Consider the following 72,089-nt stretch of genomic DNA (forward strand, 5'->3'; position numbering starts at 1 on the left):
AGTCAGTTGAGTCCGATCCACGCGCACTTTTGTGCCCGATTTTTCGCCAAACATAGGGAACCCTTTACAGGTAGTACCGCTGGGTGGAATGAGATGAAATTTCGCATGGGTGTGCCCAGTATGTCAGACAGGTCATGTTAAGTTTGGTGTCAGTGTGTGTCTCGCAAGCGCTTAGCGGAATCGGGACGCTAAGAGTTTGAATATCCCTAAATAATATCTCTCTCTCTCTCTCTCTCTCTCTCTCTCTCTACTGTATATATATATATATATATATATATATATATATAGATAGATAGATAGATAGATAGATAGATATGGAGCCTCTGTGGTACAGTGGTAGAGTGCGTTTTTGCCCAAGAGAGAGCAAGGGTTCGCGCCCCGCCAGAGTAATAAACTTTGGGAGTGTTCATCAGGCCACGTACTGCTTTGGCAGACATAAGGGGTGCTGTGGTTGAACCAGTGTCTTATATTATAAAGTGTGCTTGCATCCAATCGGCTTGCGCGGGCCGATTACACTTGGTTCACAGACTATACACACACATCCAAAGCCACTCCAACATTACAGTCACACTTACCAGCACTTCTTACCCTACATACAATCTCTACAAGACAGTCTAAGAGACTTGGTTGAGATACATAGGCTGTATCGTCCCCACTTCGGTCGGGGTAGGCCAGTCCTGCTGTGAACATTTAAACGGCTCATGATGATGACATACTATATATATACTGTACATTGATACGAAAGTATATATTCATCAAAGCATGCGATCATTTATCTTTATCTATTCTTAATCTATCTAACTATCCAGATAGATAGGAATATATGGTATGTGTATCTACCTATCATTCAGTCAATTTGTCCATATATCTGTCTTTTTCCCGTAAACCTCTCATCAGCCTGGTCATTGAAAATGTTTGCTTTAGCACCGATCTAGCTAGCTCTTGCCTCCTTCACCATGGACGGTAGGACGAAGCAAGTGATATCACACCTGACTCGATGAATTAAGTGTCATTTAATTGGCAAGCATAATAATTTGAGCCGATTATTTTCTTTTTTGTTGATGGTGATGTACGGCTTTGGAGACCACAATAAAAAATGACACAATTTCATAAAGTTTTAATGAGAGGCCAGGCATTTAATATCCGCGTTTTCGTTTCAAACTCTTGGCAAAACCAACCACACCAAACTCAGCAAAACAATCACAAGGTCGCGTCACTCTCGTGAATCCTCGAAAGTTTCTGAGAAATTGAATTATAGGTTAGAGACGGCAGGTGGGTGGTGGTGGTGGCTGTAGGGTGGGAAGGGGGTGAGGGGGTCGTAGGAAAACTAAGTTCTGTCTGAAAATGGTGGTGGTGGTGACGGTGGTGACAGAGACAGAAGTGATGATGATGAGAGTGATAATGATACTGGTGTTGGAGACTGGGCGTAATATGAGTGACAGTGATGGTACTAGTGTGATAATGGTGGAGATGGTGACGGAGTCAGTGGGATTAATGTGTGTGAGAACTGTGGTGGTGATAGAAACTGGAACAGGCAAGCTGCTAATTGTCGACCCTAAGGAGCTCTTGGCCTAAAGTGGAATTAAAAGAGCCTAAGACAACCCGTAAGAGAACTTTTTGTAAAAATAATGTTGTATTAATAAAGAATCTTAAGATATAAAAATTCTCATCTTAAGAATCTTTATGACAATCACTCAGATCCCTGAGAAACATCGCCCAGCATTCAGATAGACTCAAGGAAAATTGCTGGAACCACCCTGCGGTTTTCATTCTGGGCCAGTCTTCTGGTTATAGTGGGTGACTCTCCTGGTTAAAATGGGTGAATAAAGCGATAGTGGGCCGACCCCACCTGCTAACAGAGTCCGAGATTGGTGGTGGTGGTGACAAAGGTATTACTGATAATGAAAATAATGCTAGTTATATAAACAAATGGAGTGGTATTAATGAAGATACAGTACTAAAAAAAAAAATGGAAAAAGACTGGTTTTTTGTTTGATGATGGCAGTGGTGGCATTTATGTCGACCATGTTGATGCTAATAATCATGGTGATAATAAGAGTGAAAGTGAAAACTCTGGTGATAACGATGGGATATGTAAGGGTGGTGATGGTGACTGGTGCGATAATGAAACGGTGATGAAGTTGTAACGGTTGGGATAATGTGTGTTGATAGTGACGGATGTGTTGGTGTTTATTGGTATAGTGGAAATGGTGGTGATAAGAGTGAACTATGGTGATGGTGTGCGATATTGCAATGATAATGCTACTGTTAACTGTTCAAACATAATTGCCTAACTTTGGTAACAGGAGTGATGGTGACAGTGAGTGATTGTAATAATAATCGGTCGTCACTTGCTTGCTGACGCAAATGGATGAACATAGTATGTTGCATAACAGTTAGTAAAACAAAGCACTCTGCCTAAGATTAAATTATAGGCAAAAGTGGCCTTGAACATTAAGAAAACTAGTGACAGAAAGGAACCGAAAATACATGGGAATGGATTTCGTAGGAAACCTACAGATTTTAACAAAGTTGTTAAGTGGTACGATATGACTATGGGGTCTACAGTAGTCTGCTACACTTTAAAAATGCAGAAGAATCAGTCCCTTATGTATCGACTCTCCAACTGAAGTAAGCAGGAAAAAAAAAAAAAAAAGGCATTTAACTAGAATGATAGAAGAGAATAAACATTGTATATTGTTTTATCGTAATCTTTTAGGAAAACAACAAGGGAGCAAAACAACAAGGGAGCAGCTTCACGTTAAATCAGTATTTATTAACGGCTGGATTTCTTGTGATTTAAGGGAAAAATATAATTTAACCATATTTTCTCGGTTTTAATGAACCTGATAAAAATATCTATTGTATTTTAAATAGGCACACACCTACGCCATTTTATAGATTCAATAATGTATCCTTAACTACGAAATCGCCAAGGATTTTCTTCTTTTATTGTGCATCTCCACTGAAAATGAAATACAGTAAATTGCATCCTCAGAGTTAGACCACTTGTCGATTATCTTAAAACCATTACATTATTTACAGTAAAATTCAGTGAGTATTTATGAAATATCGGCAAATGGTCACGGTAGTATTACTGTCGAGGATTTAACATACTGTAAACCTTGTTCAGCATTGTCGTCAGTTACGTTCTGGTAAGCAAAATAAGTTAGCTTAAAATGGTATTCATGGGAATATCTAGGAATCAGTTTAGTTACATTACTCCGTACCCTTCAGTTTCTTCTTTCATAACTTTACGATACGGAACCCAAAATGAAAGCATTGTATCAAATTAGGGACCATTCTTGAACTACATGTGAACTTTATAAGAGGCTCATCTAATTAACCGGACTACTTTCTAGCTTCGTTAGCAGTCCCTTCCTACCACTGCCTCGGTTTCATGTCAGTGGTTATTCTATCATCTAGAATTTTTGTGTTCTAGATTTATATAAATTAGCTATCATGATGAAGCACGGAAAGGGAAGGAGCAGGAGTAAATGGAGAGCAGCATTAGATGCTATGTGGAAGCTGAACTTTTGATCAGCTTGGAGCATCGGAAACCAGTGACATTTGGATTATCGTAGTTTCCCGAGAAGTTGTCTATAATTAATGTAACTAACTTGAGAGTATCAACCTCTACAGACATTCCTCACTTGCATGAAGGTTCTATAGTCTATTTGATTGATCTATGCAGCTGAGATGTATGCTGCAAGTAGGGTGTGTTTGATACGCGGCTGCTGATTGGCCGCTGATGATGTCATTAAAGTAAATGCAGGCATGTATTGTTGTTCAACATGCGGACGTAGGTGTGCACCGTGGGTGGATATTAGGTATTAGTAGACTTAGGATATTATAACGCAACATGCGGACGTAGGTGTACACCGTGCGTGGATGTAGTGCGACATGCGGACGTGGATGTACACCGTGGGTGGATAATTTATTTCAAACTTCACTCATCGTTTTATGTAAGTTTATAATCAACTTTAATTTTCTTTGATAACAGTAAACTTTTAAAGCTATTGTTCACTTCTTCAGCTTCGGAAATTATTCCGTATTTAATGCAGCAGCTTGTATTGAAGGCAGTTTAAAAATATTAATATATATGTGTTAAAATACGAAGAGGTGTAGATTTAAAACATCGGCGGCCAATCAGCAGCCGCGATTCAAACACACCCTACTCGGCCCATGCATCTCAGCTGCACAGGTCAAATAGACTGTAGTACTCTTAGTGGCAAGAATACGTTTTAACATTGTTTTGATAGCAAAATTTTTGCTTTATCAAGACTATGATTTTACTGTATGTACGCAATCACCATTTTGGAATACCTAATTTAGTGCCAGTTTTTTATATCAAATGGAAATCTAAATGATTAACTAGTACATTTAAAAAGAATGAGACCCTTTTCGAGGGCCTAACCGTTCCTTGTTTAAAAAAAAAAAATAATAAATCGCTGAAGTGAAGAGTGCAGCTAGTAAATTTCTACGCTGCATGACTGGTTGTAAAGGTGATGACGCGAAAACCAAGCTACAGGGCGTGAAAATGTTATGGACCTTAGAGGGAGGGAGGGGGGAGAGGAGAGGGGAGGGGGAATTGAAGGAAAAGATCTTTGAGTGATTAAATTCATAACGAAACTTTGGCAGCTATAAGAGGGAAATGAGAAGGTAGCAAAACATTGACTGTGAAGAACAGATATATAATATTCCTCTTGTAATAAGTTTCGAGCAAAAGAATAGATGTTTCTCTCACTGTATTTAATCCGCCACGTACATTTATACACACTTGCCTCTGTCTCACAACTGCGATAATCTCAATCTCAGTGTCTGTACTGGTTTTGAGTTCCCACGTATGTACAGTATATTATATACTGTATATGTACAGTGTATATATATATATATATATATATATATATATATATATATATATATATATATATATATATATATATTGTTACATACCCTATGATTTCATCATCTTTTGTGTAATTCTAACGTATAGTATGCTGCATGTTTGATCACGAGCGTGTTCTACCTCACTCCCCCCTTCTACCCTTAGAGTAAAGTAAGTCGTTCTTTCTGTTGTTCAGAGCAGGACTGTCAACTCTTTGTCCCCATGGCTTCATTTGCGCGTCCTTCTTACAAGTTGTATCAAGCTCTGCCGGCCCCTATATAATGAGCTCAGTCTTTGCATTATTGCCACTTAGATCTACTCCTCATTTTGTTCACATCTCTGTCCTCCCCTGTACAGTTGTTATTATTGTGAGTGCTCAGGAAGTCTCCAACCATCTAGCAGCTGTGTAATTTGAGTATAACTGTTATTGCATTTTTTCTCGTACTGTGTAGCATAAGGTGTTAATTCTTGGGCCTAGTAAGGTTTTTGTAATTCATGTAAGGTTCTTATTGTCAGTCATTGGTAATATTATTTTGTATCTGTAAAAATTTATCTTGCATTAACTGAGCATTAACCAGTGTATTTTCATTTTATCAGGGCTGACTTAGATAAATTTACTCTTGCTAATTTCGTGTTAATAGAGGCTATTGCAGTTAACCATATATTTAACCTGTTTTTTGCCATTACATTATCCTTATGAGTCCTGAATGTTTTGTTGTGAGTTTGAGCATTAAACTTTAACTTGTAATTTTACCTAACTCTTTTGTTTTGAACCTGGAACTTTACGGGACAGTAGTGATTTTTAGTATTCTCACTTAAAGTGTACATTATCTTTCTCTGTTCTGTATCATAAATTTGGCGACCTCGCCAGGATATTCAGGATATTATCATAAGGATATAGCTTGATATTTTGTGACTGTGATTTATTCATGATGTCTACTATTACTACGCTTGATGAAGCCAAAGATTTTTTGTCAAATGTGCAAACAGTGTTGGATTTAAAAATAGAACAAAGAATGAACTTAAGCTTGTTGCTCAACAACTGGGAATTGCAGTTCACTCTCATCATTCTAAAGATCAAATTGTTGGCATGATTAATGAAAGCTTGTTTAATGTAACTCCTCCAAATGAGCAAACGCAGATTGAATTAGCTAAGTTACAGCTAGCCCTGCAGGAGGCTCGTGTTAAGGAGGCTGAATTTCATGCACGTGCTAAGGAGGCTGAGTCTCAGGCTAAGGAGTAGGAGTCTCAGGCTCGTATTCAGGAGGCACAAATACAGGCTCAGGCACAAATTGAACTTGCTAGGTTTCAGGCAGACCCTGAGTATTGCATGAAACAAGGTGGAACTGGATCATCTAGCTCTGATGATTTTGATGTGGCTAAAAATGTTAAACTTGTCCCTCCTTTTAATGAATCTGATTTAACAAAGTATTTTCAGTTGTTTGAGAGGGTAGCTACAGGTTTTAATTGGCCCAAAAAGTATTGGCCAGTACTCCTTCAAACTGTTCTCACCGGTAAAGCTCAAGTAACTTATGCATCTTTGCCTCAGGATCAATCTGATAATTATGATGTAGTTAAGAGCTTGATTCTTAAGGCCTATGAGCTTGTTCCTGAAGCCTATAGAGTAAAATTTAGGACAACTTATAAGCAAGATAAGCAATCCCATGTTGGGTATGCAAAAATCAAAGAAGAGATGTTAGAGCAGTGGTTAAATTCTAAGAATGTGGATTCTGATTTTGACAAATTTAAGCAGATGATTTTGCTGGAGGACTTCAAAAGGTGTATTTATAAAGATGTAAGCCTATATCTTGATCAGAGAAGAATAGATAATTTGTCTGATGCTGCAGTTTTAGCTGATGAATATGTTCTCACTCACAAGAGATATTCTAAAGAAAAGGGAAAGCTGAGAGTAAGTACGTTCCCTCTACTCAGAGTACAGGTAACAGGAAAGAGAATAAAGATGATGTTTCTCAGGAAGTAAATACCAGCTTCACCTCTAGATTTCAGAAAAGTAAATGTACTTATTGTACTAAGCTTGGTCATACTACGGATAAATGTTTCAGGAGACAGCGTGATGTGAACAAAAAGGAGTCTTTAAATATTCAGTCATTTGGTCTAGTGTCCACCCTTGAGAGTTCTCAGAATCCCTTAACTGAGTTAACTGAACCTGCTTTGAGGGGTAAATTAAATCCTCATGATGAAGCTCCTCTTTTGAGCAGTGACGTGGGTGACACTCTCAAGAGTTCATGTGCTAATTTCCTGTCTGATGGTTTTGTCAGTCCTCTGGACAGTAATGACAGGAAATCAGTTAAAATATATCGTGATACAGGTGCTTGCCAATCCCTTATGCTGACCAGTGTTCTAGGCTCTAATGTTAATTCCTCTGATGAAACTGTAATCTTACAAGGTGTAGGGAATAATTACTTCTCTGTCCCTCTGTGCAGAGTGAATTTAGAGTCTGGTTTTGTTAATGGTTCTGTTATGGTTGGGTTGGTTGAGACACTCCCAATGTCAGGTGTAACTTTCTTACTTGGAAATGATATTGGTGGAAGTCAAGTGTGTCCAGCTTCTCAGTTGTCTAGTGAACCAGTGGCTGCGGCCCAGGATTGTGATGTCCCTGATGTGTTCCCTGCATGTGCTGTCACTAGGGCTAAGTCTAAAGTTACTGGTGACTTAGAGGATAATGATGATGATGATGTTATCCTAGCTGACACTTTTCTTGCTAATTTGGACCACTCACCAGATGAGGCAGTACTCCGTAGTGTTGATAATTTGTCTTGTCAAGAGTTGGTTGAGTTGCAGGTTGCTGACCCTGAGTTGAAAGGTCTAGCTAACTCTGCTTGGAGTGAGGAAGAGTCAGCTGGTGCTTCTACTTGTTATTATATAAAGTCAGGAGTACTAATGAGGAAGTGGAGACCCCCAACAGCATCAGCCGACTGTGAATGGGAGGTTGTACATCAAGTTGTCATCCCTCGTGTTTGTAGGCAGGATATCATTAGAGTGGCTCATGATTCCAGTTTGGCAGGACACCTTGGAGTGAGGAAGACTGTGGCACGCATTTTGAAACACTTCTACTGGCCAGGTATCTTCAGGGATGTTTCCTGGTATTGTAAGACTTGTCACACCTGTCAAGTTGTGGGGAAGTGTAATCAGACCGAAAAGGTTGCACCTCTAGTTCCCATTCCTCCTTTCGAGGCGCCATTCACCCGTGTGTTGGTGGATATTGTGGGCCCTCTTCCTAAGACTTCTTCAGGATTTTCTTATGTGTTGACCCTGATTGATATGGCTACTCGTTATCCTGAAGCCATTCCACTTAGAAACATCTCTCAGCAAAGAACGTGGTTAAGGAAATGCTGGGGTTCTTCACAAAGTTTGGTCTGCCCAAGGAGGTACAGTCAGACCGGGGAAGTAATTTCATGTCAAATGTTTTCAAGCAGTCTCTGAAAGAGTTGGGCATCACCCAGATCACGTCTTCAGCTTACCATCCCTAGACCCAAGGAGCGTTGGAGAGATATCATCAAACACTCAAATCGATGCTCAAGAAATACTGTTTGGAACATCAGAAAGACTGGGACAAAGGTCTTCCATTCGTTGTATTTGCCGCAAGAGAATCTCCAAATGAATCACTGGGCTTCTCACCTTTTGAACTACTGTTTGCCCATGAAGTAAGAGGACCCCTTAAGTTACTCAAGGAATGCTGGCTGTCGGAGGAAGATGACGTCAACCTGCTGTAGTATGTGATGAAGTTCAAAGAATGGCTGTCCACTGCTTTACAGCTGGCGAGAGAGAATTTAGGAGCTGCTCAGGAGAAGATGAAGACTTGGTATGATAAGAAGTCCAGGTTACGCCACTTTCAGCCAGGAGATCAGGTTTTGATTCTGCTACCGGTGCATGGGCAACCTCTTCAAGCCAAGTTTAGTGGTCCTTATTTCGTGGAGAAGAAACTCAGTGATGTCAACTATGTCATCGCCACACCAGATCGTAGAAAGAACAAGCAACTTTGTCACATCAACATGCTAAAGTTATATCACAGGCGGGACGAAAATAACCCAGTCTGCACTGTAGCTGTTCCACCCGAGTCTGCAAGTGAAGTTCTCCCATGCAGCATGAGCCTGAGTGATAGTTTGGGGAAGAATCCTGATATCATGAATGATCTCCAGACTAAGCTTTCTCATCTACCTCCCGAGGAAAGGCAGGAGTTTTCGGCATTATTGCAGGAGTACCCGCAAGTGTTCCGTGCTACTCCAGGAAGAACCACTGTGTTGATGCATGATGTCGATGTTGGAGACGCAAAGCCAATTAAACTGCCTCCTTACCGTGTGAACCCAGTGAAAGTTGCTCTCATCAAGAAGGACCTTGGCTACCTGTTGGACCACAAGATGATTGAGCCCTGTCAGAGCGAGTGGAGTTCTCCTGTCACTCTAGTCCCTAAGCCAGGTGGGTCACAGCGGCTTTGCATTGACTACAGACGTGTTGATCAGATAACCAAAACAGACACTTCCCCTCTCCCTCATGTGGAAGATTGCATAGACAAGATCGGAAAGGCTAGGTACATAAGTAAGTTTGATTTGTTAAAGGGATACTGGCAAGTACCTATGACTGAACGTGCTAGGGAGATCTCATGTTTTGTAACACTAGGAAAGACTTTTGCATGTTCTGTAATGCCATATGGTATGAAGAATGCACCAGCCACATTTCAGAAGCTCATGAATGTTGTAACAGAGGGTTTGGCAGTGTGTGTTGTTTATATTGATGTATTAATCTTCAGTGACAACTGGAAAGATCACCTATGCCATGTCAGTAAATTTCTTGAGCGTTTGGTTCATGCTAATCTTGTAGCTAATTTGTAAAAGTGTGAGTTTGGTCAAGCTAAAGTTCAGTACCTTGGGTATGTAATTGGTGATGGACATGTTGGACCACCAGGAGCTAAGGTTCAGGTTATAGGTGATCTTCCCAGACCTAAAAGTAGGAAAGAGCTACAAAGATTTTTGGGAATGGTAGGTTATTACAGGAAATTTGTTCTTAACTTTTCAATTCTTGTATCACCACTTACAGACCTACTGAAAAGGGGAATTAAATTTGTCTGGACCGATAACTGTGAATCCTCTTTCGGTAAACTTAAAGCTATCCTATTATGTCAGCCAGAGCTCGCTACTCCAAATTTTGCTAAGCCTTTTAAGATGGCTGTTGACGCAAGTGAAACAGGAGCTGGGGCTGTTTTGCTGCAAGAGGATGATCAGGGTATTGAACACCCTGTATCTTATTATAGTAAGAAGTTCACTCCACCTCAAAAGAACTACTCAACTATTGAGAAAGAGCTTTTGGCCTTGATTTTGGGTTTACAGCATTTTTCATTTTATTTGTGTTCTGGTTTTGACCCCATAGTCATTTATACCGATCATAACCCACTGAAATTCCTTAGTAAGTTTAAAGATAAAAATCAGAGATTGACAAGATGGAGTCTACTTCTTCAGGAGTATTCATTAGACATACAACATGTCAAGGGGAAAGAAAATGTTATTGCAGATTGCTTATCTAGACTTTAGACAGATTGTTTTAGAGTAATAAGAAATTTCCTTTGTAAATTTCTTTTTCTTTGTGGGGAGGTGTTACATAGCCTATGATTTCATCTTTTGTGTAATTCTAACGTACAGTATGCTGCATGTTTGATCACGAGCGTGTTCTACCTCACTCCCCCCTTCTACCCTTAGAGTAAAGTAAGTCGTTCTTTCTGTTGTTCAGAGCAGGACTGTCACCTCTTTGTCCCCATGGCTTCATTAGCGCGTCCTTCTTACAAGTTGTATCAAGCTCTGCCGGCCCCTATATAATGAGCTCAGTCTCTGCATTATTGCCACTTAGATCTACTCCTCATTTTGTTCACATCTCTGTCCTCCCCTGTACAGTTGTTATTATTGTGAGTGCTCAGAAAGTCTCCAACCATCTAGCAGCTGTGTAATTTGGGTATAACTGTTATTGCATTTTTTCTCGTACTGTGTAGCATAAGGTGTTAATTCTTGGGCCTAGTAAGGTTTTTGTAATTCATGTAAGGTTCTTATTGTCAGTCATTGGTAATAATATTTTGTATCTGTAATAATTTATCTTGCATTAACTGAGAATTACCCAGTGTAATTTCGTTTTATCATGGCTGACTTAGATAAATTTACTCTTGCTAATTTCGTGTTAATAGAGGCTATTGCAGTTAACCATATATTAAACCTGTTTTTTGCCATTACATTATCCTTATGAGTCCTGAATGTTTTGTTGTTAGTTTGAGCATTAAACTTTAACTTGTAATTTTACCTAACTCTTTTGTTTTGAACCTGGAACTTTACGGGACAGTAGTGATTTTTAGTATTCTCACTTAAAGTGTACATTATCTTTCTCTGTTCCGTAACAATATATATATATATATATATATATATATATATATATATATATATATATATATATATATATATATATATATATATATATATATATATATATATATATGAAGTTCAATATTTATAAGCTTCTTCCCAAATCTGCTAATTTTACGTTTACTTTCTTAGTTCATTTCCCAGATTCAGTCGGTGCCTCCGTTTGAGCAATATATTTCACGCTCGAAACTTTTCAATCTCATTCCAAGCCTGAAGCAGCTTGATGGTTTCCCAAGGACACATTTTCACTAAGCTGTGGATATCACTAGGCTGGTTTAGAAGCGCAGAAATGTTTTCCCATTACCATTTTAAAAACGAATGAACGAAGTACTTTCCGCTAAAACTTCCATTGCTACTTTTTGATAAGCTCCCCCAGCCTTTGTCCTCGAGATCCCACCAACAGTGGCTCAGCTGGCCAGAGTAGAAGTCAGACTTGAGAGGAAAGGGCTGTTAAGAATCAGTTGATATAATCAGATCATCTTTGGACTCTGAACCTTAGAAAAGAGTGGCCTCACACTGAGTAGTGATGCAAACCATGGTATGCTTCTTGAATAAATGAAAGACGTGAAAGACGATACCGTAGGTCTTACTGAGGTATATCTGTGTTGTGTTTGGTAAGCTTCTGGGAATATACATTAATGTTTACGAGACTCTGGATGTGGGAATGGGCTGTCGTAAACTAATCTCTCTCTTATACGAGTATTTCACTTAATATTAGGGTCTAGTCAGGGTTCATTCCATGCTCCACGATTAAAGCTTGAATCGAAATAAATTTTACTTATGTGTTTTGGCGCCAAAGTTGCTCAAGAAGCAGCCACTGTGTTTTTCAGAGATGACAAAATTCACTTGGAAGGCCAAGGTGTTTATTTCCAGCCACTGTTCAACCTCAGTGAGTTCCGTGTGGAACGGTTGGATCTGGATGCTGACTGGGGGGCTTAGGGTACTGTTGTTTCTTATATTATACCACTTTGGTGCTTCTTCGCACCAGTGAACTTTCACTTCATGCTGAGAAATTGGTCGCATCGAAACAAGTAAACTAAGTTCAGTATTCCTGAGGTTACAGGTAGAACTAGCACAGTACTATATTCAGCTTACGACTACAGTGACAGAAAGAAATGAATGTGGTAATAAGACAATGGACACCACTAATAGCCACACCCACCTCAACCATAACCACCAATTGACCCAACCCAGATGGATTCCTTTGTCTTTGGTTCATCCCTGAGACACCCTAGACACACAACAGACACTTCCAAGATTCACGCCGCACACACTTTAGACACGACGTGTGGGTGCGGCAAAAAATCAGTGGAAGTGAAGAATGTGACACTCAGAAAATTCTACGATTCAGCTTGCATTCTTCAAAATGTATTGTCAGTTATAGTGGGTAACACAACTAGGGACACACAGTGAAATTTGGCAGCCCCTGTTGGTGAGGTAAAATGAGAAAATGTCATCGTATACAATGAAAGACACTTGCAATTTCATACAAGTATTATATGCGGTGTCACTGGGGGCAATAGAAGAGCTCAAGCTGACCGCTGTTTCAGAGGGGTTTTTCGAGTGTTCTTTTTCCACTCTTTTCATCAGACATTATCATGGTGAGAGATATACGATACAAATGACATGCGTAATGTTTCCCATTACATTACTTGGTTATTGCCATAATGGTGACACTGTAGCACACAGCACAATTGTGCCTTCAGTTACTGCCTTAACAGAGACAGCTGTAACACCCGTTGTGGGGATGATGCTTATGCTAAAAGACATCTGTCAGTTTGTATTATACTTATATCTAGGAGTCTCCTCATCATTAGTGGCCCCTTCCTAACCATAACGTCAGGTCACCAGAAGTTTAATAGACTCGCAGAAATCCCCCGATTATTACTCAAGGGAAAGGTCAATGATGACGATGTGCACTTACCTCCAGTACCTTCATTGTGGAGTTTGGTTTGGCCTATGTTTTGGAATTTAGGGTGGAATAAATGATTTCGTCTCTACGCTTCCTCATGTGCTTCCTTTTAGTGGTTGGAACCAGGATGAGATCTGTTGCAATCAAGATCATGTTGCATTAGGCATGACAGGCACTGGCGAGTGTCAGTCGTGTTGGTACAGAAAACATGTAGGCGATTTGCTGATGATTTGGTTTGGACACCGCTGCAACCTTTGTAACCCAAGAAGCACAGTTGTATAGTATTGTATTAAAAGTCCGCTAAGTTGCACGCTTAGCTGTTTAAAAGGTAGAGGAGACGCTGGTGTTGCATGTGTTACGACGGCCAGCCAGACTCTTGGAGAATATTACCCCCTCTTCCCTGCTCAGCCAGGAGTACAAATGGGTGCCTGGATATAACATCAGTGGTTATGTGCTGTGCTTTACGACAAGAATGGGACGTACAAAAATGACCCTTACGTTGTCTGTTGTTACTAATACAAACCAGAGTCATTAAAAACACCATTTCGTCACTTCATGACAATCCCGTTCTCACTTTGTTTCCTTGACACTGATTTATCTCCTTGACTACAGAAACCAGGGCAGTTGCATCCCCCAGTCCACGGAGAGGAATAAATATGACTTATTACCCAATCAACAACAGATAACACACCATAAATTTTCGTTTCTCCCCCCCCGCCTCTCCCTCTCTCTCTCTCTCTCTCTCTCTCTCTCTCTCTCTCTATCTATCTATCTATCTATATATATATATATATCGTCGTCATCAGCCGTTTGAGTATCCACTGCAGGACCGGCCTATCCCGACCGAAGCCGGGACGATACAGCCAATGTACCTCTACCAAGTGGCTTAGGCTGTCTGGTAGAGACTGTATGTAGGGTGAGAAATGCTTGTAAGTGTAATTGTTGTGTTGTAGTAGCTTTGGATGTGTGTGTAGTCTGTGAATCAAGTTTAATCGGGCCGCGAAAGCCGACTGGGTGCAAGCATACATTATGGTACGCGACACTGGTTCATCCACAGCACCCCTTGTGTCCACCAATGCAGTACGTGGCTGGGTGAACACTCCCAAAGCTTATTACCCCGGCGGGGCGCGAACCCTAGTTCACCCGTGTATGAAACGCACACCCTACCACAGTTTTATATATATATATATATATATATATATATATATATATACACACACACAATATATATGCGTGTGTGTGTGTGTGTGTGTGTGTGTGTGTGTGTGTAATAAAATAAAGCTCTGTATGTGCGTCTGTCTGTGCGTTTGCTCGTTTCTTTCACGAGAACGGCAAAAGATATCGACCTAATTCTTTTTGCATTAGGTGGTAATAAATGCAGGGAGTATTCGGAAAGTGCCATAAATTTTATAGATCGTGCACGACGCGACGGGGCGAAATTGTTAGAAATCGAAACAAGCGAAAATATTTGCCTGTGTTTGTTCATTTCTTTCACGAGAACGGTAAAAGATATTGATCTGATTCTTTTTGCATTAAATCGGGGTAAATCAAGGGAGTGAAAGAAAAATAATAAAACAATAGAAATGACTCGCGGAAAACACGACGGCGCGAAATTGTCGGTAATCGCTCACTCGAAAATATGCGAAAATATTTGTTTCTACTTTTTTATTATAATTTGCAACTGTGGACTCAGAAAAGTTATGGAAACAAACGTAATGGTATTTGCAAACACTTTGTGATGGAAAGGCTATTACTTAGTCTCACAAATTTTTTGGGGGGGCATCTACTAGTCTCTCTCTCTCTCTCTCTCTCTCTCTCTCTCTCTCTCCACACTAAGCGATCTTTGTATGCGGCATGTGTTAGGAGTGTAATGCTGTATGTAGTGAGACTTGGGGAGTGAAGGAAGAGGATATTCGTAGGCTCAGACGTACAGAAATGACAATGACTGGGTGGATGTGCAGTGTGTCCTTGAATGCGAGGCCTGGGGCGGCTAAGTTTATGTTGGAGGAGTTAAGAGGAAGAAATGAACTATAGTGTACTAGCGTTGTGATGAGGAGAGGTAAACTGAAAAGGTTTGGGCAAGTGGAGAGGATGGGGGACGACAATTGGGAGCAGAAAGTGAGAAGTATGAACGTTGCGGGCAGGGTTGTAAGAGACAGACCGAAAAAGACATGAGACGAGGTCATGGAGCTTGAACCCAGGGATAAGGGACTGAACAGGGATACTGCAGGATATCAAGCACCAAGGAGAGCCGCCTTTAGCTGACCAAGGCTGACGCATTCAAGCCTGCTGAAACCTTTATAAACGAAACGATATATATATATATATATATATATATATATATATATATATATATATATATATATATATATATATATATATATATATATATATATATATATATATATATATATATATATATATGCCAAGGGATCTGTTTACTCAGTATGTGTTAGGAGTGTAATACAGTATGGTAGTGAAACCTGGATAGTAAAGGAAGAGGATATTCGCAGGCTCAAACGTGCAGAAATGACAATGATTAAGTGGACGTGCAGTGCGTCCTTGCTTGCAAATCCTGAGGGGGCTAGGTTTACGATGGAAGAGTTGAGTGGTAGGATAGGACAGGAATGTATTGGTGTTGTGGTGAGGAGAGGTAGATTGAGGTGGTTTGAGCATGTGGAGAGTGTGGGGGATGATAACTGGGTGCAGAAAGTGAGAAGCATTAATATTGTGGTTGGGGTTGCGAGGGGTAGACCGAAAAAGACGTGGGACGAGGTCATTAAGTGTGACCTCAGGGTTAAGGGACTGAACAGGGAGGCTGGCATAGATCGAGCAGCATAGAGAGCCGCCATTAGGTGATCAAGGCCGAAGCATGCAAGCATTTTGGAGCCTTCAAAAACGAAACGAAACGATCGAACGATATAATGTGTGTGTGTGTGTGTGTGTGTGTGTGTGTGTGTGTGTGTGTGTGTGTGTGTGTGTGTGTGTGTGTTGTAAAGTCCATTAAAATAATGGATTCCTCTTGACCGGCATGCTCAGTGTAAATAAGTCTGCCCAACCGAGATGGCCACTGCACCGGCTGCAAGCCGTGTGGAGTTAAGCATATAATAAATGTTAACACCTTGTGACGTCGGTCGCCAGAGCAGGTAATGCGTCCACTCCAGTGTCAACAACACTCCCCCTTCTCACACACCAACCTGGAGGTAACAATAGAGACGTATTGCAGTTTTCTTTGATGTATATTTCTCAGTTTTTTCGTTACTATCACCATACAGAAAAACAAAGGCAATGCAGGCAGCATTATGGAGGGGGTTCCTCCACCAACTCTAGCGGCCATCATTAACACTGCCGTCAGCATTACGGCGGGGTTTCTCCACCAGTCACGCGGCCACCTTTACCACATTGCCGGCAGCGGTGCGGCGGAGTTCCTTCACCAGTCACACCGCCATCATTACCGTATTGCCGGCACCGTTACGGCGGGGCCACACGACATACCCGCCCATTGCCAATTAACACGACACTCACGTATCAGCCGGACCTCACGCAACACCACTATCACCATTAGTAAGCATCATTGTGCCTGGCATTTATACCTCATACTTTTCTCTTCAAGATTAGGGGATCATTCACCTCTGATGGATTTACTTCTGTCCTTTTTACTGCCTTTCATTCTTACTTTATTTTATCTTTACATGCGGGCTGGTTCTTCAGGTAGCCTATATGAGTATGTGTGCACATTTATTGTTGTGTTTTGTTGTTCCGTTTAAACAAAAGTTAAAGGTAAATGTTCACCTTACCGATACTATTCCACATACCTGACCCATCTTCACAGGGTGTACCAAGCCAGTCCTGTTTCACCATCTACCACCATCTCAGTCCATTCTTCGACGTCTACCCCAACCAGCTTTTTTTTTTTTTTTTTTTTTTCGGGATTGAACGTTCAGTTTATTAGTAACTACTACACCTACCGAACTGCAATTTTTTAAACAGCATTGGAATTTGATTATTCATTCATGATGATTTCCTCACTTCAGCTGGAAAAATTCAGTGGATGCTATATTGCGCTGACTGGCGCATGTCTGTATCTGTTTTGGCTGTTGGGATGTGTACAATAACGGTATATGTGGTTACTGCTATTTTGAGGGAATTTTCATTGCAGACAAATACTTGCCAAGAGAGAGTTTTTTTTTCTATTTTGATGGACTATCCATGTCCAATACATCTGCAAAATTATCTGTCTATTTGTTTATCGCCTCAGTTCTGGATGGAGTGACCCAAGCAAATCGCCTGCATGTCACTTCCTCCTTGATATAAGACTGGAAAACATCATGGTTATTCTTTAATTCGCCGATGTAATCACAGCTAAATGATTCATGTGTACTAATTGGAAGATAATTATGCAGTCCTATAGAATTTGATTAAACATTCAGAGTAGGAAAGATATTGTAAGAGGAAATGTTATGAACTTTTTTAAACAATGTTCTTTATGTATTACAGTATATTGTCTACCAATTACTTTAGCTAATAATATCCATAGAATTTTCTTTAACACCATGGCGTATAAAGCTTTTAGAAGAATACGGAGCTCCCGAAACACAAGTTTAAGAAATTTCCAGGGTCTATAAGTTATTTACGAGTGACCTCTACTTTTAAGAAACACACAAGTCATGAGGTGGTTCCGTCTCAGTCCCATTACGTCAGCATAATAATCTGTATGGAAAAATATGGAAAAATAATTCGAACCGGTAAACGTATTATTTTAACGTAGTTCGAGAGACAGCTATGATACCCGTAGTGATTAGTGGTCACATAAAAAAGTTTTTGTGAAAGACATTCTAAAGGTGAGAGAGCGGCATCCACGTCAGCAGAAAGGAAGAAAGACCCTTGAACCCGATTACGTATATGAAATGTATGTACACATAAGCTATATATACGGCCTTAATGACCAGGGGCTTTGGCCCCAATGGTCGATAGGCCAAAAAAAAAAAAAAAAAAAAAAAAAGGCTTATTTCTGTTACTACCGGATCATGTTTATATAAATTAAGAGAACAACAAATGGTGTGCGGATTAAACAATGTTGTATCTAACACCTCCAGTTTGAAACGTCTCTGTTAATCTCAATAAATCGACTATGCATACGTACTTCTTCATTCCCAAATTCATGGAATGAAGCCAATATCCACTCAATTCCGAAGAAAGGAAGTTCCTTTGACCCCTCTGATTACAGACCAATAGCTGTCACATCTTCTCTTGGTAAGATATTTGAAACTTTAATTAATATGCACATTGTTAACCATCTTGAATCCAACAACTTAATTAGTGATAGACAATATGGTTTTCGCCACGAAAGATCCACCATTGACATACTCAATCTCCTAACTCATACCATCCATCAATCAATTGACCTACATGGAGAAACTCATGCAGTAGCCATTGATATTTCTAAAGCTTTCAACAGAGTATGGCACCGTTCCCTGCTGTCCAAACTCCCTTGCCATGAACTAACGTCTTTTGTTCCTTTGATTTCCTCATATCTCAGTGACAGGAAGGTAAGAATAAAAGTATATGATGTTTATTCCAATATTCACTCAATTAACGCCAGCGTGCCACAGGGATCAGTTCTAGCGCCAACCCTGTTCCTGGTTCATATTAATGATCTCTTATCTGTCACCCACAATCCCATCCACTCATATGCAGATGACTCGAAACTACATAGTTCATTCACACTCAGACACCCATTTACATAGTCTAATAGCTCTACCTCTCATCTCAGTACAGCCATCTTCATAAATGAAGACCTATCTACGATCAGTGAATGGGAACAAAACAACCTTGTCTCATTTAATGCTAGTAAAACTAAATACATACAATTTACTAACAGATAGATATTGCCAGATTCGTATATTACCTTCAGTACTACTACTAATACTCCCATCTCCAAAAGTATTGACATTCTTGGCGTCTTACTTAATAATGCCCTCAGTTGGACCTCTCATGTTAGATCACTTGCTAGAACCGCCTCAAAGAAACTTGGATTATTGTCCACAGTCCGTAACTTCTTCACTGACGAGCAGTTAGCTATAATTCATAAGAGTCATGTGTGCTCTCAGCTTGAATATTGCTCACCCTTGTGGAATGGATGTGGAAAGGTTGCATTAAGACAACTAGACAAAATTCAGAACAAAGCTGTTAGAATTGTTAACAACCCTGCCATTACAAATAAACTACCTCCCCTACAAGTAAGAAGGAATGTTGCCTCCCATGCATTATTTTACGGAAATTTTTATGGCAAATGCTCAGACGAAGTTGCGTCCATGCCGCCATCTCTCCATGCCTTCCCTCGTGCTACACGAGCATCTGGTAGCGCTCATGACTGGAATGTCACTCAGCCATATTGCAGAACTTCTGCCTATCAGAATTCTTTCATTCCCCGAACTGTATCTCTCTGGAACTCTCTTCCCCAGAGTTGTTTTCCTCCAAACTTCAACCTACAGCTGTTCAGGTCTAACTGTTACATATATTTTATGAACAGAGGACACCAGTAATCTGGTGTATGGATTATTTTTTTTTATTCATTTGTTTTCCCTTCCTCTGTTCTGATATTTTAAAAAAATAAAAATAAAAATAAAATCGGCAAAACGCAATGTAGCTGAAGGAAGTAACAAGGTGCCGACGGGGCTTCTGAGTTCAGGAATATGGAATCATACTGGCTGAAATTTTCGTTGACGTAGGACATTTCTCAGCAACTCTTCTTCAGTGCTTGATTTTCCATGGAACAGTCTATTTCCTTTTAGTATTTTTGGGATGACAAAGATACTGGTGTAAGAATGATAAATGTCTATCACACAAGACACTGTAGGGTGTGATAAGTAAAGTAATCGCCAAGAAAACTGTGCTACGAAGTGTTTTGTGCCAAGAATACGGCGCAGTGTCTACCAGCCTGGCAAGCAAGACCTAACCATGGGGTAGGGGGCCTCGAACTAAGTTGGCAATTATCTTCCACATGATCACTGTCTCCAAAGGTGTAATTATCTTCCAGCTGATCATTTACTCCTGTATATTCAAAGTCCTCCCCTTTATGGTCTAGGGTCGTGTTTACCGTGATTCTTAACTGATTTGCAAAATAACAAGTCTAAATTGTAATACATTTATATCAGGATTTTTTTTTTTTTTTCACATACATATTCACATTTACTAGGCTATGTAGTGTAGGTTAGCTGTATGGGAGAAGACAGAAGTACAATCAAGTAATCTTATACTCTACAATTAAGCTCTAAAAAAGGTCAGTATTTAGACTACCTGGCCTCCTTGGTACTTTTTCTTCAATGTTCAGTTTTACTACAGCTGTTCTGGTCAGTACATATTCAGGATTTCGCCTGATATGTGGAAAACTATTCTAAGAACTTCTACAACCTCGGTGTAGTTTTCTTTATGTCAGCACTATTCATCTTTATGCATTTCACTTTCATATGTTTTTTTCTTTTATTCCTTGTTCCGATGGCACCCAGCCTTAATAAATATACTCGTAGCTTCTTTTTAGTTTTATTCGCTTGTTTCGTTCTTCCTGTGGGTTTAATCCCGCCCATGATCGTTCATCATATTCTCTCTCTCTCTCTCTCTCTCTCTCTCTCTCTCATTAGATACATTTTTACACACACACACACACACACACACACACACACACACACACACACACACACACAGATACATAGATAGATATAGATATAGATAGATAGACAGATAGATAGATAGATGGACAGATATAATTAGGCAAATGAAGGCTCTGCCACCTCTTTCCCGCTCGAAGGGGCTTTCATGCAGTAAATAACATCCTGTGTTGATAAAAAACAAGATGGAGCATTCAGAGAGTACAACACCTGCCCCAACAAATGTTTTAATGTAGAGCCTTTGACGCTTCCATGTGACCTTGACCTTCGACCGACTGCTCTAAAATTCGGATTGCTTCATCCAGTCGTGACCTCTGTAGCCCTTCATTATGCTGGGTCCAATACTGGATCATAAGTTTTATGCCGACCTTGCCCTGTGACCTTGACACATGATCTATTTCTCTCAAGGTAGTCACGTCATCCTTGACTTAACTTAAACTCTCTCTTCAAATTTGGTACTGGTCGATTCATAACTGTTGGAGTTGAGGGGTGAAAACATTATCTGATTGTTCTGAGAACCAGGTCACATCAATTTTCCTTGATCCTTCGATTTTCCAAAAAATTTGTTTAAGTAGGGTCAAATAATATATATATATATATATATATATATATATATATATATATATATATATATATATATATATATATATATATTATTTTTACCTAAGCTGCCCAGGATTTATACAAAAGAAACCTGGCCGGGTAAATCCTAAGTTTAATTTTTTCTTAACTTTCATGTTTTTTTTTACAGTATACATTTTTTTGTTTCTTGTAATATTTTACACACTTTAGTGTTCAGAAAATATGTTGTGCAGTACAGTACTGTATTGCTATTTCTTTCAGAAGTGTATTGCATGTTGAAACATGCACTGCAGTGATGAAATTTAGAGTGAAGACTTTCATGTTGGTTCTTGTTAAAATAACTAATAATTATAATACTATACAGTATTAAAATTTATTCTGAAGGTAATAATTATGCTGTTATTTCTTTTTAGGTACAGTATAGTAAAGGACATACAATTCTGTACTGTAATTTTCAGTACACTGTATGTTGTGCAGTATTTGCATCATTGTTTTTATTACAGATGTATCTAACAATACTGTAAATACCTATGTTGAGACGTGCAAAAGATGATGAAATTCAAGTTATTTAGTCTATTGAGACATTCGTATTCTGATGTATGTAAACAAGCAGGCATAAACTTCCATTCTGGCCAGTTAGGCTGTTATACCGTATTGTACATTAATAAAGTAATGGATTTGCTCTGTACTGTTGTGCAGATTTCATATGGTACATAATGAATGCAAATACTGTACAGTATGCAGGCCTATGTTTAGTTGCGAATATCAGTGCACTGTGTTATTGCTTACTGATGATGATGATGATGATGACGATGATGATGCGTATTACATTAAACAAAACAATCATGAAGTATTAATTTGCACATCTTAAAATTAATTTTCATTTGTTTTGTTATAAATTTTTGTTATACGGTACTGTAAAGTAATTAAAAAAAAATCAGGATTAGCACTAGGCTACTGTAGCGCTGTAAAATGTTTAGAAACACACTACACTGATAATATATTACAGTACGTGTACACTGAATATTATGCCATCTTTCAGCAAGTCACTTGCAAGAAAATACTGCTCAAAAATTAACTGTGTGCATCAAAATGCTGTCAATGTGTAAAGTTAACTAATAGTGGTTCAACAGTTTGTTTTCCATTCGTTTAAGGTATTTATTGATTTTTTAAAATTTAATCAATAGAAAAATGCAAGACTGAATAGCAATGACTGTATGTTGGCACATACTAAAGACACAAAAACGCTGGGGATTTTAAATTAAACAAAACCTGACCAGGCGGGTGAGTAGCTAACCCGGGGGCTATCCACGCCAACCCTGCTTTGCCTTGAAATATAACTCAGTATATTTTTATCTAATGTCTGTCAGGGATAATACCCACTACAAAAAAAAAAAAATCGTTTGTGAGAAAACCAAGGTATTTGGTATTGTCATTTTAGAGGCAAACAGTTCTAGCAGAGAAAAGGAAAAAAAAAGAATGTTGAAATAAGCAGTTTGTACATTATTTTTAGCATTCAGATTGTATTTGAGCAACCCTGAGGGTGGCTTTTGGTATAGAAAAGCTCTAGGACCAAAACTAGATCCCAAGAAAGACTTGAAAACTTTGCCCTTTGGAGTTATGAAGGATTTCGTCTGCTGAGGGCGGGAGGCACAAAGGCGCCATCCTTGCACGCACACATACAATATATATATATATATATATATATATATATATATATATATATATATATATATATATATATATATATATATATATATATTTGTGTGTGTGTGTGTGTGTGTGTGTGTGTGTGTATCTGTGTGTGTGTGTGTGTGTGTGTGTGTGTGTGTGTGTGTGTGTGTGTGTGTGTGTGTGTGTGTGTGTGTGTGTGTTCTAAAAACTTTTCTGAACATAAAGTAATCAGTTCATTTCCTGAAGGAAAACATTTCATGCGTTTTTAGTGCACCAACATGCAGAGCTACTACATGTCATTTGATGCCACTGCTTCGATACTTGAAGCTCGCCACAGCTGGAAATTTCGTGTATTTTTGGTCACTGGCAACAAAGCAGGCAATGCTGTTGGGTTTTATCAACCGGAGATGAGCTACTCCCACAACGTGGATCCCAATTCATTGTAACATAAAATTCAAGGAGCCTTAGGTATGATGTAAGAGTGAATCTCTTTGATTACTAATCAAATCAACCCTTCAGTCTGGCTACACTTGGCGGTTAACTGAGCTGAAAAAAGTTAGGAATGCTATTCATGTTAGAAAAAATGAACTGTACTGACTTTGATAATTAATAACATACAGTATATTACATTTTTCTATTCATTTTCCTTTTTGATAAATTAAAAGCTGTCCAACGATTATAGTGTCCATTCAGATTTTCTCGGTCAGATGCTATCATTTAGGATACTGGAGAAGTTCTTGCTACAAATTAAGGACGTCTGTTTTCCCTGCTTGCTTTCACTTTGGCATGACTTCCATTGTTACTACATTACCTGTAGTGAGTATGCCAGCGTGTACTTGTGTGCCTGTTTGTCTTTATAGAGTGACTTGAGATTTCGTTTTTGGTAGTGTAGAGATTTGTGCGCGTGTATGTGTGTGTGTGTGTGTGTGTGTGTGTGTGTGTGAGAGAGAGAGAGAGAGAGAGAGAGAGAGAGAGAGAGAAAACAGCAGAGCCTCTTGCATTTCTTATAAATGGCGAAAATGTGAAACCGGTGAAGAATTTACCTAAGATGGAGATATGTTCACAGACAAACACAACAATTACGCAGAAGTTCTTGCATGAAACAGTCAAACCTCAGCCTCTGTTAGAAGTCTGAGATCCAAAGACTCTGAAAACACCAACTTGAGAATCGAAAAGCAGGTGCAATTATTTACAACTGTATGCCTCCCCACACTCTTATACGACGCTGAATCCTGGACTACCTACCAGCGTCACACCAAACAGCTTGAGAAGTTTCACATCTGATGCCCACAGCACATCCTAGAACTCCCGTGGAAGGATAAAGTCCTCACTCGAAAATTCTCCAGCCTCCGAAATCAAGCAGCATAGAAACCACACTGGATAAAATGTAGCTTAGATGGGTCATACACCTGTTCTGCATGCCTGAGCACCACCTTCCTCGCCAGGTTCTGTATGGCAACCCAAGGGGACAGGAATGAGATACAAAGATCATATAAGGACAACACTGAAGAAAAGCAGCATCATTCCAAACGGTCTTAAAACCAAAGTCTTGGACAAAAAACAATGGCGAGTCCACTGCAGCAAAGGAACCAATCATCTCGAAAAAGCTCGGAACCTGGCCAGAGAAGAGCACAGGCAGCAGAGGCAAAACCAAAACAGAGTTCTCCCAGCAAACCCTAACTTGACATGCCAGCTGGGTGGCAAAGTTTGCTGATCCAGGGTTGGTCTGCTCAGTCACACACGTTGGCACCAAAGACAATGAGAAACACACAATCGTTGTGGGTGTAGTAGGCGTCGTCTTCTGTGGCAGAGTGACAGCTTTAAGTGTGTGTCTGTGTGTGTGTGTGTGTGTGTGTGTGTGTGTGTGTGTGTGTGTGTGTGTGTGTGTGTGTGTGTGTGTGTGTGTGTGTGTGTGTGTGTGTGTGTGTGTGTGTGTGTGTGTGTGTGTGTGTGTGTGTTTATTGCTAGTCTTCTGTGCTGGTTAGGCAAAAACAATGCATGAGGAGGAGAATTTTGGGGTGTGTGGGAAAGTCGTAACTTTCTCCATCACACTTCAGGCTGTTGCTGCAGTGTTTAGGCATTGATTCCGTGCGCTTCGTCCTGGGGATATTGAACGGTTTCGATTTTTTATGTGCCTTGTTTCCTACTGTTTCTAGTATTATTTTCTCTCTCTCTTTCTCCTTCCTCCTCTTCCCTCCCGCCCCCCTTGGATTTGGGTGGTGTGATGTGGCAAGGGAAGGGGCAATAACATAGTGTGGCTTCATCCGGCCACAGCCATGATTGCGTTCAGATGATGCCAGTCCACAATTCCGTGTCACTGATTGTCTCCTCGACTTAACCTCACGGGATTATCTTCTTTCCCCTTTCCTTCCTCGGCGTCCTCTCCTCACCTTCCTCCTACCTCCTCTCTCTCTCTCTCTCTCTCTCTCTCTCTCTCTCTTCGTGCTCAATCCTCCTTCTACACATTACTCTCTCCCACAATACACCAGATTTTCTCCATCGCTTCATCACACACGGGATGCTTTACATATTCTTGATTAGAAAGATATATGAGAGAATGAGGAGAGTGAGACAGAGGGAAAAGTAGGAGAGGGAATAGAAGGGAAAGCATAGGAGAAAAGGAAACAGAGACAGTGTGAGAACAGGAGACATCTCTGGAGTGTATACAGGACTGACAAAACTTAAACAGTGGATTATTAAAAGAAAAAAAGCAACAGACAAGCACGTAAATATGGGAGTGGGTTGGAGGACGTGAGAATAAGAGAGAGGGACTAAAGTAGCTTTGGCTGAAATGAATGAGAGAAGGGGAAGGGGAAGGAAAGCTTAGGGGAGGGAGAGAAGGTTGGGAAAAGTATGGAGGGATGCCGGCTGGATCAAGTATGGTAATGGAAATACATGAAAAAATGAAAATAAATACGAATTATGAAAAAGAAATGAGCAACGTAGCGGACCTGAAGAGAAAGCTTTTTCATTGTTTAATAAAGAAAAAAAAAGATATTCGACTAAGCGAGGCTGAAAAAAAAAAAAAAACAAATACAGAAAACTATTGTTGGGATGTTCAGACGAAAACAGAGGGATGTTGAGGGAAAAAGGCGGAAAGGGAAGAATGAAGCCTGCTTAAAAAACATTGTGGACTATGGAGATGGAATGAGATGAGAGAGGGAAAATGAAGAAGAGGAAGAAGGGGAATGGCGAAGGATGAAATGGAGGGAACTCTGTCACTTAGATTGAAGCAATTACCTCCCCCTCCAGAGGCCAGGGTTGCTAGGTGGAGTATGGGGCGAAAAACTTAGCGTACCACTCTTTGCCTACCTGGTTATAGTCACATGGCTTATAGATCCAACTTTAAGCTTCTTCCTTTATTTAATTTTTAAAACAGTCCACACCGTCACCCTTAGATACCTCTGGGATACTGATCGTTAAGCAAAGAAACCAAATAATGTCAACTGGAAGAAATTAATGAAAATGAAAACCAGATATAGGGCATCTGTGGAAGTCAGTTATTTATGGATGATGGGCAACCCCTGGAGTGTCGCTGAACATATCCCGCCATGGGTGTACAGTGCTGCATGTCGTTTTCCTTTGTTAAAAACAATGACCGTGAATACCTGCAACGGTATTGTATACAACCTGATCTAGTTCGAGATCTACCACTGTGCAAAATTTTGTTTCTTAGTGAAAAAAAAACAAAAAAACATGCATACCGACAGTCACTAGGAAACGAGGGGTGGGAGAATTGCAAGTATACTGTAGGTCTGCCACTTAGCAAAATTTCTGGTTCTTCGGTAAACTTCCCGCTGCTGACCATCCCCTGTGGAGGTGGAGGAGTCACACCCTACCTAAAACTTGACCCAGGTGGAGGACGAGCACTGCAGGTTTTCATTAGTAAATAAAAAAAATAGAAAAATAACCATGCATATCAAAGTTACCTACTGTAGGTTGCCTGGAAACCAACCCCCCTGTCAGGGCATTTGTTTAGGGTCGTGGTTCTCATACTTTTTTGGATCGCGACCCACCTAATAGCTTTGGTAGAGCCTCTTGACCCACGCTCTACCCTGAATCTTACCGACACACACACACACACACACACACACACACACACACACACACACACACACACACACACACACACACACACACACACACACACACACACACACACACACACACACAACCACAGACCCAACATCTTATTAACTGCCACTGTCGATTAATGTCTGTTGATATGTTGTGACTGTGGGCAGGTGCCAATTTTAGTTATACCAGCACAACTGTGCATTACTGAGAGTCTCCCAGCCTTGCCGTATGTACCGATGGAGTCTGGAAAAAAAGAAAAAAGATATTAAACATGTGATACGATCTTGGTGATGGATGGTGAGGAGTGGGAAGTAAGGAGGAGGAGGAAATCTCAGGGTGCGTTGTTTGATTCTTTTAAATTATACCGCCAAGGTCCGCAGGACTCCCCCCCTCTCCCACTGAGGGCATCTTTCGGGGATTCCACTACCCCTTCACGCTGGTCCCAGTTAAGTTCTTCCATTATGCACATTTTCGTGCTCCTACCCTATCCATTTCAGACCCTATGAGGCATCGTTTTTCACAAATATGTTCTAAAGAAACAGTTGGATCAATATGACATTTTGCCACAGCTTGTTTGACACCGTCCCCTAATTTATGGCACTACATTGCATTGCCAAGTGTGTTTCATTAAAGAGTTTACTCTTGGCTTTGAAGGCGAAGCTGGCAAGAGCCGAGCAGACATTCGGACAGAAGACGGGAGTGGAGGGAGAGGTGGTGGAGTGATACACGTCACAACTACGTCACGTAAAACCTTCCCCTGTCCGAATGTCTACTCGGCTCTTGCCAGCTTCGCCTTCAAAGCCAAGAGTAAACTCCTTAATGAAACATACTTGGCAATGCACTGTAGTGCCATAAATTAGGGGACGGTGTCAAACAAGCTGTGCATAAATGTCATATTGATCCAAGTGTTTGTTTAGAAAATATTTGCGAAAACGATGGACAAGGGAGTTAGAAGATGAGGGGAAATAAAGACGGATAGGAGAGAACACTAAAGAGAAAGAGTGAGACTGCTTGAGAAAAGAAAAATACTCAGAAGTGGAACTGCAAAAATAGTGAGAAAGATCTGGGTGAGCGAGTAACAAGAAAATTTGGAAGACAGCCAGGAGTAAGAATGGGAAAGGCGGTGAAAAACTGGACGAGGGGGAGGAAGGTTGAAGACACGTTGAAAGAAAAGAAAAAATGGGAAGAGGAAAAGAACGAGAAAAAGCAGTAGACGTGTAAATATAATGTGTATCAGAATGAGAAAGAAAATGGAAAAAGGGGGGAACAAATAGAGTAAATATTTACGAAATAGACAGAATATGAGAAATGAAACACCAAGAACTTTGGCCCAAAGCTGTCAACGCAAAGCGTCGCTTGTTATGCCTCCGCCAAGCCTTGCACAGAGACTCTCTAAACAACCTCCATGACCTTGCTGACTTAATCAGTTTATCGACCCTTTATGCTGCAGCATTGACAATAATTTGGTCGAAATCGGTCGAGGAGTTCAAGAAATATCGAGCCCACGAGGAAAAACTAAGTAGACCCCATATGACGTTGACCTTGCTGACCTAACCCGGTCATTCGTTCCCTCACACTGTACCACTGACAAAAGTTTGGTCGAAATCCGTTGAAGGGTTCGGAAGATATCGCTCCCACGCTCATATGACCTTGAACATTAATCTGTTGACCTTGCTTCTCTAAGCATTACTCTATTACTAACGAAGTTTGGTCGAAATCCGTAAAGGTCAGGAGATATGGCGTCCACAAGGTTAACCTACTGTAGGTCGACGCCATATGACGTAGACCTTTGACCCCTTGACCTAGCTGAATTAATCAGCTCATCATCTCCCCTTACTGCATTACTGACAAAACTTTGGTGGAAATTCATCACAGTGTTCAGGTATCGCGTCCACAATAGTGTTACGGATGCACGGATCCACACACTCCCGAACACACGCACGGACGGACACACCAATTACTTAATGCCTCCTCCACCATAGGTGGGCAGAGGCATAATAATGGAAGGTAGGAAGAACACATGAGATGTACGACTAGAGATTTACAACAGGGCAGCTCACAAGCCAGACATAGAGCAAATCAGATTCCTAAACCACTTATACTCTGGATTTCGAAATGACCACTCAGTAGAAAGCACACACACACACACACACACACACACACACACACACACACACACACACACACACACACTGCTATGCTATGGTACTTTTGCTTGTGTTGAACATCGCCGGTCTGTCTGGCAGAGCAGACGATTGGCAAGTAACCACCCCTACATGTGCTGTACATGCCCTGCAGTGACCCGACGATCCCTTACGGTGGACAGCACCTTCCCACAGCAGGGGTTGGGGAACAGCGTAGGGGTTTGGTTCCTGGATGGACGCTGCAGTTGCGCCTCTCAACCAATGTAACAGAGGCACCATTGCACCATTGGAGGCTCCACATCACACCGTTATTTCGTTATATGGTTACTACCCAGCGGTGTAAATGGTTTTCCTGATGTACAAGAACCATTAGTCTTGTCAGTGTAGTCACCTGAATTGGGAACATGAGAAACGAAAAGTGATGGGAAGGATTGGAAAAATAGGAAGAAAGGAGGACAGACACAGATAAAGAATGATAAATGCAAAAGAAGAGGCAGCAAAGATAGTCGTGAACACCAAAGCCACGGTGTGATCAAATGACTGACAATCGGCAAGTAAAATAATCTTGCTAGAGAGGTGTCAGCTGTTGATCTGAATGACGAAGAGAGTGAGAAAGCTAAGAGGAATTATAAGACGAAGGTGGGAGATAATGGTTAAGGCAAGAAAGAGAATAAAAACAGGAAAATTATAAAGTAAGCACTAGGGTGAGGAAGGAAGGGGAGGGAAACAGATAACAGGGGAAAAGCCAAGAATGATAGAGAGTGTAGAGGCAGGGCTGAAGGGGAGTGTTGATGGTGTGAGGGGGACGCGGTTACTAATGAGAAGTAGGGAGGCGCTGATGGGGAAAGCATAGGACAGCGCGGGATGGAGGGGAGCAGCAAATATGTAGGGGAGAGAGGGAAGCAACAGGAGAGGAGAGACATGTGCGCTTGAAGGGGTGAGGTCTAGGGGTTGAGGTGAGTGATATGAGCTACCTCTGATGTTCGGCTTCAGAGGATGGTGAGAGAGAGAGAGAGAAATATATATATATATATATATATATATATATATATATATATAAATAGATAGATAGATAGATAGATAGATAAAACAAAAAGTAACAAAGAATCTTCCCGATGTACGATAAGAGTTGAGTGACGGGTGAGTGAAATATCCATCAAAGGAGGACGTCTAATTGTGGTACCTCTTATCATTCAGGTAGAAAGTCTGCACAGAAAATGAATTTTGTTGTTTCTCTTTCGTAACTTTCCTGCCCCGTCTCTCTCTCTCTCTCTCTCTCTCTCTCTCTCTCTCTCTCTCTCTCTCTCTCTCTCTCTCGTAATAAGCTAATGCACGAGTCTTCATTGTTTTATTTTTATTATATATATATTTTTAAACCAAATAAAACAATATACTCTTAAATCAATGACATTTTTATCTTTATTTGGTGCAAGAGAATATCAGTTATTGATTACAGAATATTTCTTGCCTTACATATGTGCCTTTGGAGATTTGTTAACGCTACTCAGTGTAATGTACGCAGTGAAACCCAGTGAATGTGTGACAAATGTATGACAAATTCTGTAAGACTGAGTAACTCTGATCTCTATGTGATTCCTTATAGCATATCTGTTCCAAGCATATTCAGTAGTATATATATATATATATATATATATATATATATATATATATATATATATATATATATATATATATATATATAAATATAATTATTAGTGGGCTGAGGCAGCGCATGCAGCAATGAAGCAACTGGGGTAGATGGTAAGTGATGCTGCCAACTGCCCTGCCACTATTACTACAAGTACTATACAGTTTTCAGTCTGTCGTTCGTGTATGTCTCTCACACTAAGCGTGGAATATTTTTTTCCCTTCATTTATTATTTTTATATGTCAATATAAATACCAATGAAGTGTTTTAAATATTTAGGGTCACATATTACTGTGGATGGAAGAATAGATGCAGAAGTGAAGTTTATAATGAATGAAGTAGATAAGATGCTGGGAGGAATGAAAAAAATGTTTAGATGTCGTGTCGCTTAGAATGGATGTAAAGAGAAGGCTGTATGAGGGTGTTGTGGTACAGACTGCGTTATATGGGGCTGAAACATGGAATATGGGTGTAGCAGAGAGGAAAATTTTGAATGTAATGCAGATGAGGTGTCTGAGGAGTATGTGTGGAGTGACGCGTATGGATCGAGTGCGAAATGAAGTGCGAAGGAGAACTGGAGTTGTTCGGGAGATGGCTGGTAGAGTTGAGCAGAGGGTGTTGCGATGGTTTGGGCATATGGAGAGAATGGATAATGAGCGACTGGTGAAAAAGATAACTAGATCTGATGTGAGAGGTGCAAGGCTGAGAGGGAGACCACGAATAGGATGGATGGACAGTGTGAAGAGAGCGCTGGATGCGAGAGGGATGTCTGTTGAGCAAGGAAGAGTGGCTGTGCGTGACAGAAATAAATGGAAAGAAATTGTGAATGAATATATGATGACTCAGCCCTGAGGGGATATTCTCCCGCATTGGGTCTGATCAGCTGGTCAGGTCAGGTGCGGGTAAAGGGATGGGTCTATTATGACGTGGCAGGGGTAAACCAGCTCTGCTGTCGGGCCCTGCTGCGGATGTCACTGACTGCACTGCGCAGTTGGCCTTTGTGCGGTGTGGTGCGGTGAGGATCTGTCCCTTCTCCCCTCTGGGGCTAAGATGCGAATGAATGTGTTTGAATGGATGAGTAAATGGGGAGTGTGTCGTCCTGTCTCGGCTACCTCCCTTTCCTTGGGGGAAGCAGCCTAGGTATATAGATAGATAGATATGTCAATATTATTGATCTGAAAGAAAATAAATGATTTCAGTCATCATCATCATCTTGAGACCGTTTCTTGCTCCCACATGAAGGTGGGATCAGATATAATAACAAAGAAGGTATATAGGAGAAATCACTGAACTGGGAATCATATTAACAGCATTCCTCTGCAAAAAGGAGCCATGTACCCATTCACACACATCAGCCAAGCCTCTGGGACTCTGGCTTTACCTCACAGACATCTCCATCGGCATTTTTTCCTGTTTTTCTTTACACATGCGCTTTTGCATACACTTACCAGATAGTCATTTTATTGATATACGCACTGTAATGTAGAAATCACTTGCAACAAATTTCTCTCCACTCAGTGTTAAGGTTGCCACCTGTCTCACTGGTCTTCGATTCCACCTTTCCAAGAAAAGGAAGAAGACGAAAGCTCTAAACTCTGATACTTGACGTAATTTTCATACGCAAAGTATGACACTGAATTCGTCTTCATATTTTAATTCATTCGTACGACGAACGTCGTTTCGTGTTAAAAAGAGAAATGATTATTTGCGTTATCTTTTAGACTGGCTATAAATTACATCGAACGCCAATACGTTCATGTGATGCATACTACATTTGTTTCAGTTTTATACTCATGACTAATCTAGGCAGTGCACTTACTGTGGGTATATTAACGTACAGGAAATGAGACAAAGTTGCCCCACACACTGTTCACACACACACAAAATATTCATATTGAAATCTTATATGTGGCGTGTTTGGCGGCGAGATGGAGTAGGCCCAGTAGGGCAAGTGAATGGTGATGGCGATCGTGTGTTGACAAGGTTCCTCATGGGATCACCCTCTTTCTGATCTCACAATGCCGTTTAGGGCACGAGTTATGCGTGTGGTCACGTCAGGTGTGTAGGGCAGGAGGGGATATGTGAGGTGTCTAAGGCAGTAGGGGATGTTTCTGGTTAAGCGTGGCGTGTTTCGCGGGAGGGTATGTGTGTGCTTATGTTACATGTCAATGGCTGGAGTGGATGTGTGCTACTTTTCCATAATATATCAGACTGTTTTTCTTGTTTCCAGCGTGTTCATCACTTACTGTTAAAGGGGGGAATAAGCTAGAAAATACAATTTGTAGTGCACGGTAAAAAGAGTATGACAAAGAGGATTGTAAAAGTTGTTGATACATATACTGTGCACTTGAAGAAGTTTGTAGTTTACCGACTTACTATATACACGGGTAACAATGCAATGTCATGTCAAACGCGCTTGTGAGAAATTAGTCATGTGTTTACTTGTTAAATGAGAACTGAGAGTTACACAATATGGTGAAACGCCAGTAACCATTCGCACACTTACCCTTTAAATCAAGTGATTTGTTTCTTTTTATTCTTGTTTCCCCAGAGGAGACTTGTCAAACTAGATGAGTTAGATAACAGCCTTCATTAACCCCATCTTGAGTTGAATACAATCGCCTAAAGGTAGTAAGAGGAGAATATATAATACGTCACCGGATTAAGGACTTGATGATAATCAGACTCAGAACGGTTTTCATTACTCGTTTCCCGGAAGCCTCATTTTTTGCTAGTACATGTACCAGTGAGGAAGATACTAGAATGAAATCACTGTATGATGACAACAAAGACATGGTTGTGAATGATCTGGTTAGCTGTTATTCAAATGGTTTTAAGTGTATTACTAAAACACAGCCCAGTTATATGATGTGCTATAAGAATGTGTTGACATTTCCTGTAAACAGTGTTGTTTTCATGGAAATACGCAACAAAGATCATATATTTCTCCAGTTACAATAATGTACCTTCGTGTGTGTGTGTGTGTGTGTGTGTGTGTGTGTGTGTGTTTATCAGGATAAAAACGTGTTTGTACTTGAAAGTTCACAAGGGTTTAAAATGATAGTGTTGGATTATAGTGATGCGCTGGGGGAAGAGAGATTTTGTAAAAGTAGTTCTCACAGCGAGAAACATCATCTTCGCTCGGTGCATTCTGTGGTACTTGCCCTGCCGAGGGCGCAAAGGCAAAAAATAACAGAGAACATCAGTCAGGGTGAAATTCGGAATGTCGGGTGAATCATCAATGTCTGCCAAGTGTCCTTAATATTGTTTGCAAGCTTTTGGAACTGTGCTAGACACACACACACACACACACACACACACACACACACACACACACACACACACACACATTAACTGTAGAGCAGACAAGCAATTTCGTTCACTCTGTTCACTTAGGCGGTTACCCTGCTGGTGCGTGGTGACTGCTTTCACAGGTGAATAATAAACAACCCTTTGGAAAATACCCCCTACTCACTCTCTCTCTCTCTCTCTCTCTCTCTCTCTCTCTCTCTCACACACACACACACACACACACACACACACACACACACACACACAGCAGATCAGTTTCTACAAGTTCCAGTGCATATACCACACTACACACCTTGCCTCCCCCATTCCATGATCAAAGCTGTGGCAGAAGTACAAATGTCTGCCAGATCTTCTCAGAAACATCAATGTGAATTAGATTTATCGCGTCAGCTGCTGATCTCCCAGTTGGTGTGTGCTAGTGATGTATCGGATATCCGCCTCCGCCTCCGCGGAGCCTCCGCAGTGAAAATAATGTCCGCATTACTATCCGCGTCCGCGTCTTCAGACAACAAAAGCTCCGCATCATTATCCGCCACCGCGTTTTCAGATAATAAAAGGTCCGCATAATAATCCGCCTCCGTGTCAAAGAACCGCAGAGGTTGCTGGTCTCCACCCATCCAATATTTCTCCTTTCTCTTTTTGTCATAATTCTTTTTCTCGCTCCTTTTCATCCACAAATCTCCTCTCCCTTCCTCTTACCTACCAGTCCCTCTTCCTCTTTCTGTTTTCTTCTCTATTAGCTCTCTTCCTCCCTTCCTCTCTCATTGTTCCTCTTCTCTCTCTCTCTCTCTCTCTCTCTCTCTCTCTCTCTCTCTCTCTCTCTCCCCAGATCAGCATATATCAAACTATAATTTACCGGTGACTCTCAGTGTACAGTCGGCAGCAGTTCCACGGTGTACGACGGGCATCAAATTTCGGACAAGGTGGCAGTGATCTATTTATTATGTATGACGAGTTGGGTCCCCGTCCCGCATCCTGGTAACACACTTAAGTGTACACTTAAGTGTGGCTGAAACTCGTCACTTTATACTGCAGAAATGTACTGTAATATGTATAAAACAAAATCCGCGTCCGCGTCCGCAACCGCGGACATGGAGGTAAAAATAATCCGCAGTTGTGTCCGCGTCCTCAAAAATTAATATCTTAACCTCCGCAGTTTTATCCGCAACTGCATTTTATGAGAAATAGATATCCGCCTCCGCCTCTGCCTCCGTGGAGCTCTAAAATTTGGTATCCGATACAGCACTAGACTGTGTGCGCAATGCTTCCCTAAAATATTTCAACGGGTTTGGAATTTTGATGCATTTATTAATATCTAAAAAAAAATCCGTACATATAAATTAAAAGGAAACTCAGTATTATAGGTCTAGCTGTTGATGAAGTGAAGGAAAAATAATAATAAAAAAAAAAAACTAAAACAATATGGTACTCTCTCTCTCTCTCTGTTCATATATGTTGAGCTGTCTGTCTGTCTGGCTATCTATATATCTTTCTATCTATCTATGAAATTGCATGAAAATGTGCAATGACTCGTAGATTCGTCATACCTAATTCGCTTCTGTTAACCAACTGGACTACTTTTGTATGAAGATACGTATTTGATGCACAGTAACAGAAATAGCGTTCTCTTAAGATTTTCACTGATCTTGGCAGATTTAGATTTGCATTATTATGAAAGCCTCACTTGTTAGACTACATGAAACAAGCAGGGAACTGGAAGGCACGTTAATCAAAATCTAGTCATCTGTTAACTATTTGTTTGTATAATGCACACGCCCATCCCAAAACACATCCAGAATGACCACCACAAACGCTTCTCCAAGACCCTTTACTTCAACACCATTCTGTCTTTCAAGTCACCTCCCTCCTTGTAACTTTCCACTCGTTTTCGGAAATCCTGTGCCACCGACACGTCAAAATTCATTTCCACTCTTTTCAGGAATTTATAATCATCCTCCATAATGCACGCCTGCATTTTTTTTTTTTTTTTCAGTTTCGCTCTTGACCTTTTATCTCTCGTTTCACATTGTTTATCCTCCCAGCCTCCAACCTCTTCAGTTTATCCATTCACCCTTTTATCGGTTTGGCTCCCCATCATTATTTCCAGCCTGTCTAAGCCGCATTCCATCAGGTATTCCTCACCGTGATTACTCAACGTCTTCCTTTGCTTGGTCAGGTCACGTCTACTTAACGTCACATTATATGATGGACTACAGTGAAAGTCGAAAGATATGGTTGATACCAAGCAAGACTGAGGTGATTGTTAGTTGCCATTTGTAAGACCAGATCAGACATGAGGATAGGCATGGGCAACAACTGAGAATGGAGCTTTTATGGAAGAGACTATAGTCGAACTAGTGAGAGAGTGCGGATTGTTTGGGTGGGGTCGTTAGATACCTGTGGGATTTGTGTGTGACGAAGAAAAATAAATAAATAAATAAATAAGCAAAAACTTCAATAGCACAGTATTAATGTGCGGGGCAGAGGTAATCGCTATATTTAAATTCATCTCAGACCAAGGACGCGTTACGTGTTGTAGTTGTAGCCAGACGATTGTATTCAGCTTAGGAGAGACCACGTAATGGGATTGACCCTTCAATCTGATGATGTATTCAATTTCCTCGTGCCATTACCAAGCAATTTTATTTAGGGACGACTTTTCTCCCTCGATGGGTTCAAAATACCTGTAGCTGAGCGCGTGCGCTCGCTCACATCAGGTTGGAAACAGTAAAGGTGATTTGCACAATATTTTTCATCATATGGGCTTATTCGATGACGTCACAGCCTGGCCTAAATGGAGTGAGCGTTCTGATTGGTCAAGTGGGGAGAGAGGGCGTGGTTTGACAATCGCTGCGACATACTTCTATCTGTCTGTTTGTTTTTCTGTCAGTTTTGTCTATCTGTCCATCTGTATATCTATTTCTGTATCTACAGTATGTCGCTGGAAACAGTAAAGAAAATATGAGCAATATTTCATCATCAGAAGGGAAGATCTTTGCTGTGCGTCCCAGGCAATCACCCGCTTTCTTCATCATGGCCAGCCAATCAGGATCTCCCTCTATCCCATCCAGCCAATAAGAATCCTGCTTCTGCTGCCCGCCCATACGTCACAGCGACATCCCGATCACGCCCGTCACGTTATTGGTGGATTCAAATTTGGTACACTCCGTTTCAGTTTGGTACACTCTCCTTCATATTTGTCTCGTCTTTTCTGCTCTTTCTAAAACCGTTTGTTGGAATGTTTTTGACACGGTTATTATTCTCCCTCTTCTTTACCTTTCTTCTTTATTCCTTCTCTTCCCATTTCTTCTTTATTCCTTCTCTTCCCTTTCTTCCTTTTCTTTTTTCTTTCACCTCCTACCATTATTTTTTCTTTGCATGACGATAACAAAATGAGAAAGTTAAATGGTAACAAAATTTGTGAAATATGATGAAAAGAAATGTACATAGAAAAAGGGTATTTGACTTTCTCTAAGGAAAAGGACACGCTAGCTATTATAGTGCAATTCCTGAGTGTTTGAGAGTCTTGAATCGCTCGTGCTCAGTCCGTCCACGTGTGGGTACCTTTACCTGGTGAACGAATTACATTAATTGGATAACACCATCTGGAAAAAGCCAGAGTTCATTAAAGAAAAGTGTCACCTGAGAGAAAAGATTAAAAGAATCGGAATGTGAATGCGGGGTTGGATTATACAGTAGGTTATTCACTGGGCTACAGGGGTTTAAGGAAGTGGGTAGAAGAGCAGAAGAGATGTGCGAGTATATAACAAAGAAAATGAGAAAAGCAAGGTTGCGGTGGTAAGTCCGCTTAATGAGAAAGGATGAGGAGGAGCCTATCAAGACTGCATAGAGGCAGCCAAGGCGGGGGTGAGGGGGAAGAGAAAGTCTCTGGGGCAACGTTGAATCACAGGGAGAGATGGAGTGGAGCGAGATATGAATATCTTTGCTTGTTGAAAGAAGACGTGATGAACAATGGTTTCAGTCGACGACACCTTAATGTGGCCCACGGTTACCTGTTGGACTGAGGCGCGGATAATGAAGAAACACCTAGCTTACTGCTTGACATGGTGGAGACATCACCTAGTTATAAATACCTTAGTTTCACATAGCGTTGGCTGATTTTTGTGGTCAGGATACAGCTTAAAATCTCTGCACAGTTTGTGGGGTGGCATACTCTACGTTGCAATTCTCAACCAGATTAATGATGGAACGGTGGATATATTGGCCACAAGTTTCCATAAAGTGATAATGCAAGTTTGATTTTATTAAAGAGAGAATGGCATATGATTTTCTTGAAATATTTTTTTCTGTTTCTCTTTCTTCCTCTTTTCATGCTTTGAGTCAGGGATCGGGGTAATGGCAATAGGCAGAGAGAGAGAAAGAGAGAGAGAGAGAGAGAGAGAGAGAGAGACGAAATTCCAGGGAGCGTTCACCCCTGTCATCATCCTCACCACAGCCACCCTCATCATCGTCGCCATCCTGCGCCACTGGTACCACTCTTAACAGTTGCATCTAAAAGTCCATCACGTTCAAATGTGACCAATAGTTTCATGAAACCCCATCGAAATTTAGTCACAGCCAAATCATATGTTGCCAACCAATAAACATTCAAGTGGGCGCGATGAACTCGATTCTCACTTTATTAATTTAGATCTCCATATATGTGTAGGCATTAATGACTCCAACTGTTGTATACCATCAAATCACCTACCACAATTAAATCAGTCAGTACCATCATGGGTTTCTATTGCAACCATTTCCATCATTATCATCATCTGCCTGACAATAACCTTATAATCATCACCTGCAGCCACAAACTCCATCAAACAATCGGTAATAATTATCTTTTGACCACGAGTTCCAACACAGCGATTTTCATCCCCACAAAATCCATCACCATTACCTTTAGTTTCCCGTATACTTTCGTCAGTATCATCGCACCTGTCCTAGTCTCCGCTGATATTACATCAACACCCACCATCATCTGGAACTCTACCACGTCATTCACCATCACCAGTTCCATCGGTAGCTGTTCGAGTAATATCGCCACGATCAACAGTTATTTCATTTGCTTGTACAGTAATTCCCATTCATATTTCTCTCATATCTGACATCTGAGTCATCAACATCACTATCGCTTTTACACGCCAGAATCACGAATGCCTCCGCACCAGCAGCAGTAATGTCACCACCACTATAAAAGAATTATCCTGGCGTGTCACCATATTCAGTCTCAATTGAAGCATCGTCCTCATTACAAGCATTATCGTCACTGCCCCAGTAACTCTTACCATCACCACCGCTACCACTTTCACAGAGACAGGCGATTCATAACACGATCCAATTTTCATTCTCACAAGAGGTCAAGATAACTGCCACGTCCCTTTACCTAGTCAACAGCGTTGTTCAATTTCACTAGAAATACCAAATTTGTGAGCTCACACCGAAACCCACACCTGTACCTGATGCTTGGTGGAGCTCAAAGTGATGTGTTATTTGCAACTCAGATAGGCTCATTATCTTAATAATCTCATGATTCTATGATAGATAAACGAATATTTACTGTAATACACACATAGGATCAATAGCCATGCTTACTACTGTAAACACATAAACTAACAAGATGAAGCACTGAGAGTCCCGTTCTGATAAACAATTACAACATTGTAACATAATCAAAGTGAAACAGATATAAAAAGAAGCGTTAACACACACACACACACACACACACACACACACACACACACACACACACACACACACACACACAGGAAGACTGAAGACCTCGAAGTGATTGCCGTAATACGCAAAACGACTGCGAAAAACACTCGTCAGATGGATCGGGTGTGTTGGTTTGGGTTACCTTGACTCAGCCCCGGCGGAAAAGGAAGAGCCTGAGTGTGCCATAATGCAGGTGAGGCTTAGGTGAACCCGTCTAGTTCTACTGTATAACATTATCTACTTGACTTTAGGTGACTGTGCGTAATTCATGCAGTGGTATACGTCTTTTATTTATTTATCTTGCGCTAAAATCAGACGATTTTCTTGACGGAAGAGAAACTTATCAGACAAGAAAGGTTAACTACTAGCCACCGTCAACCTTTCATTTCAGGAACTCGTTTATATGTTTGAATAAAGACAGTGGAGGTATAATAATTGGCCAAAAGACAAAATGACTCATTGTAGTCGACGACTCACTAGGAGGAGAGATTATACGCCAATAATGGTATACCTGAACTGATAATTAAGTTTATGATTATGATTTTTCACTAAGGTGAATATAGGTCGGCATAAATCTCTGACAGAGATAACAACTTAAGCAGAGAAGTTATCTAACGTATATTCCCGGTGTCTTCCAGCAAAGAATATCTGTAGAATTACAGGCTGGGTGCAGGTGGGCAGAGCTTAACACAGCTGAAAATAATTTGGGTACAAGTCCGACACAAGTGGATGCTGTTCAGACCTAAATGGATACAACTGAACAAGGCTGAGAATATACACTGTCCACGGAGGAAAAGATGGAAATAAGTGGACACATAATAACTTAAATCGTCCCAGTGGGTGTCAGAGGAGACAGAGTGAATAGGGAGGTAGACAGGAGCAATGGAGACGCGAGTTTGGTCCCTACTGTTTCAGGGAAATTTTTTTATAAAATAATTCAAGATCACCATATTCATTGCTCTGCCATATGGGATGACCGACATATCGTACACTACATATGGTACCAAAGCAGGAAGCAGCATCTCTAGCCTAAGTGTCAGGTGATGCGTGAAGGCTTAAGGATCTGCCCTCTGTTGGTGTTATTCTATGCATGGAGGAAGGAACCAAAGGTCAAAAACGAGCTAGACTCTTCCCTTAATAAATGAATAAATAAATAAATAAATAAAGCAAACACAGACAGCCAAATTGAAGATCCGTTCATTTCGAGATACCTGGACACACTGCGTTTAATAGTCTGACGATCATAGGCAGGAGGAAATACAGATAGAGAAGGACAGTCCCGAAGTTGACCTGCAGCAGTCATGAGGGACTGGGAGTAACGGTTAACTCGTGCATTAGAGAGTTGAACAGAAAAGGGCTTAGAGTTTGCTGTTAGACGGGTGCTACGCGCTTGCTTAGTGTCGAGGGACGCAAGCAGACAATTCGGAGGAGCACCACTGAAGTAGCGATAGAAATGAGATAAAAATGCAACAGTGCCACAAAGACATAAAGGCTGTAAGGAAGTCAGTAAGAGGAGGAGATTTAATGAGATGAAAAGCCTTTGACTCCACCTTGTTGAGAAGAGTTGTATGTAGGGAGCCTCCCCACACATGAGAGCTGCACTTTACACGAGGGGGGGGGGGAATAAAACCTCTGCACAAAGTTAGCAACTGTGTCAGGGTAAAGAAGGCACATAGTCGGCTTAGCACACCTAATCTCTTGGAAGCAGATTTTACAGGAGAGGTAATTATGTTCTTTCCAAGATGAATTTCGAGAGAATGAAATCCCAAGCATTTTCAAAGATGATGAAGGATTCAGCTGGATATGATAAACAAAAATGGAGGATTCTCCTGCGGAAGATTTTAAAGGGTTGAAAGGTGTAGGAACTGAGTTTTTGATGCATTAAAAACAAGATTACTTCTACTCCAATCAGAGATATGAACCAAGTCAGACATAAAGCATGCCATAGCCTCACATCTTGTTTACTGAAGTAACTGCTGAGATGGATGCTGCGAGAACAGAATCGATAGGTGAAGGGTGGAGTCATCAGCTTTTGAGAGGATAGGGTTAGATGTACATTTTAGAACGTCATTGGTGAATAGAAGGAAAAGGGCTGGTGATAGGACAAAGCTCTGAGAAACACCATTATTGACAGCTCTAATAGAGGAACGGTGGCCGTCAACAAAAGCAGCTATACAATAAAAGCTTGAGATGATGACACAGATTGAACGATAAGAACCGCAAGAGGATAGTTTGGAAATTAAATGTATATGCCGGACACGATAGAAAGCCTTTGATACATCAAGTACAACGGCAAAGCTTTCGCAGAAGTCCCGAAAGGAGGATGGCCAGGAGTCCGAAAGGATCGTCAGAAGATCGCCAGTCGACCGTCCTTGGTGGTTCCCCTCCTTGTAATCGGAAGAAAGGTTTTAAAAAGGTGTGTGTGTGTGTGTGTGTGTGTGTGTGTGTGTTTAATTTTAGAATAGATTTTAAAACTTTAGAAACCAAGATTTTAAAGCAATTGGGCAATAGTTAGAGGGCTGGGAATCGTCACTCTTTTGGGGACAGACTGAATAACAGCAAACTTCCAGCAAGATGGAAAGGTACAGTCTTCAGACAAAGGCGAAAAAGTTTACCTCGGCAGAGTGTAAGCACAGAAGCACAGTTCATGAGGACAACAGGAGGGACTCCATCAGGCCCATAATGCCTAATTATTCGATCTGGAGACTGAGCTCCTCAACTTGTGTCCAAAACTACATTTTAAATCTATAGTGCATAGCAGCAAGTAAAAATGGTCATATGACGGCTTTATACATGGTAAGCGGTGCTCAAGGACGAGTATATAAATAAGTACTGCTATGCCCTGTCGGTTAGAGTAAGTTTTAAGTGGATGCAGGTTGGTACAAATAAATGTAAGTGTGAATTCTGACGGATACAGATATATTGAAGCTTACATGTGTGTGTGTGTGTGTGTGTGTGTGTGTGTGTGTGTGTGTGTGTGTGTGTGTGTGTGTGTGTGTGTGTGTGTGTGTGTGTGTGTGTGTGTGTGTGTGTGTGTGTTTACAAGGACAGAAGTGTTGTTTTGTGAATAAGGGAGATATATGCATTAGAATGCAATAGGTGTAGATGTGTGGAAGAAGTGGGTAGAAGTGAACAAGTGTGCAGGATGTACTGTACGGAAGTTGGTGTGGGTGTTTGAGTGAAGGCATGTGTGGTCAAGAAGGAAGCAAGTATCCCGCCTCATGCTCTTCCCACGCCATTCCCCTCATTCCTCGACATCCCCCGCCCACACCTCCCCACCTAAAACCTACCTCTTCAATGGGGCCGGGTAACATCATTTCGGTGAAGCTTCAAACCTAATTGTATGCAAATATGGTTTGAGGAAATTCACGGAGCAGAGATGTAAAAAAAAAAAAAAAAAAAAAAAAAAAAAGAGCCAAAAGATGAGAGAACAGACTGGAAAAGTACACAAACAACAGAGAAGGAAAAAATATGAAAAGTTAACCTGGGAAAAATGGAAGGAATGGAAAGAATGTAGAAATACAGAAAATGGAGGGCAGGAGAAAAAAAAAAAAAAAAGAATCATAGAAGAAATATACACTGGAAATCGACGTGTAGGCAATATTTGAGCAGGTATGGTTCAAAGGTGACAAGAAGGAGATGAGAGAGAGAGAGAGGGGGGGGGGATGAAGGGGTTATGAAAGCTTGGAAAAGAATGAAAACAAGGGTGAAATGAAATAGAAAATGACATTGGAAAAAAGATAAAACAAAACTACGGAAAGGATATCAAATAAGAGAAATGTGGCAGACAATTAAGCAAATATAAAGCTGCAGCGGCTTTGGTGGCACACTGATCACGTAGTGTGTGTACTCGATCCAGGCTTGGAGCACACACCGAAGCTGATGATAAAGTGGATGACAGTGGTAGGTCCTTTCATATGTTGGCAAAACATCGTTTCTACTGATGGCATTGACGGACCCTGGCACTCATAAGTAATGGCATTATAACATTTCGACTTTCACATTCATCCTTTTTCTTACAGGCCACCCTCTATATCCATACTTCACCAGCATGGGGAAGAGTTAATTATGACTATCACTCTCCTTTCGAGGAGAATGTCCTATTCTGCAGCCAACCTACCTTTTTTTTTTTTTTTTTCCGGCCTATCAACCATTGGGGCCGAAGCCCCTGGTTATTAAGGCCATATATATATATATATATATATATATATATATACATTTAAACATATATATATATATATACAAACATATATATATATATATAAATGTATATATATATATATATATATATATATATACACACACACACTCTTCCATGCATACATACAGACACACTTTCATGCAAACGTACATATATATATAATAATTTTAATCTTATTTATTATTTTTTTTGTATTTTTATTTTTTTAATTTTTTCTTGGTTTTATATTTTTTATACCTTATATTATAAAGACAAACTAATCTAAAGACCCTAAAACTAATCACCTAACAGACAAATCGCTAACCTATACTAAATCCTACGGAGACAAATAGCTAGACCTACACTAATGGTGAAAATACCTCGACTAACAGAACACCATCGACTCCAGATATGTAATGCCTTTCTACATTACATACCTGCACTCATCACCTGGTGACTGTCAGTCAAGGCACAACCTAATATAGGGGACATCAGTATATGAAAGGGAACCAGACGAGTTAGGAACATTTCCATATACGTCAGCTGTCGTCCCTAATTAGAATAACTTAAGCAAGATAATATAATGTATTTACATAATTTGTACAGAAAGTGAAGAATCTCGCCCAGCAGACCACCATCGACTGCAAGTGCCCAATACCTTCCTATATTGCACACTTGCACTCATCAGCTGGTGACTGTCAGGCGAGGAACTTGGCTTAATGTAGGGGACATCCATATTAGAAATAGATCGGTGGGAGGAGGAACTATTTAAAATATGTCAACTGTCAACCCTAATTAATATTACAGTATATACATATTTACTGTTCATAAAAACAATAACCACGCAGTAAAAAAGTCACATCACCCTGATCAGTCCGGTCTCTCTCAAGAAAGCCATCAATTTATCAGTCATAACAATGTCCCCATCACCCAGGATGGTGGAAAGGGTGAAGGGGACGTCTACTGCGCCGCAGTAATTTATAAGTGAAGCACGTTCACGAATAAATCGCCGACAGCGCAGGATGATATGACTAATAGATAACACCGCATTACAGATGTCACAGTGCGGTGGGAAGCGTCTTTCCATATATGGTTTTATGTGGGTTAAAATGGTGGCATTAAGCCGTAATCGTGCCAACACTTTTTCTTCTAGGCGACTGGGACAGTTGGCAGTGTCCCAGTCGCCCAGGTACGGCTTACAAGTTGGAATATTTAGTCTGGTCCACTGACCTTGCCACAGAAGATTTACTGATTTCTTTCCGAGAGATAGACTCGACCGCAGATCACGAGGAACGTCCCAAGTCTCCTCGAGCTCTACAGCCGACTTTGCAAGTAAGCCAGCCTGCTCATTGCCGTAGATACGACAATGACCAGGCACCCAGATCAGCGTGAATGACTTGTTGCATGAGTGCAACTTATTAACGATGCGGCCCTGGATCTCATGAGAGTCCGTAGTGCAAGATGCAATTGCCTGAAGGGCTGATTTTGAATCTGAAAATATGACAAATGAGTCATGCCTAGAACTGAGAGCATAGTCTATGGCTTTGTCAATAGCAAAAAGTTCTGAAGTAAACACAGATGTATGAGTCGGCAACCGATACCTGAGGGCACATTCAGTCGACCACACACTTGCACCCACACATTCACTCGACTTGGAGCCGTCGGTGTACAATTGATGGGACCCCAAGTGACGAACAATGATGTTACGAAACAAGTGGTGGACCTCCGCCTCCGGCGCCTTGGCCTTTGGTGCTGGGAGCCATGATACATCCACTGTAAAGCCAGGTGGCTCCCAAGGCGCTATATTTTTAAGCACCAACTTGTCACAGTCACTGGGGTCCACATCAAGCTCCTGAGTCAGTAAGTGGAGGCGAGCGGCAAGTGGCCAACGCACCCCCCGCAGAAGGTGATGGTATTGACGCAGGGGGATACGGGCCACATTGCCGATATTACTTTTCCTTAACGTCCTTATGCCATAGGACAAGGCCAAGTGGTCACGGCGAATACGGAGGGGAGGCACATTCGCCTCCACTTCCATACGAGTCACACGGGTACACCGGAGGGCTCCAAGACACATTCGCAAACATTTATTCTGTAACACATCCAATCCTTTCAGAGTGGCATCGGATGCCGAGCCATACACCTGTGCGCCATAGTCTAGCTTCGATCGAATAAGGGACTTATACACCATTAATAAAGATTTTCTGTCGGCACCCCAGGTAGTACCCGCTAGGTACTTGAGGACATTTAACGGTTTATCACAACGAGGAAGCAAAGTATTAACGTGAAGTTTAAAATTCATTCTACGATCAAACTGTATTCCTAAAAATTTTACAGAATTTTGGAAAGGTACCGCCTGATTATCCAAAGTTAAGCACAAATTAGGTACGTTACGATTAGTGAAAACTATAGCGGCACACTTACGTACGGAAAACTTAAATCCCCACTGCAAGGCCCATTGGTGGACAGAGTCAAGGGCTGCTTGAATCCGCCCAGCCGAAAATTGTGCATTACGGGAAGAGTGCCATATTGCACAATCGTCAGCGTAGAGCGAGTATTTAAGATTCCTCGGGATGGGAGCTGATGACAGAATATCATTGATCATAATACTAAATAAAGTAGGACTTAGCACACTTCCCTGTGGCACCCCATTTTCCTGGATAAATATATCCGATGTTACGTTACGGGGCAATTTGACAGAGAAAGTTCTGTCCCTTAAGAAATTTGAAATAAAAACAGGTAAATTTCCTCTTAAACCATAAGCATAGAGCTTCATTAGTATACCGTGTCGCCAGGTCATGTCATAGGCTTTATGGATGTCCAAGAACACCCCTATCATGAATTCTTTATTGGCAAATGCCTCTGCAATACAATGCTCCAAATTCTTTAAATGATCTAGTGAACTTCTGTATTTATGGAAGCCACATTGTTGATCATTTAACAAATTCTTCGACTCTAAAACAAAAAGAAGCCTATTGTTAACCATACGTTCCATGACCTTACATAGACAAGAAGTCAACACAATAGGACGAAATGAAGTGGGATTCATAAGACGACCAGCCTCTTTGGGTATCAGTATGACGTGCGCAAAGTGCCATGAGTTTGGGAACGTTCGAGACGCCCAAATCTCATTGTACAATGCTAACATCTTAATCAGGTTGTCCTGATTAAGATGCTGGATCATACCGTACGTGATGGTGTCTGGTCCAGGGCTGGTGTCTTTACAGGATTTAAGGGCAAGGAGCAGTTCATCTAGCGTAAACTCTTGGTTGTACGGGGAGTTTACGTCTTCTGTGGCAAAGTCTAATATCTGTAGCTCAGCCGTGCGTTTATGATGTTGGAAACGCGGGTCATAATTGGCTGAGCTACTTACATGAGAAAAACTCCTGGCGAGGATGTTAGCAACGTCCACGGGCTCGTCATAGATGTTATTATTTACTTGCAAGGTGGTGATTGGGAAATATGGGCCTTTATTATTTAATATTCTTATGGTGGACCAGACTTTACGTAATGGTGTTGTACGAGTCACCGTGGACACGAAGGACCGCCAGGAGTCACGTTTGGCCCTTCTTATTATTCTCCTTGCCTCAGCCCGTGCCTGTTTGTATGCAATAAAATTTTCCTCAGTGGGCTGACTATCAAAAATCCGGTATCTCCTATTGCGTTTTCTTAATGCTTGTCGGCAATCCGGCGTCCACCAATGTGCTCTATGCTTTGCATGAACTGTAGAAGTCTTGGGAATAGCAGCCTCAGCTGCGTGTAATATGGAAGTAGTTATATTTTCGACCTTAACATCTATGGTCTCCCCAGATATATCTAAATTGGCGATCCTTGAGAAGGATCCCCAATCTGCTTTCTTATAGTTAAATTTTGGAGGTGGAGGGTCCGAAATGATGTTGCGTGTATAAGAAAGACAGATGGGTAAATGATCACTTCCCAAGGAGTCGTCGTAAGGGTCCCATGAGAGATCTTGATGTATACCAGGGGAGGCCAAAGATAAGTCAATGGCCGAAAAGCTACCAGTACGATCATCTACACGAGTCGCTCTACCATCGTTCAGAAGACAGAGGTTGGACTGTAGTATTAAGTCGGCTACTTGCTCCCCACGACCATTAATCCTCAAGCTACCCCATTGATTGTGATGGGCGTTAAAATCGCCCAACACTAACTTATTCCCAGGGAGATGTTTAACTAGTGAATTTAAAGCATCACTATCAATGGGGCCATGTGGAGGACAGTACAGAGAGCAAATAGACAGATACGTGTTATTAAATTTTACTCTGCACGCAACCGCTTCCAGAGTAGAATTTAGAATCACTTCCGTTTGTGGGTGTGATTTGTGTGTGTATATGGCTACTCCGTGACCTTCATATCTTCTATACGAGTGGTAGTGTTTTAACTGTGGAGGATCAGGGTGATCCTGCAGGCACGTCTCCTGTAAACAAACAACGTCTGGCCTGTGTATAGAAAGCAAGATTGCTATATTGTGTAACTTATTCCCAATACCTCTACAATTCCACTGTAGTATAGTGAATGCGGCGGTTTAAGATTTACGAGGGGGGCCAGTGTGTTCAGTTTTTTTATGCCCCCCACGATCAGGCGAGTGGCTACCGGGGGACCTTTCCCGGTGCTTGTTGACGGAAACCTCCATATTATCGGCAATAACAAGGCTCCCAGATTCCACCAAGGAAGAGCTATTCTTTCTCTCCCTCGCTGGGCTAGGAGCAGGGAGGACATGAGGACGTGGCTTTGAAAGGGTGGTGAAGTTATGTTTTACAGTCTTGTCAGGCTTCGATTTAGGCTTGACTGACTGAGAAGTAGCAGCGGCCTGTGAGTATGATGAAGCTTTAGGGAGGTCAGTTAGAGAGTTGGATCATACAGGAGGTTTAGAGGTGGAGGTGGAGGTAGAGTGAGTGACTTGATTAACAAGCACGAGATCAGTCTGCGTCTCCACAGTGCACATCACAGGGCGGGACATCACTGCCGAAGCACAGGACTTATTCGGTGTGGGAGTTGCATGCAACTCCTTCACCTTTTTCCTTGCTTCGTAGAAAGAGATGCCCTCAGTCGCCTTCACCGCACAGACCTCTTTCTCCTCCTTCCACTTGGGACAATCCCTAGAGGAAGTGAAGTGAGCACCCTTGCAGTGAAAGCAGCTGACACCCTCTGATGTGCAATGGTCAGCATCATGACCTTGTGTTGCACACTTGCCACAGACTGATTGAGAAGCCCGACAAGACTTTTCATGGTGTCCATATAACTGACATCGTAAACAACGAAGTGGGTTAGGGATGTATGTCCTTACGTTAACAATTTCATACCCCACTTTGATATGGGTTGGGAGAGTCACTTTACCGAAAGTCAATATAACCGTTGCCGTTTTCGTCCTCCTGCCCTCGGAAAATCTCGTGATGAAACGGGCTTCAATTACATCTTCATGAGCAAGTTCACGTATGATGTCGTCCTCTTCCATGACCATGAGGTCCCTGCAAGTGATGACTCCCTTGCAGGAATTAATGGAGTGAGGGATCATCGGCACAACATCATAGCAATGGAATTTGCTCATCTTCATCAAATCCTTAACCTGGGACGAGTTTGCAGTCTTTACTAGGAGATCTCCGCTAGCAAGTTTTTTGACCTGTTCTACCTCTCCTGCACATCCATCAATCACCTTGATAATGAAGGGACTGAGGCTGGACAGGGGAGTAGAACCAACCGCGTGCAGCAAAACAAAACTGGCATTGTTAACGTTAATGTCTAGCAGAGGGCGGGTCCGGGGCCGTTCAGTCTGGGGGTAGTCCGTCCGTGAGACAGTCGGGGGTCGGTCAGGACTACCTCCCCCCCTGAAGGGGGGGGAGGCAGCAGTGGCGTCCGACAGTGATCACTTCCCCCTAAAGGGGGAAGTGGGAAGAAAGAGAAAAAACAAACAAGGGACAAAAAAACCAGGACAACACACCTATGGCTAAGATTGCCCTCTCAAACCACTCCAGGGAGGCCCGACCGTGTTACTTCACACCCCAGAGCGATCAGTTGGGGGGACCCTCCGTGGGCGAGTAAGCAAAGGTAATCTTAGTAAATAGATATAGACACTTACTATATCTCTAGCAAGGGTAGGGAGGAAAATTAGTACTAGCTAATCCTAAGCGTCACCAGAAGGGTGAAAAAAAAAAAGAAGCTAATGCCGGTGAGGCAGCCCTGAATACTAGAGAAGAGCGCAGCGAAAAACACGTCTACACTCTCCACGACCATGCATCAAAAGTCCACCTACAATGGATTCATACAGAAAGATACAGAGAAGGAAATTTTCCTCCCTCCTGCACTGTCATCAGTCTACACCACTCAGATGCTGACTGTAAAATTACTACTGTATATAAGTGCTGTGATTCGACATTAAAAAATCTATACAATAATACGTAAATTAATATAAATTTTCCATCTGCTTTTAGGCTTATCTTCCATCTCCTCCCATCTCTCTTCCCAGTACTCTTGCTATTTATAGCGCAGGGTTGCACTCATTTCATCAAGTCATCATAACACTGGTACAGAAGGACGGCTGGAGAGCATGAGGGTTGTTGTGGGGTAACAGGCATAATGATCCACTACGCAGCATTGTCAGCACAAAAAAGCACAACCCTTGATGGAAGGCAACGTGCTGATGTAAGCACCTACAGTCCGCCTGTTGTCGTGCCAGGGTACTGAAGACGAAGTATCTCGCGATATCTTTGCCGTGTACAGCAGATCTTTTACTATGCGATGATGTAAAGTTTTAGAGCCATTCTAATAGACTACGTAATCCTTTACCCGGAGGTATCAAGCTGCAGATTGTTACTGGTGCATATAAAGGATTAACTTGCACTTGCTGTCGCTTTTTTTTCTTACCTACCTCCAAACCCACTTACCTTCACCTAGCTACTGTATCTCAGTGCCTACCTTCCTCCCTACCTTTACACCGCCCTAACTACTCCTCTATCTACCCCGTACCTTCTTTTCTGCCCATCTCTTTGCCTCTTTACCCACACACCTACTTACCTACCTACCTACTTACTTACCTACCACCCCCTCTCCCCCGACACCCTACTGCCTTCCTGCGTATTGTTACGGACTAGGGTTCAAACCCGTAACATCACAGAATAATGAACAACTCCCATCAAAAGGCAACAGAGCCAGAATTACCACATTACTAGATAATGGAGGTTACCGTCCAAAAACATAGACTGGAGGGTTAATATTATACCAATAGAGCAGCCAATCAGATCAGGACAGTTCACGTCATTGGTTTAGTTCAGTTTTCTTCCAATGCCAGTAGTCAACCTAATAACTTATGCTTTCATAATTTTTGAGATATACGTGAATTATTCCTTTATTAACTTTTTACTTAAGTTGCGTTAGAAAAAATCCTGTATTCCGTTATTTTCCTCTCTCTTTATGATCAGAATATAGTCAAAGTCATTAAACTGAAAGAATGTATAAACTGAAGTATAAAATTATGAATATTATTTTCATATAAATTACACTTCATACATTCACACGCTTTAAATTACAAGATATATAATACTCATCACTACAGAGAGAGTTAGACAAGACACCACAATACACAGACAGGCAGACCCACGATTACAGACAGGTCAGGTCAGGGCAGAGCTCGAAGGTGAACTGTATTTTAAACTGTATGTATAACTGCCGTCATCGCCTTGGTCATTAATCATATCATACACCGCCAAACCTACAACCACTCACGAATAACAATTAACTGTGAAATAACAATAACACAGATTACTTCATTACCATGTATAAATGAAGACCAGCAAAAAGAAAATGATAATCCCAGTATAACTATTCTTACGTCTGGCAGCACTGCTAGACGAACAGGCAGACGAGAGCACTGGAGGGGAGGGGGGGTCAGGAAGTATTGGCGCCATGACAGCCGGCTTTTATTGCCTGGAGAAAAGGTGTCTGGAATTTCACACTCCTGGGCACAAACATTGTTCATCTAGTAGTTAAATCAGATTAATGCCATACATAACAGTATTTACATCTCCACCTACCTCCCTTCCTACCATCATATTCAAGTCCTTCCTCCCACCTGCCTCCCTACCCACGTCGCTGGCCACGTCCGGCGGCATATGACCCTGGCAGTTGCGCCGCCAGATTTTAATTATTTTCAATCAATCAATCAATCGCTGTCCACGTACCTGCCTACCTACCTACCTACCATACTTCCCTGCCTATCTCTTCTCTGACTAAATACCGCGCTGCCTACCTACCTCCCTGGCTGCATTCCTATATATTTCTTTATCTCCCTGCCTAACTTCCTTAATTCCTGCCCATCTACTTAGCTACCTCTCTACACACCTGACTCTTTACCTGCTTTTCTATTTATTTCCCTGTCTAACAACATCTCTGCCTATCTCTCTGCCTTCCTCCCTCCCTGCCTATATGCCTACCTGCCCTCCTACCCACCTCCCAATCCTTCTACCTGCCTCCCTGTCTGGCCAACTACTTACATCCCAATTTACCTCACTGGCTGTCTCCACCACCTAATGAGTTAGCGTATTTCAAGTTCTTAGCGGTCTGTCAGTTTCTAGTGGGTTATATAAGAACTGTGATGAGGTAATAAATAACTACTTTTTGAATGTCTTTTTTTAGTGGTACCATTACTATGTCTGTACTCTTGTAGATATTAATTGTTTTGCTCATTGTTGCTTTAGCGTTGCTCTGAGAGGGTTCACCACTCCGACAAGGGCACACGGGAAGATGGGGAGCATTCATTCGGTAGCTTAAACATCAAAAATGGTTCATAACTGAGGCCCCTGGATCGCGCAAACAGACAGACGGACAGAAAACTCATACTGGCTCAAGTGCGTTCATGCCCTCGACCTAGTCTTCAGGAGAAACACACACACACACACACACACACACACACACACACACACACTTCTCTCACTCTCTCTCTCTCTCTCTCTCTCTCTCTCTCTCTTTCTATCTATCTATCTATCTCCTAAGACCTTTTACGCTTCCAACCATGATACGACGAAGAATCTCACAGTTTCCTTTAGTCAGGGATCGGAATGGACATTTTTACTTCAACGTGGAAAGTGTGTTTAAAGTTTTTTTTCTGCCTGATTTACGGTTGTCTAGGTTCTAAACTGTTTGAAAGTGAATGATGGACACATGGGGCCCTTGGGGGAAACGGAGAAAATGACTTAAAGCCAGCTATCGGCAGGGGTAACCTGTGGAACATTTGGTGCTGGTGGAAATTTTCTATATCTATATTACTTGTGTATAGATAATGATGTTTTATACTTCTTACAGGTGCAACTAGCAATGCCATAGCCACGGATGAGTGCTACCTGTCATTCAAATTCGACTGCTGTAAGAAAGATAGACCATCACATGGTGGACGCCGTACAGTAGAACCCATATGGTCATCTTCAGTAAAGCTTACGGGGATGGTAAACATGAAGAACTGCAGCGAATACTTGACACTGAAGAAAATCCTATCGTGCAAGCTTACAGAAACTGTCTTACAACATACTGTTCATCTAAATCAGTGCCCAAATCAAACACAAGAGACTACAGCACAGATGACAGTGCTGATTGTGATGAGAATCCCAGAATGAAAGTAAGACGATCAGATCTTCCAACGTTTCTCTTTAAAAAACATTGTCTTTATGGTGGTGAAGAATGTAATTTGGAAAAAGATATGAAGCATCTAGGACGCTGAATCCCAAATACCAGTTTAGAGAAGTGGAGATAAGTGGATTTGCTAAGACACTCAAACTAAAGGTGTTGGAAATTTGCGATGAGCGAAACAATGAACTTTCTAACCTAGTCAGAATTAGGGTTAATGGTGCTACAGCAGACCTTCGTGCTGCTGATGCACGATGTCATGTCAAATGTAGAACAAACTATTCATCACCTAGGTTTATTGCTGCTGCAGCAAGAGCAAGGCTAACCAATGTAAGTAGAATGGACTGTGCTATGAAATCCGTTGTTTCATTATGATATGTCTCTAATTCGGTATTCAAGTGATTTGTTTAATCTATATAAAGAAAATGATGGTAAAGCCTTATGCAGAAAGTCACTAGTTAAAAAACTGTCAGACCATTTTGGTAATGATTTGCTTATATTTTCATCATGTGGAGTTACAAATACTTTACAAAAAAATACGGCGTCAGCAGCACTTAGAATTTTACCAGGTGAAAGTGGGAATGACCTTAGCATTGCACTGAATAAGGTGAACACAAAGATATGTGCAGAGACAAAGGACATTGAACTAGATAAGGGCAGTTACAATGCTGGGATAAATGATGAAGTTGCAAGAGATTGTGTAAGTGACACTTTATTAGCTTTGTTATCTCGATTATCACCAGTATTAGACCATACCCTCCCACCATCACTGATAGGCAATACTGTTTCCTCTTTATTACGAAATCAAGTAGCGATGCTTCAACTAGGTCTTAGTGTTTTATTGAGGGATTCTAAACAGCTTGTAAATTGTTTCCATGATTTTGGTGTCACATGCACGTATGATGAACTAAGGAAGCTCAAGAAATCCGTTGCTGTTGCAGCATCAAAGAGAGCATGTCTTCATGGCATACGCAGTGCTGAGGACGGCTTAATTCAGCTCGCTGGAGACAACTTTTATTATTTCATCACAAAACTGCAAACAATCGACTCATTCAATAGTTCGAATCATGACACAATCAGAAACAAATGTCCAAGTGGTAACCGATGACGCAATTCTCAGACGCAGAAAGGAGGAAACACAAGAGACCAGCTGAATATGATCCAGATGTTGTCAGATACTGTGGCCTCAAAAAGAACACACATGCCTGAATATGCTTTATGTGAACACACAGTATCCAAAGGTGTATTATCAGACACAGGTATGTTAGAAAGAAGGGCAAGGGATATTGATCTGTCCTTTCTTCAAGCCATTCACATGCGAAAACACTGGCCAGAATACAATGGTTACAACACTGAAATAGCCCATAACGATGACCAACTTACAAAACCAATGACTAGAGTTATATACATGCCCTTGATTGATATGCCTCCAGCACATCTTGATACTATAATGACAGCCATGACTTGGGCTCAGGAACTGGCAAGAAAAGTTAGCCTGATGTTATCATGATGTTGTATAGTAGGGCTGAAAAGGAAGGGAATTTCCTTTCCATGTGAGGGCTGTGGGATTAATGATAGTGTATTTCTTTGCAGCAGAGCAAATCATTTATGACAGATATGCCTCCTACTACCTTACAGCAATGAAGTCGCTCCCCCTCAATGTTCTCCCTCATTTCATGAAAGGAAAACGTGTTCTGAGACATCTCCTTGGCTTATGGAACGGCATGTGGAGGGACATGTTTATTCACGGAAGAGAAACTTATCAGACAAGAAAGGTTAACTACTAGCCGCCGTCAGCCTTTCATTTCAGGAACTCGTTTATATGTTTGAATAAAGACAGTGGAGGTATAATAATTGGCCAAAAGACAAAATGACTCATTGTAGTCGACGACGCACTAGGAGGAGAGATTATTCGCCAATAATGGTATACCTGAATTGATAATTAAGCTTATGATTATGATTTTTCACTAAGGTGCATATAGGTCAGCATAAATCTCTGACAGAGATAACTTAAGCACAGAAGTTATTTAACGTATATTCAAGGTGTCTTCCAGCAAAGAATATCTGTAGAATTACAGGCTGGGTGCAGGTGGGCAGAGCTTAACACAGCTGAAAATAATTTGGGCACAAGTTCGACACAGGTGGATGCTGTTCAGACCTAAATGGATACAACTGAACAAGGCTGAGAATATACAGTACACTGTCCACGGAGGAAAAGATGGAAATTAGTGGACCCATAATAACTTAAATCGTCCCGGTGGGTGTCAGAGGAGACAGAGCGAATAGGGAGGTAGACAGGAGCAATGGGGACTCGAGTTTGGTCCCGACTGTTTCAGGGAAATTTTTTTATAAAATAATTCAAGATCACCATATTCATTGCTCTGGCATATGGGATGACCGACATATCGTAAATACACTACATATGGTACCAAAGCAGGAAGCAGCATCTCTAGCCTAAGTGTCAGGTGATGCGTGATGGCTTAAGGATCTGCCCTCTGTTGGTGTTATTCTATGCATGGAGGAAGGAACCAAAGGTCAAAAACGAGCTAGACTCTTCCCGTAATAAATAAATGAATAAATAAATAAATAACTAAAGCAAACACAGACAGCCAAATTGAAGATCCATTCATTTCGAGATACCTGGACACACTGCGTTTAATGGTCTGACGATCATAGGCAGGAGGAAATACAGATAGAGAAGGACAGTCCCGAAGTTGACCTGCAGCAGTCATGAGGGACTGGGAGTAACGGTTAACTCGTGCATTAGAGAGTTGGACAGAAAAGGGCTGAGAGTTTGCTGTTAGACGGGTGCTACGCGCTTGCTTAGTGTGGAGGGACGCAAGCAGACAATTCGGAGGAGCACCACTGAAGTAGCGATAGAAATGAGATAAAAATGCAACAGTGCGACAAAGACATAAAGGCTGTAAGGAAGTCAGTAAGGGGAGGAGATTTAATGAGATGAAAAGCCTTTGACTCCACCTTGTTGAGAAGAGTTATATGTAGGGAGCCTCCCGACACATGAGAGCTGTACTTTACACGGGGGGGGGGATAAAACCCCTGCACAATGTTAGCAACTGTGTCAGGGTAAAGAAGGCACATAGTCGGCTTAGCACACCTAATCTCTTGGAAGCAGATTTTACAGGAGAGGTAATTATGTTCTTTCCAAGATGAATTTCGAGAGAATGAAATCCCAAGCATTTTCAAAGATGTTGAAGGATTCAGCTGGATATGATAAACAAAAATGGAGGATTCTCCTGCGGAAGATTTTGAAGGGTTGAAAGGTGTAGGAACTGAGTTTTTGATGCATTAAAAACAAGATTACTTCTACTCCAATCAGATATATGAACCAAGTCAGACATAAAGCGTGCCGTAGCCTCACATCTTGTTTATTGAAGTACCTGCTGAGATGGATGCTGCGAGAACAGAATCGATAGGAGAAGGGTGGAGTCATCAGCTTTTGAGAGGATAGGGTTAGATGTACATTTTAAAAGGTCATTGGTGAATAGAAGGAAAAGAACTGGTGATAGGACAAAGCCCTGAGAAACACCATTATTGACAGCTTTAATAGAGGAACAGTGGCCGTCAACAACAGCAGCTATACAATAAAAGCTAGAGATGATGACACAGATTGAACGATAAGAACCGCAAGAGGATAGTTTGGAAATGAAATGTATATGCCAGACACGATAGAAAGCCTTTGATACATCAAGTACAACGGCAAAGCTATCGCAGAAGTCCCGAAAGGAGGATGACCAGGAGTCTGAAAGGATCGTCAGAAGATCGCCAGTCGACCGTCCTTGGTGGTACCCCTCCTAGTAATCGGAAGAAAGGTTTTAAAAAGGTGTGTGTGTATCTGTGTGTTTATTTATTTATTTTTTTTAGAATAGATTTTAAAACTTTAGAAATACAAGATTTTAAAGCAATTGGGCAATAGTTAGAGGTAGGGCTGGGAATCGTCACTCTTTTGGGGACAGACTGAATAACAGCAAACTTCCAGCAAGATGGAAAGGTACAGTCTTCAGACAAAGGCGAAAAAGTTTACCTGGGCAGAGTGTAAGCACAGAAGCACAGTTCATGAGGACAACAGGAGGGACTCCATCAGGCCCATAATGCCTAATTATTCGATCTGGAGACTGAGCTCCTCAGCTTGTGTCCAAAACTACATTTTAAATCTATAGTGCATATCAGCAAGTAAAAATGGTCATATGACGGCTTTATACAAGGTAAGCGGTGCTCAAGGACGAGTATATAAATAAGTACTGCTATGCCCTGTCGGTTAGAGTAAGTTTTAAGTGGATGCAGGTTGGTACAAATAAATGTAAGTGTGAATTCTGACGGATACAGATATATTGAAGCTTAAGTGTGTGTGTGTGTGTGTGTGTGTGTGTGTGTGTGTGTGTGTGTGTGTGTGTGTGTGTGTGTCTTTACAAGGGCAGAAGTGTTGTTTTGTGAATAAAGGAGATATATGCATTAGAATGCAATAGGTGTAGATGTGTGGAAGAAGTGGGTAGAAGTGAACACGTGTGCAGGGTGTACTGTACGGAAGTTGGTGTGGGTGTTTGAGTGAAGGCCTGTGTGGTCAAGAAGGAAGCAAGTATCCCTCCTCATAATCTTCCCACGCCATTCCCCTCATTCCTAGACATCCCCCGCCCACACCTCCCCACCTAAAACCTACCTCCTCTTCTTCAATGGGGCCGGGTAACATCATTTCGGTGAAGCTTCAAACTAATTGTATGCAAATATGGTTTGAGGAAATTCACAGAGCAGAAATGTAAAAAATAAAAATAAAAACAAAAGAATTAGGAGAAAAATGAGAGAATAGACTGAAAAAGTACACAAACAATAGAGATAAGCGAAGATAAAATAGAAGGAAAACATTTAAAAAGTTAACCTGGGAAAAAAAGGAAGGAATGGAAAGAATGTAGAAATACAGAAAATGGAGGGCAGGAGAAAAAAGAAAAGAAACAGAAGAAATATACACTGGAAATTGACGTGTAGGCTATATGTGAGTAGGTATGGTTCAAAGGTGACAAGGAGATGAGAGAGAGAGGGAGAGAAAGAGAGAGAGAGAGAGAGAGAGAGGGGAGGGGGGTGAAGGGATTAAGAATGCCTGGAAAAAAAATGAAGACAAGGGTGCAAACTGAAAAGCAGTAGAAATCTATACTGGAAAAAGAGATAAAACAAGACTACAGAGAGGAAATCAAGTCAAGAGAAATGTGGCAGACAATTAAGCTGCAGCGGCTTTGGTGGCATACTCATCACGTGGTGTGCTTACTTGATCCAGGCGTGGGCCACACACCGAAGCTGAGAGTAGAGTGGGTGACAGTGGTGGGGCCTTTCATATGTTGGCAAAACATCGTTTCTACTGACGACGTATAAGGACCCTGGCACTCATAAGCAAAGGCACTATAACATTTCGACCTTCAAATGCATCACTTTTCTTACAGACACCCACTCCATCTCCATACTTCACCAGCATGGGGAAGAGTTCATTTTGGCTATCACTCTTCTTTCGAGGAGAATGTCCTGTTCTGCAGTGAACATACAGTGGATTCATATAGAAAGATACAGAGAAGGAAATTTTCCTCCCTCCTGCACTGTCATCAGCCTACACCACTCAGATGCTGACTGTAATATTACTACTGTATATAAGTGCTGTGAATAGATTTAAAAAAAAAAAAAAATCTATACAATATTACGTAAACTAGTTTAACAAATTTTCCATCTGCATTTAGGCCTACCTTCCATCTCCTCCCATCTGTCTTCCGTATATACTTTCTATTTATAGCGCAGCGCTGCACCCATTTCATCATTATAATACTGGTACAGAAAGACGGCTGGAGAGCATGAGGGTTGAGGCGGCGTAACCGGTATTATGATCCGCTACGCAGCGGCGTCAACACAAAAAATCACAACCCTAGATGGAAGGCAACGTGCTGATGTTGTAAGGACATACAGGCTGCGTGTTTTCACCCCAGGGTCCTGAAGACAAAGTATCTCGAAATATCTTTGGGTGTACAGCAGATTTTTTACTGTGCGGTGATGTAAAGTTTTAGAGCCATTCTGTTAGACTATGTAATGCTTTAACCGGGAGGTATCAAGCTGCAGATTATTGCTGGTGCATAAAAAGGTTTAACTTGCAATTGTTATAGCTTTTCTTTCGTATCTACCTTCCAACCTACTTACCTTCGCCGAGCTACCGTACCTCCGTGCCTACCTTACTCCCTACCTTGACACTGCCCTACCTACCCCTATAGCTGCTTCCCTACCATCTATTCTGCCTATCAATTTGCCTTTTTACCCACCTACCTACCTACCTACTTACTTACCTGCCAACCTCTCCTCCCCCCGACACCTTACTGCCTTCTTCCGTATTTACATCTCTACCTACCTCCCTTCCTGCCTCCATATTTAAGTCCTTCCCTGCCTACCTACCTACCTACCCACCTCCCTGTCTACTTACCTGTCTACCTATCTGCGTACTTCCCTGCCTATCTCTTCACTGACTAACTGCCTCGCTGCCTACCAACCTCTCTGGCAACTTTCCTATATAATTCTCTGTCTCCCTGCCTAACTTCCTTCTTTCATTCCTGCCTACCTTCTTAGCTACCTCTCTACATACCTAACTCTTTACCTGCATCTCTGTCTGTCTTTTTCCTTCCCTAACAATATCTCTGCCTATCTCTCTGCCTTCCTCCCTCACTGCCCATCTTCCTACCTACCCTCCTACCCACCTCCCAATCTGTCAACCTGCATACCTGTTTCTCTGTCTGCCCAACCGCTTACCTCCCGTCCTACCCCACTGCCTGCCTCCACCACCTAATGAGTTAGCGTATAAAAACTTCTTAGCGGTCTGTCAGTTTCTAGTGAGTTATATGAGAAGTGTGATGAGGTCATAAATAACTGTTTTTTTTTTAATCTCTTTTAGTGGTACCATCGCTATTTCTGTACTCTTGTAGATGTCACGAATCAAGTTCGCGACATTTCCCTTTTGTGAGAAGCCACGAACTATTAGTGGAAAACTCACTGTGTATCGCTCAGTTAACCGTTTCTCCCTCCATTTCGGGGTATACTTTTCAAAACATTCGTCACTGTTTTCAAAAGTGACCGATTTAATGCACGTCACTAAGTGCTCTACTGAGCGATACAATTATTTCTTTATTGTTCGCCCCTGCTTGCCTCAACCGTTAGCCACGCCTTCTTCCGGTGGCTTGTGCGTCCTGCCTATACATCATTTGAATTCAGTCGCTTGTTTGTTGTGACGGAGAAAGGTCCTGTGCTCAAGAAGTGTGAGAGGTCAGCTAGCACCCAAGCTCCACTAGTACAGTTGGCCAGTACTCCCACCCCCCGGGTGATAAACAGCATTCATCGACTGGTATTTCTTTTTTGTAATCCTAGTTTTAAGAGCTTAGTTAAGGTGTTTTTCCTAGGCGTAAGTATTTAGCTTTTGTGTGAGTGAGTGAGTGCTGTCTCATTGATTTGATTTGAAATGTAACGTTAAATTTATTTTTTTGTAATCAATAAATTTAGCAGTTCTTTTTCTTGAGCTTAATGTAAAGTAAACTCTTGTTTCATTTCTCCAAATTAAGCTTATTTCCCACATAGCTCCTAGCTTGCATAGACGTTTTGCTATTCATAACTGGTACTTAGACCAGTCTTGCTGTATTAACTTAAAATCCGTTGTGCCACCTAGGAGTTAATGCATCAGCAAGGACTTGATATTATTATTAGTATTAGTTATTTATTGTCAGGGGTGAAGTAACTTTCTCCAGAGGCTAACAGTACTAATTCAGCATTTGTGAGTAATTAGTCTCTGCTGTGTACTGTTGAGAAAGTTTATAAATTCTCGTTCTTAGAGAATCGTGCACAAGCCAGCGTAAAGTAATCGTTGCTTGATGTAGCAAGACAATCATTGTCCCTGCTCTTTAATATTATTGAATATTAATATCAATTAAATAATACATAGCATTTATTTAAAAAACACCGTGATATTATAAAAACCCCGTGACAATTGGCGACCTCATTCCAGGATATTAACTCCTAGCTATAAAGCTATTCACGAGATAGTGCTCACTCGTTCATATTTAGGAATTTATCATTAAAGTTTATAGGCACAAGTTTACTGGTGGTTACCGTTGATTTAGGAAGTGAATTTTTGCTTTATTAATCAATAGAGTACTTAACTCTAGTTTATTCTTGGTAATGCCAGACGATTTTATTCGCTCCTGGGAAGTCGCTGTACCCATTGTGTTTATTATTGAGTCTTCCCAGTCATTTACATTTTTTATTTATTCTTTGCCAGTTAACTGGATAAGACTGGTCACCACTAGCTTGTGTCTGTATTCTTTATTTGTGTTATTAGCATTTGTTTGCGAAGCAGTCAGTACTCAGTTTCGGTTTACTTAATAAATTAGCGCCATGGCTACCACTGTATTTTTACAGGAAGCCAAAGAAATGGGTCTTCGGACCCAACCGAAATTAAACAGTATATACTCTCACGGCATAATCAGGAGCAGCAGCACGAGAATGATGCCCGTGAAGAGCGTAAGATTCAGCGCGAATACGAGCGTGAACAGCGCGAATACGAGCGTGAACAACGAGACAGAGAACGAGAGCACGAACGTGCCGAGCGAGAAGCACGTGAAAAACACGAATATGAAATGCTGAAGCTCAAGCGAGATTCCTTAGCTTCAGATACATCTGCTGCAGTTGGTCCATGCTCCACGATCGTTTCCCCTGCACATGTCCTGGCGACCCCACGCATCAAGCTTCCTTCATACAAGGAAAGCGAGCGAATCGAGCCGTACATAGCTCGTTTTGAGGACATGGCAGACATGTATCAACTGGATGAGGCAGCTAAGCGGCTTCAGTTTCTTAGCCTATTTGAGGGCCCTGCCCTCGATATTCTCCACAGAATTCGTGGAGACAATCTCATATATGAGATGATGAAAGCTGCACTCATTAAGGCGTATGGTCTCACAGTAGACGACGTCAAAGTTCAGTTCATGCGAGCTCGTCTCCAAGACAAGGAGACAGATGTTCAGTTCCTTGATCGTCTCACAGCTTACTTAAATGAGTGGATGGAGAAAGATGAAACTCCTTCCACGCGTGAGGGGATAATTGACCTTATGCTGCGTACACAGCTAGAGAGGTTGTGGCCTGCTGAGCTCATAGCACAGCTTAAGATCTGCCAGGTGAAAGATGCCAGCCAAATGGCAGAGAAGGCTGACGCATTCTTTACTGCATATGGGTATCAAACTCGTAAGCAAAACACCTGGAACAGAAAACCTGATAAATCTGGGAAATCGTCTCAGACTGAATCCCAGCACCAAGGCCATTCTCAGAGTAATGGCCAAGGTCCAAAACCGCAGTGGAAGGACCAGGGGCAAAACACTCAGAAACCTGAGTGGAAGAGGTACAACAGGTACCCTAACCAGCAGCAGTATCAGCCACGCAACCGACCGTCGGGACAAACTTTTTCACCACCAGCTCACAAGAGGCAGGAAGCGAATGCAGCCTTCATTCCCCAGCAGCAGCACGGTGGTCACGTCCCTACCAGTGTGGGTACTTCCCCACAGTTCAGTAGTTCCACAGTGACAGTGAACCCCCCTCCACAGATGGCCAATGTTCCATCTTCCCAATATAACCCTCAAGGCACAATGTTTGCCGCATCAATTCAGCAGCCTCATGAGTGGCTAGCTGCTTCCTCCACAGGCCCTCCCACAGGTGACAGTACCTTCCTTGTTCAGCCAGGGTTTATGGGAGGCATTCCTGTGAAGGTCCTGAGAGACAATGGTTCCTCAGGTTGCTCTGTTAAGCAGAGTTTAGTTCGGCCTGAGCAGTATACAGGTCGACAGATCCATGCAAACCTTATTGATGGATCAGTGAGATTGTTCCCTGAGGCATGTATCCAGGTGGCATCTCCATTTTATTCTGGTACGACACTTGCAGTTGTCATGCCAGAACCTTTATTTGACCTCATCATTGGAAATATTAATGGAGTCAAGGATAGTTGCTCCGATGACGCTACTCAGACTTCGGCTGCTGCGGTAACACGAGCCATGGTTGAGGCTCCAGACTGTGTCACCCCAGTGATCATTGAATCGCCGCAAGATCTGATGTGTAGTCAACTTGTTGTACAAGAACAACATTCTGACCCGACACTTGCTGCCGTGCGGAACAAACAAAAGGGTCGAGTGATTAAGTATTCACGGGGAGGTCAAGCCAAGTTCCTTCGTAAACAAGGACGGCTCTACCGTGAGTCACGAACACCCGAGGGCGAGGTTCGACTGCAGTTTGTCGTTCCCGCCAAGTACCGCCTAGCAGTGTTAGAATGGGGTCATTGTTGAGCCTCAGGAGGTCACATGGGCAAAAGGAAGACCCAGGGCCGTATCCGAGCTGACTTTTTCTGGCCAGGGATGGGACGGGACATACATAGTTTTGTCCGTTCCTGCAGTGTGTGTCAAAGTATCACCACTAATCAGGGACATGTCCTTCCTGTGCCGTTCGTAACCACACCTGTAATCTCTGAGTCAATTGAGAAACAGGGTAGTGGTGAAGTGGGTGCAGACCTGACGTCTCGCCCATTGGCCCCACAGGACACAGTATGTCCAGGGCCTGTACATACATATTATGTACCGTAGGTTAAGGGGGAAGAGAGAACTCCGCAGAGGTGACTTGAGGCTATGGAAGACCCGAGTTTGCACAAGGATTCTCAGCTCCCCGATACTAATATAAGTACTGTAGGTTAAGGGGGAAGTGAGATCTCCGCAAAGGCGACTTGAGGCTATGGAAGACCCAAGTTTGCACAAGGATTCTCAGCTCCCCGATACTAATATAAGTACTGTAGGTTAAGGGGGAAGTGAGATCTCCGCAAAGGCGACTTGAGGCTATGGAAGACCCAAGTTTGCACAAGGATTCTCAGCTCCCCGATACTAATATAAGTACTGTAGGTTAAGGGGGAAGTGAGAATTCTGCAGAGGCGACTTGAGGCTATGGAAGACCCAAGTTTGCACAAGGATTCTCAGCTCCCCGATACTAATATAAGTACTGTAGGTTAAGGCACAGGTTGAGGACCCGTGTGGAGTTCGAGGCTATGGAAGACCCGAGTTTGCACAAGGATTCTCAACTTGCCGACACTAATCGTGTGCTAAAATTAATGGCGACCTCGAGTGTACTTTTCGTAGCATGTACTGATTGCTAGGCAGAGAGAGTAATTGTAACGTAATAAGAATTTTGTCTCATTGACACTTTTGATGCTCCACCTTAATTGGTTTTGCAGGTTCAGCAATGGGTGTAGCAGTTTTGCTGTGCGGACCAGCTGATCATCTGCCGCACGCTGCTGCCTCTTCTCCTCTGCCTTCGTCGTCGCCATATTATTATTTACTGTCATTTTACACGTAGGTACAGTTACACTACACCTGTCACACCTACACCGTGTATTACATACACCACGCTACACAACAATTATTTGTCAGTGTAAATGTAGCGACTTTTCGCTCAGTTTGACCTGAGTACAGGATTTTCACCATCGTCACGGAGTTTTTTCCTCAAGCTTGCTTCTATTAACGTAAATACGAGTTTTTTTTCGCTCACTGGCGACTGCGACTTTCTCCTGTAGCAGGATAGCACACACACCACAGTGTGAATCTTGTGTGAATGACTTAGGATGTGTACCTATATATATATATTCCACAAATTTTTTCCCATAAGGAAAAAATTTTATTTTGTAGGGGAGTAATGTCACGAATCAAGTTCGCGACATTTCCCTTTTGTGAGAAGCCACGAACTATTAGTGGAAAACTCACTGTGTATCGCTCAGTTAACCGTTTCTCCCTCCATTTCGGGGTATACTTTTCAAAACATTCGTCACTGTTTTCAAAAGTGACCGATTTAATGCACGTCACTAAGTGCTCTACTGAGCGATACAATTATTTCTTTATTGTTCGCCCCTGCTTGCCTCAACCGTTAGCCACGCCTTCTTCCGGTGGCTTGTGCGTCCTGTCTATACATCATTTGAATTCAGTCGCGTGTTTGTTGTGACGGAGAAAGGTCCTGTGCTCAAGAAGTGTGAGAGGTCAGCTAGCACCCAAGCTCCACTAGTACAGTTGGCCAGTACTCCCACTCCCCGGGTGATACACAGCATTCATCGACCGGTATTTCTTTTTTGTAATCCTAGTTTTAAGAGCTTAGTTAAGGTGTTTTTCCTAGGCGTAAGTATTTAGCTTTTGTGTGAGTGAGTGAGTGCTGTCTCATTGATTTGATTTGAAATGTAACGTTAAATTTGTTTTTTTGTAATCAATAAATTTAGCAGTTCTTTTTCTTGAGCTTAATGTAAAGTAAACTCTTGTTTCATTTCTCCAAATTAAGCTTATTTCCCACATAGCTCCTAGCTTGCATTGACGTTTTGCTATTCATAACTGGTACTTAGACCAGTCTTGCTGTATTAACTTAAAATCCGTTGTGCCACCTAGGAGTTAATGCATCAGCAAGGACCTGATATTATTATTAGTATTAGTTATTTATTGTCAGGGGTGAAGTAACTTTCTCCAGAGGCTAACAGTACTAATTCAGCATTTGTGAGTAATTAGTCTCTGCTGTGTACTGTTGAGAAAGTTTATAAATTCTCGTTCTTAGAGAATCGTGCACAAGCCAGCGTAAAGTAATCGTTGCTTGATGTAGCAAGACAATCATTGTCCCTGCTCTTTAATATTATTGAATATTATCAATCAATTTAAATATTTAAGCAGCATTTATTTTAAAAACATTGTTTTATTTTAAAAACCCCGTGACAGTAGATTTAAACCGTTTTGTTCTTTGTTGCTTTAGCGTTGCTCTGAAAGGGTTCACCACTCCGACAAGGCCACACGATAAGGTGGAGAACATTCATTCTGTAGCTTAAACATCGAAAAATGGTTCCTAACTGAGGCCCCTAGATCGCGCGAGCAGACAGACGGACAGAAAACTCATCCTGGCTCAAGTGTGTTCATGCCCTCGACCTAGTTTTCGGGAGAACACATACACACACACACACACACACACACAATTCTCTCTCTCTCTCTCTCTCTTTCTTTCTCTCTCTCTCTCTCTCTCTCGCCGCTTAAAATCTTTCACGCTTCCAACCTTTTCGTCTGTGCATGAGAAGAAAAAGAATCTCACAGTTTCCTTTTGTCAGGGATCGGAATGACCATTTTTATTTCAACGTGGAAAGTGGTTCCAAAATTTTTTTTTTTTTTTTCTGCCTGATTTATGGTTGTATAGGTTCTAAACTGTTTGAAAGTGAATGATGGACGCATAGGTCTCTTTGAGGAAACGGAGAAAATGTCTTAAAGCCAGCGATCGGCAGGGGTAACCTATGGAAAATTTGGTGCTGGTGGAAATTTTCTATATCTATATTACTTGTGCATAGATAATAATGTTTTATACGTTTTTACAGGTGCTACTAGCAATGCCATAGCCACGGAAGAGTGCTACCTGTCACTCAAAATCGACTGCTGTAAGAAAGATAGACCATCACATGGTGGATGCCGTACAATAGAACCCATGGTCATCTTCAGTAAAGCTTACGGGGATGGTAAACATGAAGAACTGCAGCGAATACTTGACAATGAAGAAAATCCTACCATGCTAGCTCACAGAAACTTACAACATACTGTTCATCTAAATCAGTGCCCAAATAAAACACAAGAGACTATAACACAGATGACAGTGCTGATTGTGATGAGAATCCCAGAATGAAAGTAAGACGATCAGATCTTCCAACGTTTCTCTTAAAAAAAAAAAAAATTTCTTTATGGTGGTGAAGAATGTAATTTGGAAAATGATATGAAGCATCTAGGACGCTGAATCCCAAATACCAGTTTAGAGAAGTGGAGATAAGTGGATTTGCTAAGACACTCAAACTAAAGGTGTTGGTAATTTGCGATGAGCGAAATAATGAACTTTCTAAACTGGTCAGAATTAGGGTTAATGGTGCTACAGCAGACCTTCGTGCTGCTGATGTACGATGTCATGTCAAATGTAGAACAAACTATTCATCACCTAGGTTTATTGCTGCTGCAGCAAGAGCAAGTCTTACCAATGTAAGTAGAATGGACTGTGCTATGAAATCCGTTGTTCCCATTATGATACGTCTCTAATTCGGTATTCAAGTGATTTATATAATCTATATAAAGAAAATGATGGTAAGGCCTTATGCAGAAAGTCACTAGTTACAAAACTGCCAGACCATTTTGGTAACGAATTGCTCATATTTTTTTATCACGTGGAGTTACAAATACTTTACTTTTAAAAAATACGGCGTCAGCAGCACTTAGAATTTTACCAGGTGAAAAGTGGGGATGACCTTAGCATTGCACTGAATAAGGTGAACACAAAGATATGTGCAGAGACAGAGGACATTGAACTGGATAAGAGCAGTTACAAAGCTGGGATAAATAATGAAGTTGCAAGAGATTGTGTAAGTGACACTTTATTAGCTTTGTTATCTCGATTATCACCAGTATTAGACCATACCCTCCCACCATCCCTGATAGGCAATACTGTTACCTCTTTATTACGAAATCAAGTAGCGATGCTTCAACTAGGTCTTAGTGTTTTATTGAGGGATTCTAAACAGCTTGTAAATTGTTTCCATGACTTTGGTGTCACATGCACGTATGATGAACTAAGGAAGCTCAAGAAATCCGTTGCTGTTGCAGCATCAAAGAGAGCATGTCTTCATGGCATACGCAGTGCTGAGGACGGCTTAATTCAGCTCGCTGGAGACAACTTTTATAATTTCATCACAAAACTGCAAACAATCGACTCATTCAATAGTTCGAATCATGACAGTCAGAAAAGAATGTCCAAGCGGTGACCGATGACGCATTTCTCAGACGCAGAAAGAAGGAAACACAGAGACCAGCTGAATATGATCCAGATGTTGTCAGATACTGTGGCCTCAAAAAAACAGACATGCCTGAATATGCTTTATCTGAACACACAGTATCCAAAGGTGTATTATCAGACACAGATATGTTAGAAAGAAGGGCAAAGGCAATTGATCTGTCCTTTTTTCAAGCCATTCATATGCGAAAACACTGGCCAGAATACAGTGGTTACAACACTGAAATAGCCAGTAACGATGACCAACTTACAAAACCAATGACTAGAGTTATATACATGCCTTTGATTGATATGCCTCCAGCACACCATGATACTATAATGACAGCCATGACTTGGGCTCAGGAACTGACAAGAAAAGTTGGCCTGATGTTATCATGATATTGTATATTAGGGCTGAAAAGGAAGGGAATTTCCTTTACATGTGAGGGCTGTGGGATTAATGATATTGTATTTCTTTGCAGCAGAGCAAATCATTTATGACAGATATGCCTCCTACTACCTTACAGCAATGAAGTCGCTCCCCCCCAATGTTCTCCCTCATTTCATGAAAGGAAAACGTGTTCTGAGACATCTCCCTTGCTTATGGAACGGCATGTGGAGGGACATGTTTATTGAAACAACATTTATACCATATTCCAAAAGCAACCATGGAATCGTAAAGAATAAATCTGAGGCCAGAAGCACTGAAGACGTGGGCTCTAAGTCTTCATGTCTGTGGGCAGATTTCAGCAAACACTGCATCAGTGCAGAAGTCCACAGGTATCACATCAAAAGACGTGCACATGGAGGAGACAAACGCACGAACTGCAGCTGATATGGGATACACAAGAGAGCTCAGGAACAAGCTTAGCAAATGTATCAATCCCATGGATCCAGAGCAGCATCCAGAGGGCACTGCAAACATAGTAACTGGGAAAATAGGTCAAGCAACAGTTAATGTCCACAATGCAGTTGCAATTGGTTCATTTCAAATGAAAGTATTCAACGAGTCACTGCCTGAGGGTTTTAACAAGAAGATTGAAAAACGATGCAAAACTACAGTACAGTATGCTTGAAACTAAGAAATCTCTTCAACTTGGCCATGAGAATGTATACGACACTAATTTGATATACTCGAGTGACTGGTCTCCAAGCTAGCAATCGAGAGACTGACATCAAAGATGTCCTTTCGCATGAACTGGCTCCTGTCCCAACAGCACTCTTCACAGTTACTGGGGAAATGAGAACAGCTAAAGCAAAGTCAATGTTCAAAAAGCTGACAGTGTGTGAAGTATCTTCGACAGTAGCTCAAGAAAGAATTGATGTCACAGTTATTGATGGCTGTGCCTACCTATTGATCCCTAACTGGCCTGCAGAGGTCACTGTACATGATTATATGGAGAAGCTCAAGCATGACATTGCACAGAAGCTTTATGAGACAGACGTGTATTTGGCTTTTGAGATACCATTTGTCAAGTACTAAGGATTCAGTTCGACTGTCCAGAGGAACTGGCAGAGTCCACCAAATGCAGCCATCAACCATACTTCCATCCCAACAGGAGGCCCTAACTGTAACAGAAAATAAGAAACAATTGTTCCAGATAATCTGCAAGGAGCTGCAGAATGACCAAGATTTTGTTAAAAAAAAAAATACATAGGCGTACCCATTTACTCACTGCACAGGACAGCATCGTTGAAATAGGCTGTGATTCTATTATACCAAGGCCAGATACAGCCACAAGCCATGAAGAGGCAGACAACATTCTTGTGCAACAGGCATCTATGGCTGTGTCACAAGGGGCCACTGGTGTTTCGGTCATGTCTGATGATACTGATGTATATGTGCTGCTCTTACATCACTACCATGAACAAAATCAAGGTAAAATGATATGGAATCTCCAGTGAAAGGAAGAAGTGTCACTTATATAACAGCAACAGTACTGCAACACGGGGACATTGTGCATAAGCTTCTCGCTGGATACTGTTTTTCTGACTGTGATACTGTTGCGTCCTGCTACAGTAAAGGGAAGAAAAAAAAATCAAGGTTTTGGAACAAGAAAATCTTTCCTTAAGGCTTCTTGGTCATAACAAAGCTCTTTGGCCAGATGAAGTCCAAAAGGAAACAGAGTTCATTGTGTGTTGTTACGGACAATCAAAATGCTGCACTATGTCTGAAGCTAGGGTTAATGTTTGAAAATCACGGGTAGGTAAAGGAATCAGTATCATGCTTAAACTGTGTTCTCTGCTACCTTTTTTTTGCAGCATTCCAAGAAAATCTGAAATTGGCCAGTCTCTAAGCATGCACAGGGAAGAATGCTCTGGCTCATGATCCCTCACATCTTGACCCTGTCCAATATGGCTGGTATAAGGATGAAGCTTCTAAAATATAAGTTCCAACAACACTACCAGTAAATGCTCAGTTAATACCTACAATTTATCAGGTGTTCATGTTCCAGTGATACACCATGTGCCAGTGCTAACTGTGGATGTAACAAAGCTGGAAATTCCTGTTCAGTATTTTGTGTTTGTCATATTACATAGTGTCAAAGGACACACACGAATCTGCCTCAGGAAAAAAGTGAGATGAATATGCTGATTGTGATGATGAAAATCATAACAGAAGTGTTTAGGTCTATAGAAGCAGGTCAGTGTACTTAAAGTCACGTATAACAATTACTGTCATAATTGAGTCAACTTATAATCAGTTACAGAATAATATAAACTTAATATGTTTGATAAGAGAAGTATTGTATATTGAAAACACTGTCATTGTTGGTGACGGCATTATGCACGTATTACTGCATGTGAAATGCATATTTCTAGGGTCCACAAAAGATACAATATATATATATATATATATATATATATATATATATATATATATATATATATATATATATATATATATATATATATATATTACAGGGAATCTGTGCAACCAGTGATTTCATGCAATCCCTAGGGAATATGTGAAATGAGTTTAAATTAGGGTGGGTTAATTAAGGTTAGGTTAATTTACGCTGCAGTTAGGTTAGGCTGGGATAATCAAGGTTAAGTAGTTAGGTTAGGTTAGGTTAGTTTAGTTAGGCTAGGTTATGTCAGTTTAAATGCATGCTAAATTATGTGAAGCGCTCATCTAAACCTGGGACAATAGAGGCCTGAATAGTACGTAGATAGACCTTATTTAATATACAAATATGGTGTTTTTCTTCCGTTCTTCTTTCAACCAGATATTCTCATCTCCATTTCCAGACCTTCCTTCCCTTCTCTATCTTCATCTGTTTATCTTCGTTGTTGTTATATATTTCCCGACACTTTCACTTTCGTATTTAACATAGATTGTTTGGATTTGTCCGTCTTACTGTATGTC

Source organism: Coenobita brevimanus, chromosome 104 (genome assembly GCF_032717465.1).
Source record: "Coenobita brevimanus isolate Jiangsu-jjx chromosome 104, ASM3271746v2, whole genome shotgun sequence".
Taxonomy (NCBI): domain Eukaryota; kingdom Metazoa; phylum Arthropoda; class Malacostraca; order Decapoda; family Coenobitidae; genus Coenobita; species Coenobita brevimanus.